The sequence below is a fragment of the Lepidochelys kempii genome, chromosome 2, assembly GCF_965140285.1.
Source record: "Lepidochelys kempii isolate rLepKem1 chromosome 2, rLepKem1.hap1, whole genome shotgun sequence".
Classification (NCBI taxonomy): Eukaryota; Metazoa; Chordata; order Testudines; family Cheloniidae; genus Lepidochelys; species Lepidochelys kempii.
The window spans coordinates 67,563,446-67,635,534 of NC_136381.1; positions in this window are offsets into that span (position 1 = coordinate 67,563,446).

Genomic DNA, 72,089 nt, shown 5'->3' on the forward strand with positions numbered 1-72,089 from the left:
CTCCAGTGGTTTGGGAGCTAAATTAGCAATCAACAGTATCCAAAAGAGCCATAGTAGTATGAATTCATTGTTTAATTTACTACAGAGATATGGATATATTTCCTCTCAGGAAAATGACTGACCAAGTATTATTTTATCAACTACAATTGGTTAATAACATAGTAACAGTATCCTGATTGGTTAATCTCTGAGACTGGTTAGTAATCAAAGCATACAATGCTTTAATATCGTATGCTGCGAAGAGTCGGAGGAGCTTTATTAAAGAGCCACTTGCAGCTCTCGAGCCCCGTCTGAGTATCGCTGGCCTAGAGGATAGTAGGGTTATAGGGAAGAGCCAGCATGGATTTGTCAAGAGCAAATCATGCCAAACCAGCCCAATTTCCTTCTTTGATGGAGTTCCTGGCCTAGTGGATAAGGAGGGAACCAGTAGATGTGGTCATCTTGACTTTAGTAAGGTTTTTGACACAGTCTCACACAACATTCTCTTAAGCAAACTGGAGAAAGGGGGTCTAGATGAATTTACTAAAAGGTGGGTGCACAACTAGTTGAAAGACTGTATTCAAATCGTAGTTATCAGTGGTTCCCTATCAAATTTGGAGGGTGTATCCAGTGGGGTCCTACAAGGATCTGTTCTGGGTCCTGTACAATTATTTTCATCAATGATTTGGAAAATGGAGTGGACAGTATGCTTATAAAATTTGTGGATACCACCAAGCTGGGAGTGGCTGCCAGCACTTCGGAGGATAGGATTAGAATTCCAAATGACCATGCCAAATTAGAGAATTGATCTGAAATCAACAAGATGGAATTCAATAAAGGCAAGTGCAAAATACTACTCTTAGGAAAGACAAATCCACTGCACAGCTTCAAAATGGGGAGTAACTAGCCCTGGTGGTAGTGCTGCAGAAAAGGATCTGGGGGTGATAGTGGATCACAAATTGAATGAGTCAGGAATGTGATGCAGTTGCTTAAAATGCTAATATCATTCCAGAGCATATTGACAGGAGTGTCATATGTAAGATGTAGGAGGCATTTGTCCCAACTCTACTTGGCAAGGGTGAGTCCTTAGCTGGAGTTCTGTGTTCAATCCTGGGTGCCCACACTTTAGGAAAATGCAGACAAACTGGAGAGAGTCCAGAAGAGAGTAACAAAAATGATAAAGGGTTTGGCAAACCTGACCTATAAAGAAAGATTTAAAAAACTGGGCATGTTTAATCTTGAGATGATGAGAGTGATGCGGGACCTGATAACTGTATTCAATTAAGGGCTGGTATAAAGATGATAACAACAAGGAGTCCTTGTGGCACCTTAGAGACTAACAAATTTATTTGGGCATAAGCTTTCATGGGCTAGAACTCACTTCATCAGATGCATGGAGTGGAAAATACAGGAGCAGGTATAAATACATGAAAAAATGTGAATTGCCTTGCCAAGTGTGAGGTTAGTCTAACGAGACAATTCAATTGACAGCAGGATACCAAGGGAGGAAAAATAACTTTTGAAGTGGTAATGAGAGTGGCCCATTTCAGACAGTTGACAAGAAAGTGTAAGTAATGCTAGGGAGAAATTAGTATTGGGGAAATTATGTTTAGGTTTTATAATGACCCAACCACTCCCAATCTTTATTCAGGCTCAATCTTATGGTGTCCAGTTTGCAAATTAATTCCAGTTCTGCAGTTTCATGTTGGCGTCTGTTTCTGAAGTTTTTTTGTTAAAGAATTGCCACTTTTAGGTCTGTTATTGAGTGACCAGGGAGATTGAAGTGTTCTCCTACTGGTTTTTGAATGTTATAATTCCTGATGTCAGATTTGTGGCCATTTATTCTTTTGCATAGAGACTGTCCGGTTTGGCCAATGTACAGGGCAGAGGGTCATTGCTGGCACACGAGGGCATATATCACATTGGGAGATGTGCAGGTGAACGAGCCCCTCCATGTCCACTGAAGGACAAGAAGTAACAGGCTTACTCTGCAGCAAAAGAGATTTACAGTAGATATTGGAAAAAACTTTCTAACAGTTAAGCACTGGAATAGTCCTCCAAGGGAGGTAGTGAAATCTCTTTCTTTAGAAGTTTTTAGACAAACACCTATCAGGGATGGTCTAGGCTTACTTGGTCCTGCCTTAGTGCAGGAGGCAAAACTATATGATCTCTTGAGGTTCCTTTCAGCCCTGTATTTTTATGGTTCTATATTAAAAAGAGGCAGTGGAACTATCATTTTATTTAAACAGGGGTCTCAAAGTCCTGGCCTGCGGGCCATCTGCAACCCGAGAACCTCCCCAATGTGGCCCGTGGGGCTCCAGCAATTTTGGGGCCAGGTCTCTCCCTTGGCCCCTCCTGCTGCCCCTGGGGACTCCCCCACGGCCTGTCCCCAGGGTAATTTAAAATGGCCCGGGGCCCCGTCCATCACTGGCAGCACAGCAGAGCTGAGCGGCTTCCTGCACGCTCTCTCCTCGTGGCTGCCGGCCCCTCCCAATGGCAGGGCTGTGCCTCTGCGCACTGCCCCCACCACGAGCGCCCCTGAGGCCAATGGGAAGCTGCAGGGGCAGTGCCTGGGGGCAGCAGTGCATGGAGGCCCCCCGGCCTGCCCAGCCTTGGAGCCCCAGGTAAACGCCACACCCCCCGACCTCCTCCCAGAGCCTGTATCCCCACCCCTTTCCCACATACTCCCTCCCAGAGCCTGCACCCCCACCCCTTTCCAAACACCCCCTCCTGCTCCCACCTTAATCCCAGAGCCTGCACCCAAGCTCCAACCCAGAGCCTGCACCCCAGACCCCCTCCCCCACCCAAACTCCCTCCCAGAGCCTTAGGCAGGTGGGGGGTGGAGTTTTGGGGGGGCAGGTTCTGGGCAGCATGAGTGATATTATTGGTCCGCTGGGAGGATTTGAGGACTGGCACTGGCCCTAAAGTAAATTGAGTTTGAGACCCCTATCTAAAGTTTGTTTAAAGATTTTATCTGTTAGATCCTAGAAAACTTTTGTCCTTTTCTTTTTAAATTAGAAAAACACTGGCTTAAGCAGGACTTGAAACTGGAAGTCTCAGCCATGTTAATCAATGGGAGTACCCTGACCCTGGCATTAGAATTCTACAGCCTGATTCTCAGCTGGTGTAAACTAGCATAGCTCCACTGAAGTAAATGGTGCTAAATTACACTACCTGCAAATCAGTCCCTTACTGCCTGCTCTTGCACCAGGTGCATTAAACAAGAGTACTGATGTCAAATTTCTCTAGCTGGATACCATAGGCAGACAGTTATATGGGCCCATGGTACCTGTGCTCCACCAATATTCAGGAACGTGGGCCCCCCTAATGTTTGGAGCTCCGCTGCTGGCCCTGCACTCGGGGTCCTGGTAGAAGGATAAGGATGTCCCCCTACAAAGAAACCACTCCTTAAGCCAAACACCTGAGAAAAGAGAGACTGTATTGTGCTTTAAAACTCCACAGACTCTCATTTGATCAGACCTGGATCAGGAAGGAATAGCATGTACTACATTTGATAGGTCTCTTCCCAGAATACTCACTGGCCTTCAGGTGTTTATAGCTAGGTGTTCTCAGCTTAATGTCCTAGCTGACCTAGCTTTCATTGTGGTATACATTTATTTGAAAGAAGTGATGGTCTCAAAGGAGCTGGGACCCTAGCCTGATCGATTCAATCCTCTCTTCACGGGATTGGCCAGAGAAATAATCAAAGGGAAAAAGAGAGGGGATTATAGGTCTCTGCAAATCAATGGCGGTACATGCAGTGGAAGGCACCTAAATGGCTCATACAGCAATCTCCCTACACCTGGAAGTAATGATCACTATCTGTCACTTCAAGGTTATTAGTGATTGAATCGTGTGTATCTTTCTCCTGCCTGTCTGCACTACAACGTGATGGTACTCATTTATCCAAAATAATGCCACCCCCAGTGGTGCAAGTACGGCAGTCCGGTCCAGTACGCTGTACCAGTAAGATATTTATAGCTGGTACTCTGTACCGGAAAGACACAGGAGGAGCAGAATCCACTTAGAGCTGGATCTTACCACTGTGATTCATGCCTTTGTCACTTTTAGACTTCATTACTGTAATGTGTACTGTATGGGCCCACATTCACAGGCCACTTGGAAATTACAGTAGGAAGAATGCAGCTGCTCACGTGCTTGGCAGAGTTAGCCATATACAGCATACTAGATCTCTACTCTGAAAATTTCTCTGACTCCCTATTTGCTTCCAGGTGCAATTCAAAGTGTTGACTTTGAGCTATAAATCACTAAATAATTTGGGTCCTAGGTTCCTGGGAAATGTCCCTCAAGCAGTGAGCTTGCCATGGCAGTTCATGTAACTGAAATGCTTGAGCTAACAGATCCAAGATTCAAACCACTGGGCAATGGTGGCTGTGCATTTAATGTGAACAACCCTCAACTCCAGAATTGGCTCTCCCAGGTGTTCTAACAGAGAAAACATCTCAAGTAGGAGACTATGGTCAACAATCATGACACTCTCTATGTGATACAAAATACAGTCAGACCTCACTGTGAGCAAGATTCTGCTATCCTTTCTCTTGTTGACTAATACTATACTCCAGAAGTAGTGAGAAGTATCTCTTTGGAGCTACTCATGGGGTAAGGTACTACTCAGTAAGTGTGAAAGTGGCAGAATCTGATTTTTATGGTTCGATGCTGAGAAGTGAATAAATGCATCTGTTGCTCTACCTGGTCAAATGAAACCTGTTTACCTGAGTGTTCTTCATGTTCCTGAAATGTTTTAGATAAGAGATATAATTAAAATTCTTTGGAAGGGAAAAGATTTCATTTTTTTCATATAGGCTAAAGATACATATGAAAGTTTAAATTCATGAAACTATACATGACTCATGGAAAAGGAGAAGTTTTGATTCCTTGGTCCCTACTTTGCTTCATTGGATTTTGCTGAGCATCTGAAATCAACTGAGACTTTGATCAACTGAACATCCAGAGTCACTTCCAAAAGCATTCATAGCCCTGTGCAGATACAGATTTCTATTCACGGATGCCAATATCCATGGATAGAAATTGATATCCTATCCGCTGAACCGCAGGGCTCTCCGGAACCACAGCGGCAAAAGGAGCAGAATGTGGGGCCGCTGGGCAGCCCCATGCTGGCAGCTTCTCCAGAGCATCTGTACAGCTTCCAGCCCCACCCCCTCCAGCCCTGTGCTCTGGTGAGGTTGCTGTACAGACTGCAAGCAGGACTCAGGAGATGCAGCTTCTTGGAAGGGCTGGGGGTGGGGCTAAGAGTGATACAGCCGCCCCGGAGGAGCTGCTGGCATGGGGCTGCCCAGTGATGAAAAAGTTCTGCTCCTTTTGCCACCGGTCATGTGGGATGGATGTGGATCATGGGGAGGGAACAGGGAGAGCATGGGATGGGGAGAGCATGGGAGCCCCAGGCTGGTGGCTGGTGGGGAGGAGTCATGTGGTGAGGTCACATGCTCCCCCTTTAGCTGATGCCCCTCCACTTTGTGTCCCTCCCATGAGTGCAGCATACCAGTAAGAAACGAATTCTACTTTACCACTGGCAATCCCTCTCCTCTTTCTCTGCAAACAGGCTTAGATTCTTCACTGGGGAAAGAAACTAACACCAGCCACTCTTGGTAAGTCATTTAGGCTCAAGTCAAGGCTCAGTAAGTAAGTCAAGGCTCAGAATTGAACTCTCTTCCCCCCAAAGAGAGACAAAGAAAATTTGAAGCAAATTTGTTTTGAAACTCTTGAATCAGGAGGGTTGTGAGCAACTGGATGGACCTACTTTCTATCATCTGGCATGGTCCTCTGATGGTGTAGCCAGCTAACTTACATCTGGGCTCCCCCTCTCCCTGTTTCCATCTCCTCCGTACACCCTTTTCCTGCCCAAGGTACACTTCTTCCCAACTTTATAGTTTTTGGGGTTTTAGTTAAATATCCTGATAAAGACAATCTTACATCTCACTTTACCTTCTGTGATTTCATTTACTACTAATATAATATTTCTATGTCTGAAATCAATATGAGCCAAATTTATTTTCTAGTCCATGTATTGCTCAGTATTGTACACTTAAAAAACTTGTATCATTCGGGTTCATCCTCCATCTGTTGAAGTTAGACACCAATTTCATGGATTGCAGGGCATACAGAATCAATCCCATAATGTCCAACCAGCAATGTTGAGTTATCTGGGGGTGTGTGGAGAGAAGGATCGCCAGGTCTAAGGGGAACACAGGAAGCAAGTGGAATAGAGGGAGACTTCTTTGTGTTTAAATGTAAATCTAAAAAATTATGCTAATTTTAGACCTTTGACATTTGTGAGGTTAATTCTGTTAGTGAAGGTGCATGCATACATATAGTATTATACTTCATATAGGCAGTATCACACTTATCAATCAGTTACTTAATCAAACTTAAGGAACACCCACGTTTTAGGAGCATGATCATTTTATAACAAGCCGTTTTAAAAGACAAGAGAGACAGTGCTGTTTTAAAAAATAAAGTAAAGAAGATATTAGTCTTTTGTTCACTCCAACCTCCACATATAAATAACAGCACTTTGAACAGTTAACATCAGCAATCCCATGTTAGCCTCAGGCTCATTTTACATATGCATTTATTGAGATAATCAAGATTAACTGAAGTCTTGTTATGTATCTATCATAGGACCTAGAGGGATAACTTCTTAGTTCAAAATGCTGATTAGGATCACCAAAGAAAAATCCTCTTGTTGGATAACAACACTTAGATTTCCATTTTTGTATATAATACTTTTATCTAGTGAAATTGCATTAATACTAATTAAATCCTTTGGAAAACCACACACACACACACACACACACACACCAACGAAGGTGGTATTATGACTATGCTATCTTAGGTTCTTTATGATTTTCATAGTTAAGAGTTAATGTGTTTTTCCTTAGCACATGTCTGCTGAGTCACTTGAATGAGCAAAATGGGTTTTGGACAGTAGAATTGAAACTTCACATTTAACTTCTTGAATTGGGGGATCTAGTTTCCAATCAATGCCTGTTCAAGGGAAAAAAGTGTGTGTTTTTGCACGTGCATGCCTGCCTTTTAGAATGGAGATCTGAATGTTTTGGCTTGGGATCCATCTCTAATTACATATCTAGAAGGTTAAGAGCCTGGAGGCACTGGAATTAACTCTGAAATATTTGATCTGAGCTTGAATGAAAGTGTTTAGGATTCAAATCATTTTATCAATATTTGCTGAAATAGAAAAGCTAGAGTCTACTAAAATTACTGATATCCTCAATTAGTTGTGAGGCACAGAGGATTTGTAAGAATATGACATATTGAGTCTTGAGAGGAAACTTACTGTGACTGAGATCTTATAAATAGTTCTATTTTAAAATGAATGTAGATCAGCCTAGCCACTTGGCTGAATTAACTCCCCCCCACCCCCCCGAAAAAAATCCCATTACCATATTGTAAATGAAAGATCTGTAACTGTGTTTGAAAGTGCTTTGAATTATTTAGATATTAGCTTCTGCAGTAAAGAGAATCTAATTTTTTAATTCTTTGGGGCTCAAATATTTTATCCTATCATTGACGAAGCAGAAAGGGCTTACTTGAGAAATATTGAGCACTTTTAATGTTTCAAAGACATTTACAAGGTTAGAGGACATGCCATCTCCTCTGTGTCTGAACTGTCCTTATTCATGAATGGCCCTCTTGGAATAAATGGGCCATCTAATGTGAATAAGGGTTTCAAGGATCAGCCCCTTAAATTCCTATGCAGTTCAAACCTGGTGTGTAGGAGTCACCTCTAGGAAAGAATAGTGTTTAGTCTCAAAGTATGTTCATTCATTCCTTGGATGCCTTTTCATTTAAAAACTTTAGTGTCCCCACACTTAGGAACAGGGACTTGAAATTTGGCAGGGGGTAGCCTTTGTGTCATCCCCATGAAAATCCACCCAAGTTTGGTCAAGTTACTAGTTTTGAAAAAAAGTGCAGTTCGCACATGTTCAGTAGAGTCTTAGATTTTGGGAGATAAATTCCCCAAGATTCTATTCACATTAGGCTTACTCCAGCCTGGGGCTGAGCAGGATTTTCCTTGCAATTGTGGCTCTGGATTGCTGTGGGCCATGACAGGCACAGGTCCAGATACCTGAACTGAGAGCAGGGAGATTCTCTTCTGAGCTCTCAATGACTATGCCGCTGAGCACAGGCAGTCCGGATGGGAAAGATGCGTGAACTGAATGTGGAGGGACAAGAGCCAAACCTGTGGGGAGGACTGGGAAAAGGATCTGTGGATGGGAGGTGACTGGGACTAGAGGCTGGTGGCAGAGGAAGATGGAAACTGATTGGGAATTGGGATGTGTGGAGAAACTGGGACTATGGGTAAGGAGACTGGGACTTGAAGCCAGGGTGGAGGCTGAGAAACAGTTTTGGGGGAGAGGAGACAGATCTGACAATCAACCAGGGTGTGGGAGGAGAACTGGGACTGACTGGACAAAAACTGGAGCAAGAGCCCACTGTGTAGGGGAGAGGAGAAGCACAAGAAATTGGACAAAGGAGCCAAGGGGACAGAGACTGGGATGGGGAACATAGGTGAAGGCACTGGTCAGGGAGAGAGAGAAGGATTAGATAAGGATCCAGGAGGGGGAGCTGGAACTGGTTGGGCAAAAAAGACTGGGACAAGAAGCCTCAGGAATGGAGAATGAGACTGGGTCTGCGTGGAGAATGGGACTGGGACAAGGAGCCAGGGTGGGGATGAAACAGGACTGGGACAAAAATGGGGCAGAGAGATTAATCTTTGGGCAAGGGGGGCGGAGGGATGTGCAGACTACTATGCCCATTAGAGCCCCTCCGGAGCCTGGAATGGATCCCAAGATTCCTTAGTCTTGTCTTCATCAGCAAATATCCATGAAACCCACTGTTAAAGTGTCATCCCTTTCTAGGGCTAATCCACATAGGGTAATACAGCCCAGAGTGGCGGTCTGTTAGCTCAAGTGGCAGAGGTCAGTGAGGTGAATGTAAATGTTCCAACCCTGCTGATGACCCATGTGGGGATCAACATGATGCCACATGATAGAATTTAAAAAAAAACCCAACAACCTAGTTTTTGTGTGCGTAATTTCCTGTTGAAAAGTCAAGCACTCAAATTTAGGAAAATGCCAGAATTAAGATTATCTGCGCAACCTTAATTTACTCCATTGGGCATAAGCATTATGATGCAGTCTCTAATTATGTGATCCACAGGCCCCCTGCCTCATTCAGTGTACTACAGGATGGACCTGCTTTGGGGGGTGAATCAGGGTTGCATAGTGATAGAGACTGCTGTCTATAAGACCCCTGCCTTATTTATTTCAGCAGTTGGAAGGTCTGTAATGTATAAGGCAGGGGATTGTAGGAAGAGACAGGGTGGTCTTGTGGTTCAGGCAATTGAATACAGCCGAGAGAGCTGGATTCTATCACTGCCTCCACTACAGAGCTCCTGTGTGATGCTGGACAAATCATTTAAAACATCTGTGAAGCATTCAGATACTGTAGTGATGAATGCCTCAGAAAAGCCCATGAGGAAATCTAATAATTCTATCTTCAGAGCAGGTTTTTCGTGGCATGCAGTAAATAAGGCATGGGGCCACACATAGAACAACAAGGAGAAACCCAAAATATTGAATAGCTGTTCATTAAGTGAGCAATATCCATTCTCTGCACTGAAAGAGACTGGGGTCCTCTGCACAAAATAGTATGTGATTATTTAATTAGAGACTATATCATAATGCATATAATTTCCTAACTTTTGAGTACTTGATCTCACAATCTTGATCAAATTTTTAATGTTTTGTGTCTGTGTGTAATTATTTGGATAGGGCCTAATAGGCCCTATGAAGTTAATAGGAGCAGCACATCTAAAATCAGGCCTTACAGTGTGTCACTCACTTCACACAGAGCTGAAGAGGGCAGAATTTACAATCTCTAGTTAACCTTGATGTACTTTCATGAGTTACAGCTAAGCAAAGGCTATCAGGGTAAACACATAGCCACTCTCCCTACAGAACGTGAAAGGAAAATGGCGAGGCAAATTGGGGCTATTTCAAAATAAATCTGTTCCTCCCTGGAGATAGCATTGTTCCTGTTTGAAAGGCACGGCTGTAGAAGTGAGACTATATGATATCAGTGATATGGGCATAACTGTTCAGGCCCAAGTCTAAAAACAGAAGAAGAGTGTCACTGAATTAAACATTGTATGGCTGTGACACAGTGGCTCATTGGTGATTCACTACTGTGTGTCGGCAGATCTTGTCAGGACTGACAATCATTACACTTAAACACACTGTTGTCATGATACATGCCCAAAAGGCAGCATGTAAGATATTATTGGAAAACTTTAAAACTCACTGGTCATTAATATTCTTGCATGATGTATGTATGAGGTGTGTACAGAGAGTTATAATATGTGCTAAAATTATGTTCTTAGAATGTCTTTGGCAAGCAATGCATAAGCCCTGTCTGTCCTATACCATGGAATGTGTATTTGCTTGACTGTCCAGTCTGATTGTCAGGCAGAGACAATAAAGGTATATTTACATAAAAGCTAAACAAAGCCATCAAAAAAGGGGTGTCTGAACCTCAACTGATAAGTAATTGAACCAACTGATTGTATACAATATTACCTCATTATAAAAGTATCAGTAAGGTCTGTTATGAAATCGAATGGCACACTGGTGATTAACAACTGTAAAATATATGTATTAACACTACATGAGGAATTATGAATATTCATTGGTATTATGCTTTCAAATCTGTGAGCAAAACAAAGGGAGTAACAGGTTCTCTCAGACAGGAAGAAAAGTAGCTATCTACAATAAAATTAAGCAAGTGTGATCAAAAACAATGGAAGGCCTATCTACATATGAATCAGCAAGGGAATGTGAAGCCCACAGGAAGGGAAGAATATGAGGTCATCCTGCATCTGGGGACAAAACAATGAGTTTGGGAAGATATACAGAGAGAGAAGAAGCCATCATGGCATCCATCACTAGACAGGCACAAGGGACCAGAGCTCTTGGAAGTTGAGAAGGATGAGACTTACAGCCAAGAGGGTTGAAGTCTCTGGGAGCTGAATATAATTGGAAAAACCTGCTTAGGCAAAGATCTTTCACCTAGGAAGACAAGGGAAATCAGCACCTTGTACTTCTGTGGAAGGTCCTGACTGAAAGTCAACCACAGCTGGAAAGAAGAAAGTGATTGGTAAGAATTCTACCTTGAACCAAGGCTGTAGCTTGTTGAGTTAAGTCTTAGTCACCAGCAGTTGTGGGTGTTCTCAAGCACACAACGTATTTCAATACTTTATAACTTCACATATAATGAGATCACATACAATCCAACAGGATATCAATGTTCAACAGATCAAGACTTTTAAAATGATGCCTCATAAGGCATACTTTGTACAAAACATAGCATAATTATATGCCAGTGGTGAATGTGGGAGTTCAAAGGTGCTACTTTGAGGTATGGAGTGCCACGACATATTATTTGTGTGACTTTGCAAGTCACTTAATCTCTCAGTGCCATAATTTTCAAACTGTAAAAATCAAAATAATAGTACTTCTCTAGTGTATTGTGAGGCTAAATCCAGTGTTTAAGAAGTGTTTAGATACTCTGGTGACAGGGGACCATAAAAGTACCTACATTCATTTCAGTGAGCAATATAGTGACAGCTATCTCTGAATATTTTACACTTTTAACTTTTTAATATTCCTGACGTGGTCAAGTCCTCAGGCTTCCCCCCTCCCAGCCCAGATAATTTCAAGTGCTTCTTTTTAATTCTACCACATCCTGCCAGTACCTCAAGTGCCTTCCATGATCTTTATAGATGGTCAGTTCACAAAGGAACTTGCAAAAGTCCACATGGGTCACAAAACTTCTAAAACAACTAACATTTAGTCTAAAAGTCAGTGAAAGAATGGTATTTTTAGAAATCACTCTATGCTGATTAATCTCCTCAAAGTATCCCCAAAGACTGCTCATGCTCAGATAAATTGGTTAGTCTCTAAGGTGCCACAAGTACTCCTTTTCTTTTTGCGAATACACACTAACACAGCTGTTACTCTGAAACCTGCTATAGTACCATAATTTCAGAACTTCATGTCCCACCATGCATTGTAAAACCTGATTTTTATTTTATTTATTTTACAATTCCAGTAGCAACTCTTTATTAGCTAACTATTAGGCTGGTTCTTATATCACAAATTAAAATGTAAATAGTAGGTTGACCAAGTCTGGTGTTCTTAGGGTATTTACATTTTGTTATGCCTGTCAAGGTCTATGGTTACATCAAGTGATTCCACAGCTGCCTGACACCTGCATTTGTTTGATCAAATGGAACATTGTCATGACAAGTGTTTAAAACATTGTGTAGAAATGTTCCAAAAGCAGCTGTTGGATGGATCATTTTCCACTGTTGCTTGGATTCTTATTCCTTAGAGATGTGAAGAAAAACTGCTCAGTAAGTCAAACAGTTCTTTCATGCCTGCAACTGTCTCTAACTTCTATAGATTTAAAATTAAAAATGGAACATTTGGGACTAATCTAAAAAGGAACCTTGTGGATTGATACAATTTTTTTTATTGTATGTAATGTACCTAGAGCTAGTGATAAATGGAAAAATATCAGATGGGAAGATCAGATGTACTGGAGTAAAATACTGAAAACTGGTTTTTAGAGTGACAAATCCTTTCCCTAAATCACTACAGTAAAGGTGTGAATTGGGCGGTCCTGTGGCTTTCATTTCAGTAATTACAGCAGCTCCTTTTAAAACAATGCTTTATCTTGATTATTTGAAAATTGTTAATACTCTTGAGATACTATATTGTAAACTATAGCAAATATCATTCAAGTTCTAAGCAAGTATATTTTTCCCCACAAAAGCTAGAGTTTGAAAATACATATCAGTGATTTAGGGTAAAATACATTACATCGAAATTATATTAAAAAAAATTACCAACCCAGGAAATTCAGAATTAATCTTAACATTAAATCTAAAACATGTTAAGGCATGGAAATGCATCACTAAATCCCGTAATAATCTTGACTCCAACCTGTAGTGATATAATCAAATAACCCAACAGTTCTGATTAGTGCATAAATCTGTAGTCCCAAACTAAAGACACACTAGGTGTTCTTTTCCCTTCCTCATGGCTTTACTGCTGGGAGGAGTTAAGCTTGTCTGGGTGCATTAACTGTGTATTTCTATCCCTTAATACATTTGGATTTGTGACCCTTAGGATCTCTCAATTTTATAGGAAAATATGCATAAATGTGTAGGTTCACTAATGGCTATTACCATAAAGTAATTAGAGAATATTCCCAATGGATCTGCCCTTTTTTTTTTTAGTTTATTTTCATATTTAGATACAGAACTAAACCAGAGTCAGGCAATCTTAATACTGAATAGCTTTTCTGTGTCAGTAGTATTAGCGTTAACAAAAGTTTTAAAGAGAAGTTCAACACTAAGATTATTTCGCTGCCTTAATGTGTTAATACAGAGTGACTGATTGAAAGAAACAGCTTATACCACTAGAAGACAGGAGAACATGCAGAAGTAAATGATAACAGGAAATATTGTTCCTGATTCCTTTGGGTAATTTCACCTTTTTTCCCCTTAGAAAAGCTGACAGTGATCTTTTTACAAACCTCTCCTCTTGTTCTCCATTCCTTGCTATATTGCTTCATACGCGATGAATTATCAAACTTCACCACAGAGGGGAAGCAGAGCATCATTCTTTAACCCTGTGCCATGGTGAGCAATATTACCTGCTGATCTGATATCTCCCCAGTAGGGGGTGGGGCTCACTACTTATGGGATCAGCAAGAGGCAGCAAAAGACTTTTAATAAGTTGGCTTTGTAATTTGCCATCTATCATGGCTATTACAGCAAAGTGTTGCTGCTCTGGGCCGAGGCACAAACTATCGTGTTGCCTTTCCCTAATCCATGGCAAATTGAACAGAACTCAGACAGCCCACGAAATAAAAACTGTGCCTTGATCGTGATTTTTTTTTCAGATTCAAAAATCAGAATAAAAATGAACATTGTTAATTTGAGTGTTTAGTAATTAGCAAAAGGGACTACATGTATCTAGGCACTGGAATCTCCTTGCATTATAACATGCCTGTGTTTTGTTTTGGAATCTCAGTTCTTGGTTTCAAGCTCTCCTTGGCTGTGACAAAGGGGTGCCTCTGTGTTGCAGATCTTCACAGCCTTATGAGGCTGTGGTGGTAAACTTCAAAAACAGAAAGCACTGTGTTTGTGTAATCCAGATCTTATTTTAGCAAGGTTAAATACTGAACAAAAAAAAGGAGAGATTTTCTAGACACATTCCACCATGCTACAGGTGTGGGACACTCAGGGAATCTTATCCCACATTTTAATAGCAGAGGATACTAATTACTTTCAAGTAGTGACTATTTACATTTTAATGGTGGCCACAGAAGCACACCTTCACAATCCCAAGTTTGTAAGCCTAGTGTCCAGGGCCACTTTGCCCCACTCTCCTCCCTACCCTCTACACAGAGAAGAGCATAGAATTGTCATAGTGGATCAGAACAGTGGTCCATCTAGTCTAGAATCCTGTCTCTGATGGTTACCCGTACCAGATGTTTCATCACAAGATTCAAGAGGTAGGAAAAACTTTGTGAGCTTCTCCATTCAGTTCTTGAATATGCCTATAGGGCTCCCATAACCAGTAGGTATCCTGCAGGTCTCTTGAATTTCAGGACCACAGGCCAGTCTCATATGCATGGATATCCTGTCCCTCTGCACTGCCTCTCTGACTTCCTGTTGCCCCCTCCAGTTCCTTAACAGTGTGGCTTCATTCAGTTCTTACACAAGCAGCTGCCTCCAGAACCCACCTCTACGGGGGGTTCCATACAATATGTGATTCTGCTTGGGGCTCTGTTACCTTGTGTGCATATTTACCAGGGTTTGGGGAGGAAAAACATTCAGCCCTTCTATCCACTCCCAATGAATAGATAGTCAGATCCACTGAGCATCCTTGACAGGCACATGGAGGGTACTACATAAGTGATTGATTATCTCTGTCTCCCATCTCCCTTTCCATATGTCCAGGGATATATTCTGGCACAGATGGGTTGCATTAGGATTAAACTTTTTCTCCCTTCCCATCTGTACAACTTCAGTTTTCTCCTTCAGATGGGAAACATTTCTTTACTGATGCAGTTGTCTGCTCAACTGGAGAGTGATTGATCTCTCATCGTTTATACAGTCCTTGATTACATCCTTTCTAAAATGTGACACACTAAGATGATAAGGAAGAATTTGAATAGTCACTGAAAGTCATCTGAAGAACTGTTGAAAAGCCCACATAGCATCAGCAAGAATCTTGTGTTTGATTTTTGCATTAAAAATGGTTATTAAAACTATTTTAATAACAATGGGCCAAATCCTGCAGCCCTGAGGTAACATTTTTTGCTCAGTTTAATGACTGTAGAATGTAGCCCAGTGCACTAGGTAACCCATTCAAACCTTCTTAAAATGCTATTTCTGTACAGTCAGTACATGAAATTTCAAATCACAGTAGCTTTTCTTATATAAATTACAATTATAGGCCTAAATGGGGTATAATGAAGCTATGTTCTCATTGTGTACCGTGTGATTAGCCCTTGGAGGAAATCAAAGATGCAACCTGCAAACCAAATTTATTGAATCCCAATTACTGTGGACCTAAAAAAAGAAAAGGAAATTTTAAAAATGTTGGTCCTTCCCTCAAGTTGCTACAGCCCTCTGTTCTTGAAACATTGCCTCCTGACACGTGGATGTCAATCACCTTCAGAAAAAACAATGTTAATGCCCTTATTGCCTGTTGGTTCAAAATCTGTGGTTTCTACCTCAAAGTACAGCCTGACTGAAAAATGTGGCTGACCCACTTATGTAAGATCTAACTTAGCTCATGTGGAGATTCTACCATCTACATGTGGCTACTGTAATATCAGAGGGATCAGCCAGCTTAGAATGGCTAATGTCTTCAAGACTCTTAATCAAATATGGCCTGCTCCTGCTCTACCATCACTCCAGCATCTTGCCATCTATACCAGAGATTTAAATACCTACCATACTTCCTGGGGCTATAGAGAATCTGATCAAAGTGGGATTGACCTTGCAGACAGTGCTTCCCTCTTTATAAAAGCACACCTTATTCATGAACTTAAGCAACCAGCAAATTCTCACTATGCCTGTTGGAACCAGGGATACTCCCCTGACCCCAGTTGGGTCACTTCTGCTGGAGACCACCCTCTATCAGCCATCTGCAGGGTCCTTGAAAATTTCCCCCATAGCAAGCATCACACTATCCACATGCAAATAGGGATTACCATACCTGTTGTGACCACTAGCTCCAGGCTACACTGGAACTATAGAAAGGCAAACTGAGGCAATTACACTAAGCTCATTGACAAATATACAGTCTTTAGCCTTCATAACATCTCAATAGATCAAGCATATTCAAGGTTTACCAAACCAATTTTTAAGGCCACCTCCAAGTCCATCTGATGTGGTTGCCAAAAAAACCTATATACCATCTCTGGATGAAGACTCTGCAGACCTCTTTACAAAAACTCTGATGATTCAGAAAGAGCCAAGCACCTCCTAGAGAACCAAGATCTAGCAGGAAAGCATGGACACTCTTCAGGAAATTAAGTGCAGCACAAAACCCACTAGATACACAGCAAGAGAAAGTCTCTCCAAGCTGTGTCATCACATACCTGACCAACATCACTAACACAGTTAGAGATAGAATTGTTGAGGTGTCAATCAAAAGAGAGTGGTGTCAAACAAGCAATCTCCACAGCTTGAGCAAGAGAAAAGCTTCCAACCATTCTCTAGGAAAGAAATAGAAAAGGCACTGAAATTAACGAAAACAGGGAAAGTCTGTGGCTGTGATTGTCCATCTTCATGTCTTGCATCATACAGGAGAATGTGACGCGCAAGATATGGCAAAAAGCTAAGGTGATAGCTTTACCAAAGCCAGATAAAGACCACTCTGCTGCAGCCAGCTATTGTCCAATATCACACCTGCATTGTAACTACAAAATCCTTCAGTGGATGATCCTACCAAGAATTACTCCCATGACAGAACATCTTTTGAAAGATGATCAGGCCAGTTTCCAACAAAACTGAAGCACTCACTATGTACATTGAGAATAGATTTTAAAAAAAGAAGGAAACTGGAGCTGTCTTTTTTGACTTTACAGCCGCCTATGATGCCATCTGGCCCATTGGTTTTCTGTACAAGATGTCAAGAGTTCTTCCTAGATGGGTTATCATGGCAACCCTGCTGAGGCTCTGAAAATGATGTTTTCAGGTGGCTCTGGGTCACAAAACCAGGACATCGAGATTCCAGAAGAATGAATTCCTGGATGGCTCAATTCTTGCACCAACTTAATTTAATAGTATTCAGTAAGTTATTGCTGAATATATCTCCAGGCAGCTCATGTACGCCTATGACATCTGCTTGGCTTCAGGAGTCCTCAACTTCCAAAAGACTGAGGACACCTGAACTGTGGTATGGCTGCCAGAGGTGACTATTGTAAGAAATGGAGACAAAAAACAACTACATCAAACACTGTGTCAACATGCATCCACTTATAACATGCTCAGCACCATCAATGTAACATCTTTTTGAATGGTCAGTGGTGGGCAGATGATTAAAAGGCAATGTATTTTAGCGGTCACCCCAGATTGCGCACTCACATACTATCGCACTAAAGTCACTTGAAAGATCAAGAGCAGAAATTGTCTCCTGAACAAACTGGTAGGGTCCATCTGGGGACCCAATGTGCAAACACTGTGTAGTTTGGAGGTCACTCTTTGCTACCCAGTTGAAGAATACTAAACCTCAGTTTGGTTACACACTACCCACACTAGACTTGTAGACACACAGCTTAATCATACCATGAGCATTATCACAGACACACACATGCCAACAAAACTTGTATGGTTACCATTCGTAGACAATATTCCCCCACCTAAGATCCAGCATCAGAATGCAGCCAGCAAACTGATCACCAAGGTACAGCAAATGGCACACTTACTACTGTTCAGGGATATACAGCATAAACTCTGCCACTAACTGCATAGAAGAAATCCTACTGGGACAGTGCTGTCCACTCACCATCCAGCTGATAACTTCATAAGCACACTGTGGCAGACAGAATGGAAGATAGCTTCTGTCACTACCAGGAACTCCCACATCAACATCAGGTGGATGAACAGCCTACATTGCTTTCTGTTCCCTTTGTCACTTCTGGAGCCATCTGAATAGTTTCAGGTTTGGCATGGTTCACTGTACCAAGACCAGCCACACCTGGGGCACCTAGGACAGCCCACTGTGCAGCTGTGGTGCTGTGGAGGATGCTGCACATATGCTGGATGGTTGCGCTTTTCATGTTGGGCTTCTAATTGACCTTCCCAAGCACAATACTACTGCCTCAGAGACCAGGATGGTTCAGGACCATTTATCTAGATGGTGGTGATGTTTTAAATCTTGCCTTGCTTCTCGTGCCCACATGCAATCACTATCTGCCTCCTTACCTACCTACTAACTAGACTAAAATCCTTGACTCTTAATGAGAGTTAGGCACTGTGATGGGGCATTTGCCCCACACTGGCCTGTAAGGGGTTAATGGATCCCTAGGGAGCTGCACAGAAAGCAGCCAATAGGAGAGGGGCTGCGAGGAGCAGTCAGTTGGGGCTGGGAAGGCCCATATAAGAGGAGCTGCAGGGCAGAGCAGGTTCACTTGCTCCCTGGAACTTGAGGAGGGAGCACTGGCTGCCTTGCAGGAGGAAGAAAGCTAGCATCTTGGACAGAGCATTGCTGGGCAGGATCAGGAGAGTGAAAATTAGCTCCTGGCAGACTGCCAAGCCACTGAGGAAGTGGCTAGACTGTTGGACTGTGGTGCTGTCCCCCGGAAGGGGGGATCACAGAGTATAGCACAGCTGGAGGGCGGTGTCCCAAAGAGAACACCAGGATCCTTGGAATGACATGAGTGTGACACTGTACCCCATATTCTTCATAGTGATATTATGATATAGTTATAGCATAATTATGATGTATTTTATGCAAGATGCGTCATGTAAGGTGTCATTGGAAAGTTATGATTTGCTGAATATGATTATTCTATTTGTATCCATGTATCATTTTTGTATCTGAAGTTATAAATACTGACTATGTATCTGTACCTTCAAATGTAGTTACATCTGGGTAACATCCACTAGACAAGATGCTTTCAGTCTAGATAGCTGGTTGGGAAGGCGTATTTAGGGCAATGAGCCATTAGGGAAAACAATAGGTCTTAGGAGAAGCTTATCTTCCACCTGGTGAGCCTTCCTAAGAACACTCCAAACAGCCTGTAAGTAATGGCTGCTATGACTCTACAAGGACATGTGACCAGGCCAAATGACTCTGGACTCCATCTTGGTATGTCAGTATTTTTCCACAAACGGTCTGGGAACCAAGTTTTGAAAGAAAGGGTTCCCGCCATATGCTAAAGCTCTATAAGGCAGGGAGTGACATCATTTGTTGTTCTTCACTCATCACACAAGAAGACTCTTGAAAACACCTGAGGAACAAAGACTGAACTGGGGGAAGTGCTGGACCCAGGATAACAGGATTTCTAGCCTGCATATGAAAGACCTGGGGATTCCAAGCTGCAAAGCAAGTGTAGCTTGTGCCTTAAGAATCTGCAGCCCACTTATTCCATCAGTTAGGGTGATAATCTGCTAATTCATAGCCAGTCTATCTAGTATATTAAGCTTAGTTTGTGTTTTTGTTTATTTGCTAGGTAATCTGCTTTGATCTGTCTATCACTTCTAATCACTTAAAATCTATCTTGTGTAGTTAATACATTTATTTTATGTTTTAATCTAAACCTGTGATTTTGGAGTGAAGTGTGTGGGAATCTTAGCTCAGAGGGGCTGTTGCATATTCCTCTTCACATTGAAGAGTGCAGCACAAGATGGTATAATTTTGGGTTTATGCACCAGAGGGTATGCATGCCAGGGGAGCTGAAAGTTACCTTGGCTTTAGCCTTTCTACTTTTGGTTCACATGCAGTGGCTAGTCAGACAGCATGCATGTAACTCAGTGTGTCCCTACCTGTGTATATGCTGGTGGAACTGTAAGACCAGGAGCGGGTCTGCAACTTGTCATAGCAGTAGCAGTGTGAGAGGGAGCCCAGGCTGGTGGGATAGAGGGCTCAGTGGTACCTCAGTTCCAAGTGGCACCCCAGGGGGAACCCATCACAATGGGTTCAGGAGCGGAAGTGTTGGTGGGCAAGACACCACCAGGAGTCAGTGTACCGACCTGTGGAGCTGATCTGCAAGATGACCAGCAGGATGCGCTAGTGTGGTGAGTCACACTCTGTCATAGGAACCTAACTTTTGAATACAGGACTTAGTGACTTAGATGTCTCAGGTGCTTTTGAAAATTTCTCCTGAGGGCTAGCTTGTTGGTTAGGAGGGAAGATAAAAGAAATCCCCTCCATTATCAGCATAAGATCCACTTACTAGTCAACTTGTTGAAGAGTAAATTCTACCAAGTGAGTCATAGTGTGTAAGAATGAAATAGAAAGGGAATGAGGATCCTGTTGTATAGCTGCGGGTTAATACATAAAATATTTTTTTCTGAAGCACATGTTATGAATCACAAAAAAACCCTCTGTCCCTTCCTATGAACTCAAACCTTTTGCAAGAGAGGAAATTGAACTATTGCTTAATCCCCTTAAGGTAGATTTAGCCATTCAGGTAATTCCTGAGTCAGTGGAAATGTTTCTGATAAGTATACTCTTCTTATAGTAATTAGTTTAATATCATGGGAAAAGGAAATACAAAACTAATTTCAGTATTGATGGGTAAGACTTCATCAAGGCCATTGCGAGTTATTGCTCTGATATAACTGAATTAATTAAGGCTTCCTCACTATAATGCACACATTGAAAAATCTTATTTCTGGAAAACATAATGCATCTTTGCAAATAGCTAGTAATTCAGTGACTTGGGCTCCAGTCCTGTGAAGTGCTGAACATCTCGCTGAAAGTGTGGCGTCCCCTCAACTCCCATTTAAAGTCAGTGGGAACTGCGGGCACATAGTGTCTTGCAAGACTGAGGCTATGTCTACCCTACAGCTTGTGTCAGCATAATTAATAATGCTCAAGGTGGTGGTGAATAAATCGTTCCCATGAGCAACATAAGGTACACCAAAATCAGTGTCGGTGTGGACAGCACTATGTCAGCGGGAGAGCTTCTCCCGCCAACATAGCTACTGCCACTCGCAGTAGCTGGAGAAGTTAAACTGATGGAAGAACTCTCTCCTGTTGGCTTAGAGCAGCTACATTAGAGAGCTTACAATGGCACAGCTCCATCGGTGCAGCTGAGCTCTGGTAAACTCTCTAGTGTAGCCATGCCCTCAGCTCACAGAGAAAGGATTGCACAATGAAATGTCTGTAAATAACGATTACAAAGCTCAACGCTCAGCCTCTGCCTTCATCCTGTGTTCTGAGGACACAGCTCAGGTATGACAGGTTTCAGAGTAGCAGCCGTGTTAGTCTGTATTCGCAAAAAGAAAAGAAGGACTTGTGGCACCTTAGAGACTAACCAATTTATTTGAGCATAAGCTTTTGTGAGCTACAGCTCACTTCATCGGATGCATTCAGTGGAAAATACAGTGAGGAGATTTATATACACACAGAACATGAAAAAATGGGTGTTATCATACACACTGTAAGGAGAGTGATTACTTAAGATGAGCTATTACCAGCAGGAGAGCCAGGGTGGGTGGGGAGGAACATTTTGTAGTGATAATCAAGGTGGGCCATTTCCAGCAGTTAACAAGAACGTCTGAGGAACGGGAGTTGGGGGGGAGGAATAAATATGGGGAAATAGTTTTACTTTGTGTAATGACTCATCCACTCCCAGTCTCTATTCAAGCCTGAGTTAATTGTATCCAGTTTGCAAATTAATTCCAATCCAGCAGTCTCTCGCTGGAGTCTGTTTTTGAAGTCTTTGTTGTAATATTGCGACTTTTAGGTCAGAGATCGAGTGACCAGAGAGATTGAAGTGCTCTCCGACTGGTTTATGAATGTTATAATTCTTGACATCTGATTAGTGTCCATTTATTCTTTTACGTAGAGACTGTCCAGTTTGACCAATGTACGTGGCAGAAGGGCATTGTGGGCACATGATGGCATATATCACATTGGTAGATATGATAGTATGGCTGATGTGATTAGGCCCTATGATGGTGTCCCCTGAATAGATATGTGGACATAGTTGGCAACAGGCTTTGTTGCAAGGATAGGTTCCTGGGTTAGTGGTTCTGTGGTGTGGTGTGTGGTTGCTGGTGAGTATTTGCTTCAGGTTGGGGGGCTGTCTGTAGGCAAGGACTGGCCTGTCTCCCAAGATTTGTGAGAGTGATGGGTCGTCCTTCAGGATAGGTTGTAGATCCTTGATGATGCATTGGAGAGGTTTTAGTTGGGGGCTGAAGGTGATGGCTAGTGGCATTCTGTTATTTTCTTTGTTGGGCCTGTCCTCTAGTAGGTGACTTCTGGGCACTCTTCTGGCTCTGTCAATCTGTTTCTTCACTTCAGCAGGTGGGTATTGTAGTTGTAAGAATGCTTGATAGAGATCTTGTAGGTGTTTGTCTCTGTCTCAGGGGTTGGAGCAAATGCGGTTGTATTGTAGAGCTTGGCTGTAGACAATGGATCATATGGTGTGGTCTGGGTGAAAGCTGGAGGCATGTAGGCAGGAATAGCGGTCAGTAGGTTTCCGGTATAGGGTGGTGTTTATGTGACCATCGCTTATTAGCCCCGTAGTGTCCAGGAAGTGGATCTCTTGTGTGGACTGGTCCAGGCTGAGGTTGATGGTGGCATGGAAATTGTTGAAATCATGGTGGAATTCCTCAAGGGCTTCTTTTCCATGGGTCCAGATGATGAAGATGTCATCAATATAGCACAAGTAGAGTAGGGGCATTAGGGGACGAGAGCTGAGAAAGCGTTGTTCTAAGTCAGCCATAAAAATGTTGGCATACTGTGGGGCCATGCGGGTACCCATAGCAGTGCCACTGATTTGAAGGTATACATTCTCCCCAAATGTTATGGGTAATAGCATGGGTGAGGACAAAGTCACAAAGTTCAGCCACCAGGTTTGCCATGACATTATCGGGGATAGTGTTCTTGACAGTTTGTAGTCCATCTTTGTGTGGAATGTTGGTGTAGAGGGCTTCTACATCCATAGTGGCCAGGATGGTGTTTTCAGGAAGGTCACCGATGGATTGTAGTTTCCTCAGGAAGGCAGTGGTGTCTTGAAGATAGCTGGGAGTACTGGTAGCATAGGGCCTGAGGAGGGATTCTACATAGCCAGACAGTCGCAATATTACAACAAAAAGACTTCAAAAACAGACTCCAAAGAGAGACTGCTGAATTGGAATTAATTTGCAAACTGGATACAATTAACTCAGGCTTGAATAGAGACTGGGAGTGGATGAGTCATTACACAAAGTAAAACTATTTCCCCATGTTTATTTCCCCCCTCCAGCCCCCACTGTTCCTCAGACGTTCTTGTTAACTGCTGGAAATGGCCCACCTTGATTATCACTACAAAAGGTTTCTCCCTTCCCCCTGCTCTCCTGCTGGTAATAGCTCATCTTAAGTGATCACTCTCCTTACAGTGTGTATGATAACACCCATTTTTTCATGTTCTGTGTGTATATAAATCTCCTCACTGTATTTTCCACTGAATGCATCTGATGAAATGAGCTGTAGCTCATGAAAGCTTATGCTCAAATAAATTGGTTAGTCTCTAAGATGCCACAAGCTCAGGTATGCTGTCACACACCCAAGTGAACAGGCAGATCAAAAATTTCATCATCCTGAAGGAGACCAGGAAGAGTTGTGGAAGACCTAGGAAAAGAATCTGGGTAAGGTACATAGAGAAATATGGCTGAGAAGCCAGTTCCGAAGAAGACTGAATAGAGCATTTATATAGAAATATAACAAAGAAGGATCAACCCTTAGTACAGTATAGGAAGTCCTGTAAATAATTTCCTAAATCAAAACAGCTACAAAAGTAGTAGCCTTAAATAACTACAAGTTCAATAAGAAGTATATTTCTGCATAAATTAGAGTTCACTTATTTGTTTTTTTAAAATCTTGTTTGTATTTAGCATTTAAAAAATTAATTCTTTGTAACAAACAAATCTAATTTAGAGAAGGAAAATCTTTCTACTTGTATGTCAAAGAAACAATATACTTTTACTTCTGTCTTGATTATCCTTATCTACAAAGAGGCAAATAGCCTCCTCTGTATTATCAGGAATCTGTTCCTAATCAGGGACTGAAAACTGGGGCTTAAGGCAGATGAATGTAAAAATCCAGTGCAAGACTTTGTTATGGGATCTCATTTGGGGGAAAGAAAGTAACTGAGATCTAATGTGTCTGTCATACTGACTCTGTTTCTCAAATTACTCACATCACAAAGGTGGCGTCTGTTGTGGCTAGTGGCCAGAAGAATGGCTCTTGGGGTTAGAAAAAAATACTGGTGTTGTGCACATACTAATTTAGTTAATACGATATATATTTGCAATAGTGTACCTGTTCTGACTCAGCATTGTTCATCACTGCTTCCCCTAGGCAACACTGATGCAGTCATTCTGCATAGATGCCTTTCCTTCTGCTTGGTCAAAGATGTCAAGAAGGCATTTGGAAATGTGCTAGTATGTCCAGAAACGATGAAATGCTCAAGCTGCTCATGTGGTATTCCCGTAGCTCCTCAGTCTGATGCTTATTTCTGAAACTATTGTTTAACAATCTGAGGTTAACAGTCAGTCCTCTTACTCTGGCATCAAAGTTTGGTTCAATGATGGGCAAAACCAATTGGGCAAATACCAGCAGTGACTTCTGGTGCCTATTTTGGCCTTCTGTCACAGGGTGGCTGGCCCCTTAAGTAAAGTCAGGGCCCAGCCTACCTGTGATGGGCTTCTTAAGGGAAAACAAGCCTATCTTGGACTACCTATAGTAATTAACTGCCCAGGTGACGGTTGACAACTAATAGACTGAGCACCTGGGTTTGATAAAAGGCTACCAGAGCTCAGATGAAGAAGGTGCTTCTATGGAGAAGAGCTCCCAGAGAACAGAGTAGAGGGATGCCACTTGCAGGCCTCTCCTAGCCTAGGGGGAAAGGACTGAATGGGATAAGGGTTGGTTGAGACCAGCAGCTGACCTGAGTTAGAGCCCAGTTCCAAGAGGAGAGTTCGGGACCCCTGATCCAAGGACAGAGTGACTATTTACAACCTCCGAGAAGGGCTGTGGTGCTCCTGAATACAAGGAGGGCAAGCCTCCCAAGCTCCTGTCCAGGGGGAATCTGTGGGAGGCCTGAATTTAGGAGCGGAGGCCTGCCTAGGCACCCAGTAGAAGGGTGGACTTGAGGAGCTAAAGAGTTTGTATCCTGAAAAAGCGTTAATAAATAAACCTCACATAGGGGGTATCTTGATTCTGAGTGCTCTGATCTGGGAGTAAATCCTAGTGGGACTGCACGAGAGCCAAAGAGGGGCTGGGGGCTGGGGGGAGGGAGTTTGCAGAGCAATGCTGTGCTACAAGAGGGCGTGCTCAAGGGTAGTGCCCTGTCACACCTTCCATTTGCTTTGTAAAAAAAGTTGGATGTTTTCCCCGAGTTAAGCCTGGCTTTTGAGAGAGCTGCCTGTCAGATTCTTGCTGCCTCACAGCACCACCTGCTACATGAGCAGATGAAATTGACAAAAGCTAGATTCATCTGCTTAGCTAGTTCAGCTTTGTGAAGTGACAAGAGTTTAATGTGTATAAGTGCCTCAGAGAGGAGCAGTCCACTTCCTAAGCACAGACATTACCACCCAGTGATGGAACAAGAAGATCGGGAATCACGCTGGTTGGGTTTCCTTCACAGACTGTGTGCCCCGCCCCCCAATAAATTACCACCTGTGGGCTATTGGTCTTCACAAGTGTGGGCAGCTCAGTTCATGACATGACAGTGGGAATGTGGCATCTTTTTATAATGGTCCACTTCACCTGAAAACAGATGGACAGAGCCTGCTTGCAGCCGCCTATGTAGAGGTGCAATAGATATAATTCAAAGCAAAGATCCTCTTTTTAAAAAAATCTTATTTAGCAAAAGGGGATGCAGCCTATGACTCCCCACTCCAAATCCCTTGCAGAACAGAGCAGAGCAGCTTCATTGGAGACCCACTAGAAAGAACTCCCCTCTGGTTATGATGAGCCTCAGGAGCATGAGGCAGAGCTATGTGGGAAAAGGTTACTATGCTTAGAGTTGTATTATTTCTTTTGGATAAGGTCCATGCAGTAGGAGAGGGATTTATGTATCCCCACGCCCAGCCAGCTCACTCAATCCATTCTCCTGGCCCTGAACAGACCACTGAGTGGTACGGAGAGGGCTCCATTGCATTGGGTAGATAAGGAAGGGCTCGGGATGGGGTCACCGAGGCTGTCAACAAGCGGGTCTGGGAGTGGGATGGGGAGAGATGATGATGACCAATCCTTGGGCATCCAGCCACACTCTTTTATTAACTTTGGAATTAAAGACACTCAAAAAAGAATGGTAAAAAAAATACAGGAAAAAACTCAAAAGTCTTCTCTCTCAGCCTGATGAAGGCTGACAGATGACCATCAAAAATTCCCCAGAGCAAATTTCAGTCCCCAGAAATAAAGCATCAAATAAATAATCTGAAAATAAATTAAAAATATAAAATTACCCCCAAACAAATGATCTATAAACACAACTAACCTATATCACTCTTAGTAAGCAAGACACAATCACGTTACCAAACCTATAGAAATCTGACATACAGTTATACCACTGTCATGCCCTTTAAAATATTGACTTAAAATGGAGCTAAAATGAGTCAGAACTCTTCTATTTCCATTCTCCTTTGGGCAATAACAGGGTTTGCAAAATGTTTCCAAGAGACATTTGAAATCTTGCTCTTTAGACATTTGCCAGTGTTGTCATTTGCTTGGAAGCTTCACTGCCAAAAAAGTTACCATGGGAACAATATGCTGTTCTGTCATGCCTTTAACCTCTGTAATTGCAGGACCCGAAGACTGAACTAGAGTCCTGCCCTCTCTAGAAAATGATGCTACCACTAATGGCTTTCGGTCCACAATGAATATTTTACCTTGGAAAAAAATGTAATTAAGCCACAGAAAACTACTTTCAAATATCATTAAGAGCAGTATTCTCTAGTTATAAAAAACAATTAGTTACTAGCCACATGCCTCAACATGGTGGATCACTGTGAATAATAATGTCAACCCATGACATTTTGTTTCTTTTAAGATTGTGAACTACCTCCTCCTTCAGACTTCTTCTTCTTCCTCAAACCAATGTAAAGGTCTGATCCTGTGATTCTCCTTGGGCCAAACTCCCATTGAAATATATGGAAGTTTGGTCTGAGTAAGGATTTGGACACAAGTCATCAACCATTCCTTGCCTAACTTCCCTCACTTGCTCCCTCAGTCTGGTTTATAAACCCTTTTTCTACTTCCCCTGATTGATTCTCTTTCCTTTTGACCTTGTCCTTAAATACAGTCTGTGCCAAGGAAGCTGCTTTGAACATCTGTAAGAGACACTATATCAGAAGTTTATAAGTGTCACTGGCATAATTCCACTGTTTAACAGAAATGTGATAAGGACCTACTAATCTACCAAGTGGGAAAATCTAGAGTTTTAAGCTGAAATTCCATACCCACATATGGTTGTGCAAAAAAAGAGAAGATTTCGTAATATTTCTCTCTATAAAAAAGGCTCCTCCATCCATAATGCACCATTGAATCACAAACACTGCAGTGATCTTTCACTATTTGTACTACAATACCTCACCAAAATAACGTGATTAAGGAGCAAGGAAGGAGTTTCACTCTGACCTTTTATATTTCTTGGTTTTGATATAACTGAATGTAGGGGTCTTTTAAACTTGCTGTTTAATTTAAATATTCTGAAAAAAGTGCCTTTATGGAAGCAAAACAAAAGATATATGCAGAGCCAGGACAATTTCATGAAATAACAGACCATGAGACTGCATTAAAAAAACCTTCAGTAAGTACTGCAATTTAAAAAATACTGATATGTAAACTGTAACAATAAGCATCCAAAAACCTCACTAAATTTCAGTATCAATAGCACTTTCAGTCCTTCATCTGCTTTCTTTTCTTGATCCTTACATTTCTTAGATGTTTTACTAGTAATTTGGGACATTTACATACCATTCAGATTCTAGCTTTGATGCCATGAGGGCTATATGCAATGGGCTGTGGATGAGAGAACAGCTTAGGAAGGAGGGAGATGTGAATCTATAGAAAGATGGAAACTTTGAGAATTTCATAATGAACCTTAATGTTTGCTTGAAATTGTGTTTTGTCTACCCCTGCATTAGGTCTCTGTGTACTCACACATTCAGATATTACCTTGAACATTCATCCTTCCTGTTCACTCATTTATTTTGCATACACTCTTTTTTGTATTAATCCACTTTATATTCTATAATATCTTTCATGAAAGCTAGTTAGATACGGTTACAAAGCTAATATGAATAACAGCAAAGGGAAAGAAATTCAGACTGGTGTGTGGGAGGGAATGTATTGAGATAAGACTGGGGAATAGTTGATAAGGCAGAGAGATAAAGGATGTTACAGATGGTGGTTTTAGCACCAACAACAAACAAAAAGTAGATTTTTGAAGTAGACTGGATCAAATCTTTCCTCGGTATTCTTCCATTTTGACTGAAGTAATCATATCCTCCATGAAGGGCTCACTTGCGTTTGTTAGGCCCAGGCCCCTGTTGCAGAGCTGCACCGACCCAGTGGGAGGCTCCAGGAGGCACAAGGCATCGTAGGGATCCCAGGTATGCCGAGGAGGCACACCTCATCTTCCCACTTGCAAGTACAGAAAATGCTCCTCTGCTCTGCCAGCCAGTATGTTGGAGAGGAGGAAGGAAGGGATGGCCCTGCATTCTCTCTATCCCTTTTGTGCTGGATAATATCTGTGGCATGAGTGCAAGGATTTATTGTGGCCAGAAGATTAGTAGAAGGGACGATGCTTAGATAGGATCCTATCTTTAGAGGTGCCTTAGGCCTAGTCCACACTTAAAAGTTTTGTTGTTCTAACTATGCCAGCAAAACTCCGCTACTGTAGAAACAGTTAAACCATATGAGTGCTTATCCCAGTATAGCTTATCCTGGTTCAGCAAAGTGAAATAAGTTATGCTAGCATAAAACCCCTTATACTGAGTATACACTAGGGTTTTCACAAGCATAATTATGTCAGACAAAAAACCACACACCCCTTACCAATGTAGTTGAGATGGTAAAACTTTAAACACAGAGCAGGCCTTAGAAAGCCCAGAGATAAACAGATACAGCCTTTGCATCTTCTCTCTCCCAGGCTCCTTCAGACAGAGGCCAGCAAGAGTCTTGTCCTATGTTTGCAAAGATAGCTTGACATGCTTCTAAAAACCCTAGCACACTTTCATTACTGGTAATGACAAGGAATTTTACTTAGGGCTGGTCTACACTAGAAAATTAGGTTGACCCAGCTACTTTACTCAGGGGTGTGAAAAACCATCCCCCTGAGTGACATACTTAAGTCGACCTAAGTCCCTGTATAGACAACTGTCATAAACATAAAGGGAAGGGTAAACCCCTTTAAAATCCCTCCTGGCCAGAGTAAAACTCCTCTCACCTGTAAAGGGTTAAGAAGCTAAAGGTAACCTCGCTGGCACCTGACCAAAATGACCAATGAGGAGACAAGATATTTTCAAAAGCTGGGAGGAGGGAGAGAAACAAAGGGTCTGTTTGTCTGTCTATATGCTGTTTCTGCTGGGGGTAGACCAGGAATGGAGTCTTAGAACTTTTAGTAAGTAATCTAGCTAGGTATGTGTTAGATTATGATTTCTTTAAATGGCTGAGAAAAGAATTGTGCTGAATAGAATAACTATTTCTGTCTGTGTATCTTTTTTGTATCTTAAGGTTTTGCCTAGAGGGGTTCTCTATGTTTTGAATCTAATTACCCTGTAAGGTATCTACCATCCTGATTTTACAGAGGTGATTTCTTTACTTCTATTTATTTCTATTTCCATTAAAAGTCTTCTTGTAAGAAAACTGAATGCTTTTTCACTGTTCTTAAGATCCAAGGGTCTGGGTCTGTAGTCACCTAGGCAAATTGGTGAGGCTATTTACCAAACCTTGTCCAGGAAGTGGGGTGCAAGGTTTTGGGAAGTATTTTGGGGGGAAAGACGTTTCCAAACAGCTCTTCCCCAGTAACCAGTATTTGTTTGGTGGTGGTAGTGGCCAATCCAAGGACAAAGGGTGGAATATTTTGTACCTTGGGGAACTTTTTGACCTAAGCTGGTAAAGATAAGCTTAGGAGGTTTTCATGCAGGTCTCCACATCTGTACCCTAGCGTTCAGAGTGGGGGAGGAACCTTGACATGGTGGCATAGTGGTGGGATTAACCTGAAATCATTTTGAGATCCAGTTGAGATTTTTTGAACTAGAAATACAGATTTTAAAAAGGAAATTTTTTTTTCCTTGGAAAGGAAGTCCAGAAAGCAGCTGAAACTGAAAGCAGCTTGTTTTTTCTCTGCTTTGTGGCCAAGCAGAGACAAAAGGGCATTATCTTTGTGAATTGCAGGTTTTCTTTGGCTGGAGGCAGGGTACTTAACTGCTGCAGGGAAATTCACAGTCTTCCAACCCAAAGTTTTTTTTCCCCTAAAAGTAAATGAGGGGGGCGTGTTCTACCCATTTGCCTGGAGACAAAAGTAGCAGGGTTTTTTTTTTTTTGGATTTTGATTTTTTACAAGGAGCACAAGTTTAAAAAGGAATTTTTTTTTCCTTTGGGCTGCTGGTAAGCAGGTTTCCAAGTAATTGGAGGTTTTTTACTTTGATTTGGGCCCAGAGCAGAGACAAGGGAATTGTCTTTTTCTGTAGGCTGACAATCACTATCAGAGAATAGGTATTCTATTCCAGCACAGCAAAATTTTACAGGCAAGTTTTGTTTGTTTATTTCTAAACCTCGGGTGTAAAGTTAGTTAAAAACAGAGAGGTTAGAATGACAAAATCCACGCCTCTACAAAAGCTGGAATTAGCCAGATTTCAGGCTGAGGAAAGACAAAGGGAACATGAAAGACAGATAGAACTCATGCGGCTGAAGAAGGAGGAGAAGGAACAAGAAAGGGAGGCAGCGAAAGAGGCAGAACAACACTAAGCAGCTTCTCACAGGAGAGCTATGGAAGCAAGGGACAAAGAACTGGAGGAGAAGGAAAAAGAGAGGAAGTATGTGGAGGAGATAGAGAAGATAAAGGCTCAGCAGAATATCCCAACAAACCCTAGCAATCCTTCTCCAAGTACCACTTCCCATCCCAGAAAGTTCCCCACCTACAAGGCAGGCAATGATACTGAGGCCTTCCTAGAAAACTTCGAAAGGGCCTGCCTTGGGTACAACATCTCTACTGACCAATACATGGTAGAGCTGAGGCCGCAGCTCAGTGGACCCTTAGCTGAGGTGGCAGCTGAAATGCCTAAAGAACACATGAACAAGTATGAACTGTTTAAATGCAAGGCAAGAGTCAGAATGGGGATAACACCCGAGCGTTCTCGTCGGAGGTTCAGAGCCCAAAGGTGGAAACCAGACGTGTCATTTACCCGACATGCCTACCACATTGTGAAACATTGGGATGCCTGGATATCAGGAGCAAGTGTTGAATCTCCAGGAAATTTGCCCTTCCTAATGCAAATGGAACAATTCTTAGAGGGTGTTCCTGAGGAAATAGAAAGATACATCCTAGATGGGAAACCCAAAACTGTAATCGAGGCAGGAGAGATTGGAGCCAGATGGGTGGAGGTGGCAGAGAAGAAGAAAACTGGTCACAGTTGGAGCGGAGACCAGAAGGGACAACCCCAGACCACACCCTATTACCGGGGGCCGCCCAAAGCCCCACCTACCTCCCACAGAACCCTCCAGACACCTTATCGTCCCACCACCCCATTCTCCAGCAACCCACCTCACCCCAGTGACCCGTCAGCTGGACGATGTTTTAAATGTAATAAGCTGGGGCATGTAAAGGCCAACTGCCCCAAGAACCCCAACAGATTACAGTTCATTGCACCGGAATCACACCAGAGGTCCGCAGGCCCAGATATCTCCCAGATACCCTTGGAGCAGAGGGAAACTGTGAGTGTGGGCGGGAAGAAGGTCACCACGTGGAGGGACACCGGAGCACAAGTGTCAGCTATCCATGCTTCCTTAGTGAACCCCAATTTAATCAACCCAGAGATCCAAGTGATGATTCAACCCTTCAAGTCCAATTCTTTCAGTTTGCCTACAGCCAAGTTGCCTGTCCAGTACAAGGGCTGGTCAGGAATGTGGACTTTTGCAGTCTATGATGATTATTCCATCCCCATGCTGTTGGGGGAGGACTTGGCCAATCATGTGAGGCAGGCCAAGAAGGTGAGAACGGTCACCCGCAGCCAGGCTAAACAAGCCGTGAGGCCTAGCTCTGTTCCGGAAACTTCTATCAGGACCCAGTCAGAGGTGATGGACCTGGACCCCAGGCCAATGTCTACAACAGCAGTAGTGGATCCAGTCCCAGAGACCCAGACAGAACCAGTCCCAGAACTGGAATCAGCCAAACAACCAACACCAGACCCAATGCCAGCACTGAATCCAGTACTTGCAACCTCAACACCAGAGGGCCCCACCGAACCTGAACTGGCAGCCGCCAATAACCCTACACAAGAGGCTCAGCCAGAGCCTGAATCCCAACATAGTGCACCAGCGGAGAGCGGTTCACAGTCAACAGAAACCGCTCCATCCCCTACATTGCTTCCAGAGGGACCAAGCATATGTCCACAATCCCATGAGGAACTGATGTCTCCAACATCAAGGGAACAGTTCCAGACCGAACAGAAAGCAGATGAAAGCCTCCAGAGAGCTTGGACGGCGGCACAGAGCAACCCACCACCTCTCAGCTCTTCTAATCGATCCAGGTTTGTTGTAGAAAGAGGACTTTTATACAAGGAAACTCTTTCTGGGGGACACCAGGAAGACTGGCAACCTCAGAGACAGTTGGTAGTTCCAACTAAATACTGGGCCAAGCTCTTGAGCTTAGCCCATGATCACGCTAGTGGCCATGCTGGGGTGAACAGGACCAAAGCTTGTTTGGGGGGGTCATTCCACTGGGAGGGAATGGGCAAGGATGTTTCTACCTATGTCCGGTCTTGTGAGGTGTGCCAAAGAGTGGGAAAACCCCAAGACCAGGTCAAAGCCCCTCTCCAGCCACTCCCCATCATTGAAGTTCCATTTCAGCGAGTAGCTGTGGATATTCTGGATCCTTTTCCAAAAAAGATACCCAGAGGAAAGCAGTACATACTGACTTTCATGGATTTTGCCACCCGATGGCTGGAAGCAGTAGCTCTAAGCAACACCAGGGCTAAAAGTGTGTGCCAGGCACTAGCAGACATTTTTGCCAGGGTAGGTTGGCCCTCCAACATCCTCACAGATGCAGGGACTAATTTCCTGGCAGGAACTATGAAAAACCTTTGGGAAGCTCATGGGGTAAAAAATCATTTGGTTGCCACTCCTTACCACCATCAAACAAATGGCATGGTGGAGAAGTTTAATGGAACTTTGGGGGCCATGATACGTAAACTCGTAAATGAGCACTGCAATGATTGGGACCTAGTGTTGCAGCAGTTGCTCTTTGCCTACAGAGCTGTACCACACCCCAGTTTAGGGTTTCCCCCCATTTGAACTTGTATATGGCCGTGAGGTTAAGGGGCCATTGCAGTTGGTGAAGCAGCAATGGGAGGGATTTACACCGTCTCCAGGGACTAACATTCTGGACTTTGTAACCAACCTACAAAACACCCTCCGAACCTCTTTAGCCCTTGCTAAAGAAAACTTACAGGATGCTCAAAAAGAGCAAAAAGCCTGGTATGATAAACATGCCAGAGAGCGTTCCTTCAAAGTAGGAGACCAGGTCATGGTCTTAAAGGTGCTCCAGGCCCATAAAATGGAAGCATCGTGGGAAGGGCCATTCACGGTCCAGGAGCGCCTGGGAGCTGTTAATTATCTCAGTGCATTCCCCACCTCCAACCAAAAGCCTAAGGTGTACCATATTAATTCTCTAAAGCCCTTTTATTCCAGAGAATTAAATGTTTGTCAGATTACAGCCCAGGGAGGAGACGACGCTGAGTGGCCCGAAGGTGTCTACTACGAAGGGAAATGTGCTGGTGGTGTGGAAGAGGTGAACCTCTCCATGACCCTTGGGCGTATGCAGCGACAGCAGATCAAGGAGCTGTGCACTAGCTACGCACCAACGTTCTCAGCCACCCCAGGACTGACTGAACAGGCATACCACTCCATTGACACAGGAATGCTCACCCAATTAGGGTCCAACCTTACCAGGTGTCTCCTCAAGCTAAAACTGCTATAGAACGGGAGATCCAGGATATGTTACAGATGGGTGTAATCCGCCCCTCTGGAAGTGCATGGGCATCTCCAGTGGTTCTAGTTCCCAAACCAGATGGGGAAATACATTTTTGCGTGGACTACCGTAAACTAGATGCTGTAACTCGCCCAGACAACATTCCAATGCCACGCACAGACGAACTATTAGAGAAACTGGGATGGGCCCAATTCATCTCTACCTTGGACTTAACCAAGGGGTACTGGCAGGTACCGCTAGATGAATCTGCCAAGGAAAGGTCAGCCTTCACCACACATCTCGGGCTGTATGAATTTAATGTACTCCCTTTCGGGCTGCGAAATGCACCTGCCACCTTCCAAAGACTTGTAGATGGTCTCCTAGCAGGATTAGGAGACTATGCAGTCGCTTACCTTGATGATGTGGCCATATTTTCGGATTCCTGGGCAGACCACCTGGAACATCTACAAAAAGTCCTTGAGCGCATAAGGGAGGCAGGACTAACTGTTAAGGCTAAGAAGTGTCAAATAGGCCTAAACAGAGTGACTTACCTTGGACACCAGGTGGGTCAAGGAACTATCAGCCCCCTACAGGCCAAAGTGGATGCTATCCAAAAGTGGCCTGTCCCAAAGTCAAAGAAACAGGATCAATCCTTCTTAGGCTTGGCCGGTTATTACAGACGATTTGTACCGCAATACAGCCAAATCGCCGCCCCACTGACAGACCTAACCAAAAAGAAACAGCCAAATGCTGTTCAGTGGACCGAAAAGTGTCAGAAGGCCTTTAACAAGCTTAAAGCGACACTTATGTCTGACCCTGTACTAAGGGCCCCAGACGAACCGTTCCTAGTAACCACAGAGGCATCCAAGCATGGTGTGGGAGCAGTTTTAATGCAGAAAGGACCAGATCAAGAATTCCACCCTGTAGTGTTTCTCAGCAAAAAACTGTCTGAGAGGGAAAGCAACTGGTCAGTCACTGAAAAAGAATGTTACACCATTGTCTACGCTCTGGAAAAGCTACGCCCATATGTTTGGGGACGGCGTTTCCACCTGCAAACCAACCATGCTGCACTGAAGTGGCTTCACACCGTCAAGGAAACTAACAAAAAACTTCTTCGGTGGAGTTTAGCTCTCCAAGATTTTGATTTCGACATCCAACACATCTCAGGAGCTTCTAACAAACTGGCTGATGCACTCTCCCGTGAAAGTTTCCTAGAATCAACTGGTTAAAATCGTTCTTGAGATGTGGAAAATATTGTTAGTCTTTATGTACTTGGTAGTATATTTAGAGATGCATGTGTCTTATTAACTCTGTTTTTCCTAGAGCTACAGGAAGAAATCCCAGCCAGTGTTTCACCCTAGCTGAGATTTGGGGGGCGTGTCATAAATATAAAGGGAAGGGTAAACCCCTTTAAAATCCCTCCTGGCCAGAGTAAAACTCCTCTCACCTGTAAAGGGTTAAGAAGCTAAAGGTAACCTCGCTGGCACCTGACCAAAATGACCAATGAGGAGACAAGATACTTTCAAAAGCTGGGAGGAGGGAGAGAAACAAAGGATCTGTGTGTCTGTCTATATGCTGTTTCTGCCGGGGATAGACCAGGAATGGAGTCTTAGAACTTTTAGTAAGTAATCTGGCTAGGTATGTGTTAAATTATGGTTTCTTTAAATGGCTGAGAAAAGAATTGTGCTGAATAGAATGACTATTTCTGTCTGTGTATCTTTTTTGTAACTTAAGGTTTTGCCTAGAGGGGTTCTCTATGTTTTGAATCTAATTACCCTATAAGGTATCTACCATCCTGATTTTACAGAGGTGATTTCTTTACTTCTATTTCTATTAAAAGTCTTCTTGTAAGAAAACTGAATGCTTTTTCATTGTTCTCAGATCCAAGGGTTTGGGTCTGTGGTCACCTATGCAAATTGGTGAGGCTTTTTATCCAACATTTCCCAGGAAAGGGGGGGTGCAAGTGTTGGGAGGATTGTTCATTGTTCTTAAGATCCAAGGGTCTGGGTCTGTAGTCACCTAGGCAAATTGGTGAGGCTTTTTACCAAACCTTGTCCAGGAAGTGGGGTGCAAGGTTTTGGGAAGTATTTTGGGGGGAAAGACGTTTCCAAACAGCTCTTCCCCAGTAACCAGTATTTGTTTGGTGGTGGTAGCGGCCAATCCAAGGACAAAGGGTGGAATATTTTGTACCTTGGGGAAGTTTTGACCTAAGCTGGTAAAGATAAGCTTAGGAGGTTTTTCATGCAGGTCCCCACATCTGTACCCTAGCATTCAGAGTGGGGAAGGAACCTTGACAACAACCCTAGGTCAATGGGAAAATCCTGCTGCTGACCTAATTACTACCTCTCATGGAGGTGGATTTACTTCAGCAATGGGAGATGCATGAGTGTCTACGTTTAAGTGCTGCTGCTCTCTCATTTTAAGTGTAGACATAGTCTTAGTAAAAACAAAGTAATTCCTTTTATATTTAGATTATTTGTACAGTTATTTCCAGAGGTTTTAAGAAGATTTTTGTATGGACTTTGGAGAACACAGATCTTTACTAACGCATTTATTAATAGCAGCAAAGCTCTTACTAGTTGGGAATTAGAAAATAAAGCACTGCTCTCTGCTACTACTTGGTACTACCATATTAAAGGAGAAATTAAAACTCAACAAGGAAAAAAAATGAACATATCTAGCTATCTGGCTTCCTTGTATTGAATTTTCAAATAGAGTATATTCACTATGTGTAAAATCAAAACACAATGTTTTTGGAGTGTCGAAGGAAAAGTTGGGTGTGCAAATCTCCAATGGAGAAGACCATTGTGATGAACTGGGGCTATGTCTGTACAGTTTATGAAATCTGGCTGATATAGTTAAATTACATTATGAAAAACTTTGGCATCGTGAGGTGGGTGGAGTTCTGGGGTAGAGTTCTGGGAAAAGGGGTCTGTTTAAATAACTGGTATCTTGAATATCAGACTGATCCTGGGGGGCTAGAGGCTATACCTATACTGCAATGTAAGCCCAGGCTCGAAACCCCTAGCTCTCAACCACTGTGGCCTCTGGAGATGCCGGCGGCAGGGGTACCCCACAGCTCCCAGTCCCCAAGGGCAGTGGGAGGACCCCCTGAGCTGCAGGCAGAATGGGGTACCCCACAGAACTCAGCTGCTGCAGGCCGCTCCTAGCCCCTGTGCAGCTGCCCCACTTCAGGTGGTGTGCGAACCCACAAATCTACATTTTGTCCTGGATATTTTTAATAAAAGTTATGACATGTCATGGCTTCCGTGAATTTTTCTTTTTTGCCCATGACTTGTCCAGGACTTCTACTAAAAATATTCATGACAAAATTTTAGCCTTAATGATTATTCATTTCTGAGAGAACACATGGGGCACTTTTTCAAAGAAGTGGGCAGGAGGTTGACACAGAGCTGGAGACTGTCGATGAACAGAGGCTTTTCAGCTCAGCCTCCAGATTCAAAACCCATTGTGGACTTTACCCTTCTTTATTTCTCTGTTACAGAAATGTGAGATACAGGTTTAATTCAAGACAGTACTAGAGTGACATGAAGTTTGCTGTAATTTTGAAAGTACAAGTGAACAAATGAGAAAAGTGCATTGAGTTTTGCTCTTCATTTTGATTTGAGAAGGGGAGATGCCATATATTTAGAGAACTGAGAAGCAACAATTCCATTATATTACTACTTATATTGTGTTCCGTAGTCAGTAGCTTCAAAGGGTACTTGAATTGCAGTTCAAAATCAATCCTTATGTCTCAGATGCACTCTGAGCAGGCATTTATCCGCATACCCACTCATTTCTCCTGAAAAATGTATGACATGTATTGTGAAAATAAATGAAGAGAAATAAAGCAGGACACTTGCATTTTCAACAAATGCCATATGTGAGGCAGCATAATATTATTTCATTTCTCAATTGTCCTTTGGTCTTCCTCAGTGTTAATATTTATATTTGAAAAAAACAGTGCCTGGATTCAGCATACCTCATAAAACATGCTCTGGGCCTAATCCTGCTTGTTTTACATATATAAAAGTCTCACTGAAGTCAATAGGACTTCTCTGTAAGTAAGGCATGCAGGATTTGACAGTGTATCTCAGATAACATTAGGGAGGAGAGGAAGGTGATCAGGAACAGTCAACATGGATTCACCAAGGGCAAGTCATGCCTGACCAGTGTGATTGCTTTCTATGATGAGAAAACTGGCTCAGTGGATATGGGGAAAGTGGTGGACGTGATACACCTTGACTTTAGCAAAGCTTTTGATACAGTCTCCCACGGTATTCTTGCCAGCAAGTTAAAAAAGCGTGGGCTGGATGAATGGACTATAAGGTGGATAGAAAGCTGGCTTGATCGTCAGGCTCAACAGATAGTGATCAATGGCTCAATATATAGTTGGCAGCTGGTATCAAGTGGAGTGCCCCAAGGGTCAGTCCTGGGGCCAGTTTTGTTCAGCATCTTCATTAATGATCTGGATGATGGGATGGATTGCATAAACTGGGGGAGAAGTTGATATGCTGGAGGGTAGGAATAGGGTCCAGAGTGACCTAGACAAACTGGAGGATTGGGTCAAAAGAAATCTGATGAGGTTCAACAAGGACAAGTCCGGAGTTCTGCACTTAGGACAGAAGAATCCCATGCACTGCTACAGGCTGGGGACCGGCTGGCTAAGCGGCAGTTCTGCAGAAAAGGAGCTGGGGATTACAGGGGATGAAAGCTGGATATGAGTCAACAGTGTGCCCCTGTTGCTAAGAAGGCTAACAGCATATTCAGCACTGGTGAGGCCACATCTGGAGTATTGCATCCAGTTTTGGACCCCCCACTACAGAAAGGATGTGGACAAATTGGAGAGAGTCCAGCGGAGGGCAATGAAAATGATTAGGGGGCTGGGGCACATGACTAAAGAGGAGAGGCTGAGGGAACTGGGCTGATTTAGTCTGCAGAAGAGAAGGTTGAGGGGTGGGGGGATTTGATAGCAGCCTTTAATTACCTGAAGGGGGGTTCCAAAGAGGATGGAGCGCCGCTGTTCTCAGTGTTGGCAGATGACAGAACAAGGAGAAATGGTCTCAAGTTGCAACGGGGGAGGTCTAGGTTGGATATTAGGAAAAACTATTTCACTAGGAGGGTGGTGAAGCACTGGAATGGTTTCCCTAGGGAGGTGGTGGAATCTCCATCCTTAGAGGTTTTTAAGGCCCAGCTTGACAAAGCCCTGGCTGGGATGATTTAGCTGGTGTTAGTCCTGCTTTGAGCAGGGGGTTGGAGTAGATGACCTTGGGAGGTCTCTTCCAACACATATCTTCTATGATTCTATGATCCAACTATCATGTCCCGGCCCTGACTGTGGGCCTGCTCCTGGCCGAGGCCCCCGACTGCAACCATGGCCCTGCTCCCAGCCCTGGCTCCCGACCGTGGCTCTCGGAGGGGTGGAAGATAGGCAGACCAGGTAAGGGGGGGATGTAGACAAAAAAGTTTGGTGACGTCTGGTCTATACCTTAATTCTGGGTAATCTCATCCAGAAACACAAAATCAACTAATATCACAGATCTACTTCTCTACTCCAGACCTGTCTTCTTCTGTCCAAACTAAAATCTCAGCTTGTCTCTCTGACATTTACTCGTGACTGTCTATCTGCCAATTCAAGCTACACATGGCTAAAACAGAACTCTTAATCTTCTCCTTTCCTTCCCTGCTACCTCCTTTCTCGAGCACTGCGGACAACACCAGCATCCTGCCTTTCACTTAAGTCCATAACCTGGGCATCATCTTCAACTCAGACCTCTCTCTAGATCCTTAGGCTATTTCTAAATCTTGCTAATTGTTTCTGTATAACATCTCTAAAATATGGCCTTTCTTTTCCATCCACACAACTAAAATGCTCGTCGAGGCTCATCATCTTGTGTCTCAATCACTACAACATCCTTTTCTCTGTCCGTCTCTCTGCATTCCTTCACTTGCTCCCCTTCACTTTGCATCAGATATAAGCTGCTTGTCTTCATTTTCAAGGCTCTTCATAGTCTATTCCCATTCTCCTTATCATGTCTCATTCATTATTGAGATGGCAAATTCCACCTGTGATTGGCCCATGATGCCAGCCTCCACTGCCCACTTATTAAATTTTCAAATAAATACCTTTGTGGGTTTTTTCCCATGCTGCCCCTCACACTTGGCAGAAGCTCCCCATAAACCTCTTCAAAGCTACTTTATTATCCTCCTTCAAACTCTCCTCAAAGCTCTCCTTTTCCATGATGCCTATAAAAAACTTGACAAAGCTTAGGCTGCTGGTGTGCTGAGAACACAGTCTGTCAGGCAGAGCAATATTGTCTCATTGTTTCCTTGTGCTGTACTGTTTGTCTGTCTGAATCCTCTTCTTGTCTTATACTTAGATGCTGCCCCAAGGAGCTTACAGTCTGTCTTTTTGTTCTGTGTTTGTACAGAACCTAGCACAATGGGCCCCTGGGCACTACAGTACAAATAAATAATAAAGGATATGCTTGCCACATATGAGACCTTTTCAAGTTTTATTAATATGTCTTTATTTCTCCTGTTCTTTTATCTAACCACTCTTGAAAAATCAGAGGTGAGCGTTGTATACACTGTAATATACAATTCTGTCAAACATAGTGAACCCAGTTATTTCTCTTGGCTGTGCTCACTGCACGTGAAATCCAAGAGCAGAACATGGACCCAAAGTTGAAATGTTCTTACTGGTCTGCTGGGGGCTGTTTGGTTGGCGGTTGTTATATAGCACAGGTACTGGACTTATTTTGGTGGTCAAGTACACATACAAATAACCTACAACAGTTTCGTGTTTCACTAGTTTGATGCTGGCATTTCATTTTAGTAGCTAGCATAGCTGGAGAAGTTCCTGACCTTCTTACCTCATTAACAACTTCACACAATGTCCAACCTCAACCAAAAAGTTTCAGGGCTAGATGGAGGGGGAGTCAGTTGTGGTTCCCTAATTCTCAGACACCCATCCCCAGTGCAAGTTAAAGCTGCAGGGAGCAGTTTTAAATTATGCCACTGATCTAAGGTCTCTCAGGGTATGTCTGACTGAAATTAGATGCCTGTGGCTGGCCCATCCAGCTGACTTGAGCTTGTGCGTCTTGGGCTGCAGGGCTGTTTAATTGCAGTGTAAACTTCCGGGCTCGGGCTGGAGCCCAGGCTCTACGACCCTGCAAGGTGGGTCCCATTTTAATGGTGTAATGATAGGTAGGCAGAATGCTCCAGCTGGAATGCCACTGAGGCATATAACAAATCTATGGTAGTATTAGAGGCTTCCTAAGGCACCTTTTTACCATCAGCCCACACAGCCATTTCTTTTATTACTTACTATTGCTTGTTAGCTAGATAGTCCGCTGTATCAACCAATTAGGGAAGTCAGCTCTGTTACTCATTGAGGTATACTTTAATTGTTCTCTTTTTTCCATAGAGGATCAGGACACAGGCCTAACTCTCCAACCTTCCTATTATACCTGTTGAAAGGATTAAGTACTTCAGAACCTCTTCTTTCCTTTGAAGTAACAAAATTCCATGGGATTTTTGGAAAAGTGCTCCCTACGGTCCTCAAAACAAGTACCTTAGGACATTCACATAGTTTAGCACATAGGGGCATAATTACTTTGCATTCACTTTGCAAAGCAGTCCTGTAATGGCTCAATAGTGTGGGTACCAACCTCAGGGTGGACTGTTATGAAACAGGGCACAAACGCCAAATTGATTGTGAATTCTATACTTAGATTTTACCAACTAGTTATCAAGTGTAAACTCCTCCAGTACTATAACAGCCTTAACATGGAGTCACAGACAGTCCCCTTGGTTACTGCGATCTGTCTTGCCACCCAAATAAGCTCATCTTTGTGTTAGATGGTTCTTACACAAAAGATCATAACAATATTCAGGTTACTCCTAGTCCCAAAGGACCAATCACTTACACCAGGTCAATTGCACTTTAGATCTCACACCAAAGACAATGCTTGTGGCCATGTCATTCAAAGGATAAACTCCCCTCCCTTTCTTACTAAACACAATTACTGTGTTTCCTTGCACTCCACAATTCATCATCTAATGTTTTATCCTCTGTCCCTCAGAAGGGCACTCATTGAAAGCACACTGAAGTTATCTGGAGTTTTTATACTCATTTCAATGGCCTTCATATCAGGCACATAGTCAAATGCTTCTGCTTCTCTTGTGAATTCCTTTACGATCCTAGATGGAGTGGAAGATTTAAGTGCTTATTATTACTGCTTTAAGCTAGTTAAAAAAGGCAAGGTTGTTAAAAGAAGATACTGGTATAAAAAAGGGAGAGGAAACCATCTAAAATTTAAGTGATAAATTGTTGTTGTCTTAATAGAAATAAAAATGAAGTAATGACGTGTACTCTGTCCCACAAACCATTTCTTCAGATAACACATTTTATGTTCACTTAGTGGTACAGTTGGTAATTGCTTTGCTTGTTACTAAAGAAACCTTTCTGAAAGATTTCATATTTTAAATAAGCTATGGAAGCAAAAACAAATATGCAATATTAAAGGCAGGAACAATGCATGAAAATAAAATGTGAAATTAATTTTCCACAAAGTTGGGAGCAACTTCAAAAAACATATGTATGCAAATTGTGGGAGAATGTGAGGCTTGAGGTGATTAATATGCCTTTGATGCGAAAATTGATTTGCTGTAGAGTGAACACTGAATTAAGATGAAACAAGCAAAGTATATCCTCTTGAGCAAAGGCCTGAGATTAGAAATTGTGAATAGAACAAGCCTTTTGAGGCTAGGCCTTTCTTTTTTCAAATTATTAATCATTTAAAAACTTCTGCCTGTTCCTTCTTATTTCCCCCCCACTTGTATTCACAGAGGTTGATGTACAATGGTACTTAAATTGTGTGCTAAGTGACTTGTGAAATGAAGGGTTCAGAAGACTAAATCCCTGTGTAAATTCATTCCTGCAGTTTTTGTATTAGTTCAAGCCTATACAAGTGCTTAGGCTTCAGAAATTGCAGTCTATTGAAAATGTTACGGGCCTATTGCCTTTTTTCTTACTCTGACCAAGTAAGGTTGCAATTATGCGTGAACAGGATTTGGTCATAACAGTAGCATGACGTAATGCCCACATGACAGACTTTCTAGTATTCACTTTTCCAGTTACCTGTTGCTGTGTTCTGTGCCATTATTTTTACCTGCAAATCACCTGCAAACCTGAACATCCTGAACCAGATATTCAACTGTACTGGGGCAGCTTTGTGCTGTTCCCTCAGCACAAAGTTTACCCAACCACCCTGCATCATCTCCCCGGCACGCCTGGGTAGCATGGAGTTGCTATGGTGGCTCTTATGTAAACCTCCTTCCCTGCAAAGAGTACAGAGGGCATGGCTGTGAAGCAGAGGTGTAGCTGGGTCCCAGTGCTTCCCAACTGTCAGTCTTGAGGTAAGGGCAGCTGGTTTCATCTGAATGAGGACCGGACCAGAACACAACAGCGCAATATTGGGGAGGAGCTTCTCCTCTGCAGCTCGGGATCAGAAACCCTGTCTGAATTTGAGCTTAGTTTAAGTGTATAGATTGATCAGATTTTTTCAAGTTTAGGCCCTCTAATTCTTCTAATGACTAATCTGACAGAATTCCTTTTTGAACATTGTATGTGATATCCTGGGGCTGTGACATGGCATCACTTACAGTGACCATGGCCTGATGGGCCATTTTACAGAGCAGGCTACTGGAGGGATTAAGAAACAAACTCCTGGTTTTTGTAGCTGTAGCTTTGAAAAAATATTGTAAAGTGTTTTTGTTCTCAACTTATTTTAGGGCCCACGTTTTAAAGCATTATATTGTTGTTTAACTTAACATCTCAAGAAATGAAAAGGCCATGGCTCGTAAATCTTCAGGGCCATATGCTGCTGTCTGGCCTTTTTGCATCGGGCTCTGTTTAAAAGAGAAACGTGCAGAGGTGGCTTTGCACCAGTTTTGCCTTTCCCTAAGCTTGAAGGTGCTAGTGTAGAATTCATAAGCCAGATTGTGCGTGTGAGTGCATGTTAGTACACAAATGTAACCATTTTTTGAGTTTAAAAACTGGTCGCAATGCCAATGCTACATTTCCCTACACTCTTTGCCTTTAAGGAGTGGAGCTTTGCTGAAGAGGTTAGGAGGACACAGCCTTGGGAATGGTGAGTGGCCCCAGTAGTTTGGCGTGCTCTGGAAAGACTTCCAGGCAGCAGAGCTTGTGCAAGCTGTGTGGTTTGGTTTGGATTCCAAATTTAGTAAAACACTCCAGTTTCAAAACATCCCGGTATGGTTTTACAGCATGATGCAGAGTAGCCTGCATTACATTAGCCACTCATGGGCCCCACCGTTTGTTACACTAGCCAGAGGCTGCCGGGGTGCAGGGCATGCTTCCTTTCCTCCTGGCCATATTCCCTAGGATAGGCTCCAGCACATAGTACAGGAGTTGCAGTGATGGTTCCGATGCTACTGAACGGTAGCTCTGTGCTGTGAAGATTTCCCATCAGTTCTTTCAACTGGATTGATGACTGTTTTGCATTGCTGGAGCAGCACAAAGAAGCTTTATTGGACCCAAAGATATGGAGCTGTATTGTGAACTTCCTGCACTGATTTTGATGATCTTCTCATCTGTATGAACAGAGCATAGCTGAGTTGAGGGATATATTAATTACACCAGTTGGATCACTGAGGTGAGATCAACATCAGGCCCCCTGAATTTTGGTGGTTTGGATAAAATGTAATCTGGATCCAAATCACACCTCATATGGGTTTAGATTCTACAAAAACTAAAGTTGAATAATGAGGTTTGGCAAAATCAAAACATAAATTACACTGCCCATTTTTAGTTGATTCTAGTCATCATAGGTGTCATTTGTGCAAGGTGGAATCCAGCTATGGCCCAGTTTATTTAAATATTTATGGCCCAATCACTGTAGTTTAACACTTCCCCCACAAGATTTCGAATTAGAAAAAGTAACACTCTCTTACTTCCAAGACTGTATGAGAAATAGCTTGACCAGTTTATAGTTTATTTATTGTTTCTTTGTGTGTGCATGTGTATATATGTATGTGAAGAGCTTATTGAAGGACAGCAAAGTCAAAAGAGACATGTTTTGCATTTAGTTCTGAATGTGGTGAGGCGCTGGGGTCATTCTTACCTCTTGAAGGACTGAGTTCTATGGTCTTCTTTTAAAGTTTTTTCTCCATCACTCATAAGCTTCCTCCTACTGGTCAACAGTGTTATGATTCCAATATAACACGGCTGGCATGGAGGTGAAGGGTGTAATTCATATGTAAAATATACAATCTTTAATGGAAGCTGGTAACGTCATAGCCTATAAGAAAGAAACCATATAAGAGAAAGTGATCATGTTCACTTGCTGGGGCAAAGGTTAGATTTAATTTTAATAGATTTAATTGGATCACACAGTAAACAATGCAAAATGATAGTGAAGATTTCTCAGCCATGTGTCACTAAATGTGACAAAGGAGGAATTTACTTGACTAGGTTCCAGTAATGGGAAATCATTTTTAATTATGTTTAGATGATAAATGGCTATTCAACTACTATTTTTCCTTTGGAGTCAAGAAACAAAACTGCATAACTCTGATCCTTTTACAGTCAATTAATATTCTAACAAAAATAATTTGGAGAGATTAGCAGTCATAGAAGAAATGTAATTTAATTCAGACTAGCCGTAGAATAATTCACTGGCTCGCAGCGTGGAACAATCAACAAAACTTTATTTGTATTATTTTATTAAGATTAACAAAATGGACAAATAAGCTGTGATAGGGTCTTCTGTGGCCAGGCAGCCTAAGGGCTAGATCACTGGTCTTTCAATCTGTCAGGCCAGAGATGGCGGTAGGGGGACTCAGGCCCTCCCTCTCTACTGGGTCCCAGCCCAGGGCCCTATGTAAATGAATCCCTAAACAAGGGAGATGGGGGGTCTCCCTCCTGGCAGGGAGTCAAGACTCTTCCTTGGGCTACTTCCTACATGTCTTTTCAGTTTGGGTATGGCCCCACTAGTCCAGTTGCCCTGAGTGCTGGCCCTTATCTGCAGCCTCCCCTTGGCAGGGGAGCCCTTACTTGCCAGAAATGGATGAACTGGCTGGCCAGTTGTTGATTTGTCCTGGCTAGCAGAGCACTCCTTCCTCCTCACCACTCAGCCCTTGACTGAGGCAGGCTCCCTTCTTTTCTCCCCTCTCCAGCCCTGGCATTGGCTGCAGGTATAGTGGGGCCGGGCTAGCTAAACCCAAAGGTTTTCTTTAACTCCCGCTGTACCAGACAGCAGTTTCTCTGCTCCCTCATATAAGCACTAAAAAGTGAGGAAATGGTGGAGTTCAGATTTCTTTCACAAATTGGTTTGTGTACACATATTTAGGATCCTATATGCCGGGGTGGCCAAACTTACCGGCCCTCCTAGCCACATATGACAATCTTCAGAAGTTTGAGAGCCAGGGTGCACCTGCCGGGAGCCTGGGGTTGGGGCTTCAGTCCCGCTCCAGCTGAAGCCCCATGCCCCAGCAGGTGCGCTCCGCAGGGCTGAAGCCCCAAGACCCCCTCCCTGCTGCGCAGAAGTCCCTACCCCACCACCTCGCTGCAAGGCAGAGGTCCCGAGCTTCCTACCAGAATGGGCGGGTGGGGGGGGGCATGAGGGGCTCCACGATCCGCATTTTAATGGTAAAAGAGCTGCATGTGGCTCGCGAGGCACAGTCTGGCCACCCCTACTGTATTCATTAGGTATTTGGGGACTATTTATTGGAGATCAGAAGCTTAGAGTTTTGTTGAAAATGTCATCAGTTCTAAAAGGTTTATTTTCAATGTGTAAGTTCCACAAAGCAAATATCAGGATTCACCTATGCCTGTCTTAAGTTTCCCATCTTTTTGCCTTTCAGGTCTAACGAACTGTATATTTTATGTTGTAGTTTTCCCTGTTTTATGTTCATCAGGAAGAGAACACTAAAGGAATCGAAAGCACATAGGTATGATGTTTGCCTCTTGTTCAAATGACATAATTAAAGAGGATCTTTACTGATAAAGATGCAGTGTTTGAATCACATAATTTCCTTCTTCATCAAGCAGCATTAGAGTTCTGTTGCCTACTGTCAAGGTTCCTTCCCCACTCTGAACTCTAGGATACAGATGTGGAGACCTGCATGAAAGACCCCCCCTAAGCTTATTCTTACCAGCTCAGGTTAAAAGCTGCCACCACGAAAGTGTTACACAAAGAACAGGGAAAGATCCCACTTGGAAATGTCTTTCCCCACAAAATCCCCCCCAAGCCCTACACCCCCTTTCCTGGGGAAGGCTTGATAAAAATCCTCACCAATTTGCATAGATGAACACAGACCCAAACCCTTGGATCTTAAGAACAATGAAAAAGCAATCAGGTTCTTAAAAGAATTTTAATTAAAGAAAAAGTAAAAGAATCACCTCTGTAAAATCAGGATGGTAAATACCTTACAGGGTAATCAGATTCAAAACATAGAGAATCGCTCTCGGCAAAACCTTAAGTTACAAAAAGACGAATATACATTCCATTCAGCACAACTTATTTTATCAGCCATTTAAACAAAACAGAATCGAACGCATATCTAACTAGATTGCTTATTAACTCTTTACAGGAGTTCTGACCTGCATGCCAGCTCTGGTCCCGGCAAAAGCATCACACAGACAGAGAGAACCTTTTGTTTCTCCCCCTCTGGCTTTGAAAGTATCTTGTCTCCTCATTGGTCATTTTGGTCAGGTGCCAGCAAGGTTATCTTAGCTTCTTTACCCTTTACAGGTGAAAGCGTTTTTCCTCTGGCCAGGAGGGATTTAAAGGTGTTTACCCTTCCCTTTATATTTATGACACGTGGTTTTGCATGTTAAGATCTAAACAGCTAGGCTTTAAGAGACCACATATCACTGGGAAGTAATTAGGCCAGTATGCCTGACTTCAGTTTGTTGGAATACAGAGTTTCCTAGGTGCTTGGTTCACTAGATAGGAGTTGAGCTTGGTTAGAGTACTTCCTAGCTTGAAGAGCTACAATCAAAAGATGCCCAAGAAATGAAATCATTAGTTCAGTTTATGTTGTTTTACTGGGAAATTGTTAAATGTACTGTTGTGTTTAAAAGTGAAGTAGCTGAGTAATCACATCTGAAATCATCAAAGAGTAATACTAACCGGCACCTCACTGAAATGAAATGCAATTAACAAATATGTAACAACTCTTGTCTTGTCTACCTTCATATTATACAAAATCATTCAGATAATTAACTCTGGTCTGTATGGTGCCAATGTTAAGTGAAAATCCCCATTGTGTTCAAGGGAGAGTTCACACAAAATCCATGACACAATTTATCACTTGGCAATTTATAATACTATGAGATTAAATACATTTCAAATTTACCTATTTTTTATTTATAGTTAAACTCACAATCTGCTTAGTTTTTATGTACATAGCTGCTGAGCACCAGAGAACTGAAAGATGGATGGAAGTAAAACTACACTGATACTAAATGGGCCCAATCCAAATGGCATTGAGAATCAGGGTATTGAGACCCCAGACCTAAACCACCCGAAACTTCATGAATGGGGGTATGGAGTTGGCATCCGGATCAAGATCTGGATTTTGCAGCTGACTCATTTTCAATGGGCTGAACCAAAACCCCAGATGTACACCCTTACTTTTGGGGTGCAAGATCATCAGCTGCTGTAAATCAGCACAGGCCCACTGAAGACAACAAACAAGCTTACGCCAATTATTAGAGCTGGTTGAAATTTTTCACTGAAAACATTTTTGATGTAAAATGCTCTCTTTTCATGAACAAATTTTCAGTTTTTTTCAGTGATAAAACTGAAAATAAATTGTTTCCCCCCCCCCCCCTTCCTTGGTTCCTTCCTCTTATGTCCTCCATTTTTCTCCTTTCCCCATTTTTCTGCTGAAATAGAGGGAAAAGTAAGAAAGGGAGTGAAAATAAAACATTAACAGTTGTAGGGATTTTTCCATAAGAAAATGAAAACTTTTAACATTTTTCACAAAACACACTTCCTTTTTGATTAATTCTACTGAGTATACTGAGGATCTGCCATGTACTAAATTTATAATGAAAGAAATGCCAGGGCTCAAACAATTCGGTGCCAGGGCTTAAGCAATTTTTTTTTTTACTTTCATATCTATGAACTGCCAAGCCTAAAGGTGCTGGAGCTCAGCCCTGGCAGAAATTAAGCCCTGATGGTGGCAGCAGCTTTGAGGTGATGGACAGCACAGAGCAACTTGAACTGAGAACATCTGCCTACCTATGGGACACAGGTGTGAGCCTCCAGGCCCAACAGTTAAAGCTGAATCCCTTCACCTGTGTCAGGTGTTAGATCCCTCTGAGCAGCCCAGGCAGCACTGACTTACCAGCATCCTTAGACTTCTCCAGCACAAGACAAACAACCTGCGAGTGGGGAGCTGGAGAGGAGGGAAGTAGCTAGAATGCATCAGCCACTCTTAGCTGTCAGGGGAGGACTGAGGTCAGGACTTTTGAGAGAGAACCGCTCTACTGAGCATGCTGAGGAGTTTCCCCAGGGTGCATAAAATCTGGAACCATGTCTTAAAACTGAAATTGTCCCATCTCTAGATAACACCACCAGGGCTGTAACCAGGATAGGTCAAGCGGGACAGCCACAGCAAAGCTGTGGGAGCAGAAAAATGATGGGGTGGTGGGGGGGAAATGGTAGAGGGCAAAAATATGCTTGCTCACCCCGGACGCTAAAATGCCCAGTTACGGCACTGAACACCACACTGTCCTCACCTCATAGATCTTAATTTATTAATTGTTGGCTTTCCCAAGTTCATTGTGGTTTTGCCCCACGTTTCCTCCCTAAAGTTCTCTTTATTTTAATCCTCTGCACTCTGTACTTGTCACTACTGCCCATCAAGGGTTTTCGGGGTGGAATCTATAGGTTCCCAGGTTTCTGGGTGGGGGCTCGAGCCGGTGTTAGTTAAGTCTTTAGAAAGAACTCGTAGAAAACTGAACCCAGTCTTTTTGTTGCCAGCCACACCTGGAAAAAGGATCACAAAACTTGCTTTTGTTTTTTTAATAGGTCAGTCACTGAAGCTGATGAAATCTAGGTTCTTCTTGATTTTAATGCTGGGATTTTTGAACGAGCCTAGGGAGTTACGCATCCAGCTTCCATGGAACTTGAATGGGATTTTGGTGTCTAACTCCCTTTGGCTTCTTTGAAACTCTCAGCCTCAGTCACACACACCCCACCCCAACCCACCCACAACAGAGAGATGGGGAGGGGCACCATTTGGTGCTTCACTTTGTTTCAGCACTGGGTGCTGCAGGATTCACCCACCCATATGCCAGATCTGAGAGCCCCCTCAAACTCTGAAACATTCATTCATTTTCATGGCTGACAACTATGTCAATTAAAAAGAGTTCCTTAAACACTTCAGCAAACCCACATGGGAAGGCATGGGGAAGAAGTGGGAGAATGAAATAAACACGGGGTCAGTACTGGTGTTCTTTCTGGAGTGAGATGGGGCATGTGGTCGGCAACAAGGTCAGAGAGGTAGGTCGGGCTAAGTTATGCATGTTTTGCTATTCTGAAATAGTGGGTCAGTTGGGTCTAAAGCTGTAGTAACTCCATGGACATCAGGGTAGTTATGGCCAACTTACATTGGTGTAACTGAAATCAGAATCTGTGTCACTATCTCTAGTTTCTGGGTCAGTTGTAAAGTGCACAATTTGTATATGAATAAATTATATTTTTAAATGAAGAATGCAAAATAGCAGAATGATTCATTATGTATATTTGCATTTCATAATTGTTGTTGTTGTTACAAAAGAGGAATGACTAAATGCTTATGCCAAAGGCCAGCAGATTTAACTTTCAACATTTTTACCACTCAGTGTCAGTCTGGTAGTTATAGTACATGAGTGTGGACCACACATCCAGGGCCTGATTCTCCACTGCCTTGCAGCTCCTGTTGTCACTCACACCTGTGCAGAGTGGGTATAAAACACCACCATTCTGATTTGATAGTGCTTTGCACAGGAATGACTACACAAGCTGAAAGCCAATGGAGAATCAAGCTCTTTTTTTCTGTTTTTTCTAATGGAAACATGCTACTGAGAAATACCAGGAGCAATGCACCTGTAGACTATTTTCAGCAAAGACAAACAGTTAATACATTGTAAACCAATTAAGACTCCAAACAGCCATCACTGGTGCATGGACAGGTGTGAGCTTGGAGTGTGGAGTCTTGGCCCCTGCAGCACTACCTCACATCCATCCTCATGACCACAGTGTTGGCCAGGGCTCCTCTGCTGGGTCTAGGCACCTGCCGCCTGGCTGTGACTGGTCCCGCAGCTCTAGGTTTTGTTTCATTAGCAAAGAGTGAAGCTGAATGTGCGTTAAGTTGACATCATCATTCCGGGCTGACCCAGGAGGCCCCCCTGGCAGGCAGACATGGCCTTGCAGGGGAGCGCTTACTTGATTTTTCCATCATCCAGGGTTTAAACCAGTCCAGACAGACCAGTGTATGTTAAAAAGTATCCACTTTTGGAGGATCTCAGTTACTCACAGAAAAGTCAGCACAGAACATGAACAAAACTTTCACTCTCACAGTTTAGCTAGGTGACCCAGTGATTCTTTGACCATCTGTCCTCCACCTGAGTCCAGTGCTTGCCTCTATTCAGGCTCTCCCACAGGGGCTGTCTTGGTTCTGTTCTCTGCCCCTGGTATAAGACCTCTTGTCTGTACCACAGTAAGATCCTTCTCTGGGGTCGGGGTCCACAGAGATCCATCCACTGCAACTCTTCTCTGGGGCCAGCAGGTGATCCAGCCAGCTGGGAGATCCCCTGGCTAAGACCAGCCCCTCTTGGGTGCTTGCTGATTGCACTCCTCCACCTAGGAGGCTCCCCTCTCAGGAGCATCTCTTACAGGTCTCCATTCTGGTGGATTTCCTGAAAAGCTCACCGTCTAAGCTCCCTGCTCAGCCCTCTGGCTCAAGCCTCTCCTGATGCAGAGTCTGGTCTGAATCCAAGCGATTGTTGGGTGTTTGCAACTCAGGGCATTCTAGAATTAGGGCTTGGTCTACATGTTTGGATAAGGATCTGCATGCCCCAAAATGAGAAGTTTAGCCTTCCCATCTTGAGGGATCCAAGAGTTCATGAGGCATACTGGGCCCAGTATTTGTGATTAGAGACATCCTCACAAAGGGGTAGCCCCTTCCTACTGCTCTCTTGGTCCCTCTCCATGGCAAGCAGCATAGCTTACTTAGAAACCATGCTGCCGCTGTTTCACCACCTCTGCTTGTACCCTGCCACATGCTCCCCATCTGGGAAAATTATGGGCATGGAGCAGAAGTTAAGGTGGCAAGGAGCAGGGAACTCCTGTGACAGATTTATGTTACCAATCTGCCTGGTGCGTCAGGTGATCAGGCTGAGGCTGCAGGATCTTTAGGGAGGAGATGACGGAGCACACAACATAACAGAGTTTTAAAGCTTTATTGATAAAATGATAAAATAACAGTGGAGAGTGCTGGGGGCGGGGGTTTCCCCATGTCACTCAGAGGAAGGAAGAAAGCATTAGTGCCCCGCCCTAACCCACTTTCATACTCACACATGCACTACCTGAGGCTGGCTGGGCCTGGGTGTAACATAAGAAGAAGGGGGCAGGGGTGGACGGGAGTTCTGTCCTGTGTGCACAGGTCATCCAGGGTCTGCAAATTGCTCCAGCTCTCAGGAGGGTTCCTTTGGGGGTGTTCCATTCTGTGACCTTTGTTCCTGGTGCTCTTTCTGCCAGTCCAAACCGGCTTTCTGTGCTCTTCTCCGCTTTCCCAAAACACAACGGCTCCAGGGACACGAAGCTCTGCTCCCCCACTGGTTGTCTCGCCACTGTTTTCCATCTCTGCAGCCCTGGTTCAGTGTACTTTTTCTTTTCTCATGGCTGGCTGTGGCTGGGTGAGAGAGAAACGCAGCTGCAGAGTTTTCGTCTAGCGCAGTGACCTTGGATTGGGGAAGTGTCTTATCATCGGACTGAGCTTGGTAGCTGCAGTGTTGAGTTAACCCGTTCTCTGCTCTCTTTCTCCTTTTCCCCCTTTGGCCTCTCGCAGCCTGCAAAAGAATCTTCCCCTTCCCACTCACACTTTTGACCCTTCCCAAATTGCCCTGTGATGCTTGCAACAGCGTTAGCAATATACAATGCATATACAATGCTGATCTGCCTTCCCAGGGAACCCCCTGGGCTGGGGGGAGGGTGTGTGGGAATTTATTATTCACACTCCTACAGGAATTTATTATTAATAATGACTACAGTACTTAGCATTTTATCACAGTGGTAGCTAAGCCCCATATACAATAACCACAGATAACACTGATCCTGGCCTATAGGGCAATACGTAAAAAACCTGATTCAGCCAGTTTGAATAGTGAATAACTCTGCAAGTAGTCCCATTGAGTGTGGTACTATTCAATGTGAATAATGGCATAATCTGATCCTAAGTGAGAGCACAGGTATATAACTGCCTACAGCAAACCTCGCTCTGATTATATCATTTCTTTAAAAACTGTCATAAAATATAGCATTCATACTTTCCTTGAAACATAAAATTCCCTGTCATCATGTTCTGATGACTCACTGTTCAAACTACAGCATAACTCAAAATTGGCAATTTAATGCTATTCTCTTAGGTTAAGGCTACAGACAAATATTTGTATTTAGTACCTAGGCTTGGTCCACAAGAAATCTAACCTTTTCCATGCAAAGTTTTCTTTCTATACTGCCATGAAATATTCCTGCAGTGTATTACTTGGGGACTTTTATAAAGAACTTCTTGGAGAATTAAATAATAGGTATGTTGAAAGCCTGTTTAAAAAAAAACAAACCCTAGGTCCTGATTCAAGAAAGCATCAGTACAAAGAAAAGCATAAGTACTATAAATACTGTTCTTAAGTACTATCCTGAATAGAGATGGACTTAAACACTCACTTAAGTGGTTTCAGAAATTGGGGTGTTAAACTGAGTTATCAGTTGATAATATTGAATACATTAAAGGATTAAAAGCTGTAAGTGAATATTTTTTAAAGCAGCATGGTGATCAGGAATGCAGTTCATAGCTTGAATGGAAAAGGTCAGTATGTAAAACAAGAACTTTAGTGGAGAGTTTGTTATAAATGGCACTTCACAAAATAAGTGTCTGTAGTTTTGAATTCCGACAGTCACTGGGAATGTAATACCACAGGGTATGGGTATCTCACCAGATACAATTAAGAGCAGGAGAAAAACCTATTTCCAGTGACTAATGTGTCCTCATATGAGACTTTGGACTTCTGAGAGATGGATTTGATTCCTGCAGCAAATTGAAACACAGGAGTAGAGACTTAAATTGTTCTAACTGTGAAAAACATGTAACTTCTGTGGCTCTCTCAACACAGAATTTTAAGGATCAACTGAAATTTTCTGTTAGATAAAATGAGTTAACTAGTCTAACCCTCATGGACACACTATATTGTGACAGTATAATTGTTCCAATGTATTTTTTATTGATTTTTATATTGTATTGTACATACTAGGACTGATTCTCCACTACTTACACCTTCTTTAGTCACTTATCTATAGCATTTTATATGGCTCCCTTTGCCATACTATCCGAGCACTTTAGAAACTTTAATGTATTTAGCCTTACATCACCCTGAGAGGGAAGGAAGTGCCATTACTCATGGTTTACAGATAGGGAACAGAGGTACAGAGAGACTGACTAGATTACTAAAAGTATTTAGGAGTCTAAAGATGCAAACTGAAAATCCCACTAGACATCTAAGTGCCTTTCAAAAATATGACCCTAAGTGACTTGCAATGTCATAAAAATGATTGGTTGCATGGGTTCTGTCATAAATATAAAGGGAAGGGTAAACCCCTTTAAAATCCCTCCTGTCCAGAGAAAAAATCCTCTCACCTCTAAAGGGTTAAGGTCGCTGGCACCTGACCAAAATGACCAATGAGGAGACAAGATACTTTCAAAAGCTGGGAGGAGGGAGAAAAACAAAGGGTCTGTGTCTGTCTGTATGATGCTTTTGCCGGGGGCAGAACAGGAATGGAGTCTTAGAATTTAGTAAATAATCTAGCTAGGTATGTGTTAGAGTATGATTTCTTTAAATGGCTGAGAAAATAGCTGTGCTGAATAGAATGAATATTCCTGTCTGTGTGTCTTTTTTGTAACTTAAGGTTTTGCCTAGAGGGATTCTCTATGTTTTGAATCTAATTACCCTGTAAGGTATTCACCATCCTGATTTTACAGAGGTGATTCTTTTTTACTTCTATTAAAAGTCTTCTTGTAAGGAAACTGAATGCTTTTTCATTGTTCTAAGATCCAAGGGTTTGGGTCTGTGGTCACCTACGCAAATTGGTGAGGATTTTACCAAACCTTCCCCAGGAAGTGGGGTGCAAGGGTTGGGAGGATTTGGGGGGGAAAGACGTTTCCAAACTACATTTTTTCAGGAACCCAGATAAAGTTTGGTGGTGGCAGTGGAAGTCCAAGAGTAAAATAGTTTGTACCTTGGGGAAGTTTTAACTTAAGCTGGTAAAAGTAAGCTTAGGAGGTTTTCATGAAGGTCCCCTCATCTGTACCCTAGAGTTCAGAGTGGGGAAGGAACCTTGACAGGTTCTATGTGCCCTCACCACTTACTAGTCGGCAGAGCTTGTTGAAAATCAGAATTTTCATCCCATAGGAAATTCTGATATTTTAGCATTTGTTTTCATGTCAAATTGGGATGAAAAGTTGAATTTTTTTTTTCCGAATGGAAAGTTCTGCAAAAATTTTAAATATTCCATTTCAGTTTGGTTTGTCATTGAACTGTGGCCACCTTAGCTACCCTGGTACCTTCTGGGAGTTATAGTTCAGATGCCTCCTACCACCCATTCTCCAATATGGGCCAGGCTCCCTCCTAATTTCCCATGATGCACTGTAATCACAGGATTCCCATGATACACCACAGCAGTTCAACCAGACAGGAGACTCACAGACTTTAAGGCCAGAAGGGTCCATCATGATCAACTGGTCTGATTGCACATTGCAGGCCACAGAACCTAACACACCCACTCCTGAAATAGACCCATAACCTCTGTCTGAGTTGCTGAAGTCCTTCTTGACCCCAAATATGGCTATCAGTTAGACCCTGAGCATGTGGGCATGACCCACTAGCCAGACACCTGGAAAAGAATTCTCTGTAGTAACTCAGAGCTCTCTCCATCTAGTGTCTCATCACTGGCCATTGGAGATATTTGGTGCTCACAGTCACAGATGGGCTACATGCCATTGTGGGCAGTTTCATCATCCCATCCCATCCCATCCACAAACTTATCAAGCTCAGTCTTGATGCCAATTAGAGTTTTTGCCCCCACTGCTCCCCTTGTTCCAGGACTTTACTCCTCTGATGCTTAGAAATCTTCATCTAATTTCAAGGCTAAACTTGTTCATGGCCAGTTTATATCCATTTGTTCATGTGTCCACATAGGCCCTTCACTTAAATAACTCCTCTCCCTCCCTGATATTTATCCCTCTGATGTGTTTATAGAAAAAAAAATCATATCTCCCTTCAGCTTTCTTTTGGTTAGGCTAAACAAGCCAAATCTTTTAATCTAATTTCCTAAGGTAGGTTTTCCATTCCTCTGATCATCATCCTAGTAGCCTTTCTCTGTAACTGGTTCAGTTTGAATTCAACTTTTGTAAACATGGGAGACCAGAATTGCACACTGTATTCCAGATGAAGTCTAACCAGTACCTTGTATAACAATACTAACACTTTGCTATCTTTCCTGGAAATACCTCTCCTGATGCATGCTAGGACTGCATTAGCCTTTTTCATGGCTGCATCACATTGGTGGCTCATAGTCTTCCTGTGATCAACCAATACACCCAAGTCTTTCTCCTCCTTTGTCACTTCCAACTAAGCCCCCAACTTATAACAAAAATTGTTATTGTTCCCTATGTGGATGACTTTACACTACTGTATTGCATTTCATCCCATTTCTACTATTCCAGTTTTCAAGGTCATCCAGATCTTCTTGTATGATATTCTGATCGTCCTCCATACTGGCAATACCTCCCAACTTTGTGTTATCCTCAAATGTTATTAGCGCATACGTACTTTTTGTGCCAAGGTAACTCATAAAATGTTTAAAAAGATTACTCCCAAGACTGATCCCTGAGGAACTCCAGTGGTAACCTCCCTCTAGCCTGGCAATTCAGCTTTCAGTATGACCCATTGTAGTCTCCCCTTAACCAGATACGTATCCACCTTTCAATTCTCATATTAATCCCCATCTTTTCCAATTTAACTAATAATTTCCCATGTGGAACTGTATCAAATGCTTTTACTGAAATCGAAGTAGATCTACTAAATTTCCTCTGTCTAAAATATCAGTTATCTTCTTGAAGAAGGAGATCAGGTTGGTCTGGCATGATCTATCTTTTGTACAAACATGTTGCATTTTATCCCAATTACTGTTTTACCTCTATGTCCTTAGTTACTTTCTCTTTCTAAATTTGTTCCAAGACCTTGCATGCCATTGAGATCAAACTAACAGGTCTGCAGTTTTCTAGATGATTTTTCCCCCTTTCTTAAAAATAGGTACTATATTAGCAATTCTCTAGTTATAGCATACAACCCTTAGTTTACAGATTCATTAAAAATCCTTGCTATTGTGCTTGGAATTTCATGTGCCAATTCCTTTAATATTCTTGGATGAATATTATCCGGGCCCCCCTGATTTAGTCCCATTAAGCTGTTTGATCACATCATAAGAGATATAGTCCATCTGACAGCCCAGCCCACAGAGGATAATGGAGGCATGAGACATGAAAAGCACAGGAACCACAAGCACTCAGGTTTCAGAGTAACAGCCGTGTTAGTCTGTATTCGCAAAAAGAAAAGCATATTTATTTGAGCATAAGCTTTCGTGAGCTACAGCATCCAATGAAGTGAGCTGTAGCTCATGAAAGCTTATGCTCAAATAAATTGGTTAGTCTCTAAGGTGCCACAACCACTCAGTTGAACACAGATTAATGTTGAAATAACCTGAAATGAAATGTTTTCATTAAGTTCTACATACAGGGTTGACCCAAACCAAAATATTTCATTTTGATTTTTCCTACAGCAAAATGGAAAATTTCCAATCTTTGTTTTTTTTTTAAAGGGAAAATTTCCAACTAGTCAGTGTTTAATGTGGTAAAGTAAAATGAATAATCTGCTTAGTAAATCATATATAACATGCAGTATGAGTCATCCATATTAAACCTTTCTGAAAAAGAAAAAAAGGAAGTTAATTATCCTTGGTAATTTAATCAAACAACTTACTGAATCACAATGCTTTCCTCTTAAAGGAGAAGATTGTTGTAAATCATTATGGCCAGCGTTCAAGCTGCATCAAAGCTTTTGTTCCTAATATCAAAGTTATTATGAGCCATGTCCATATAATTTTCAATAGTTGATATTAGAACAAAATGTGTTTGATATCTTTCGGTTTTTCCCAAAGAAATGAATCCATGTTAAGACAAAAAGAAAAGGAGTACTTGTGGCACCTTAGAGACTAACCAAGTTATTTGAGCATAAGCTTTTGTGAACTACAGCTCACTTCATCGGATGCATACTGTGGAAAGTACAGAAGACGTTTTTATACACACAAACCATGAAAAAATGGGTGATTATCACTACAAAAGGTTTTCTCTCCTCCCACTCCACTCTCCTGCTAGTAATAGCTTATGTAAAGTGATCACTCTCCTTACAATGTGTATGATAATCAAGTTGGGCCATTCCCAGCACAAATCCAGGTTTTCTCCCCACCCCCTCCAACACACACACAAACCCACTCTCCTGTTGGTAATAGCTTCTCTAAAGTGATGACTCTCCTTACAATGTGTATGATAATCAAGGTGGGCCATTTCCAGCACAAATCCAGGGTTTAACAAGAACGTCTGAGGAAGGGAGGGAGGGGTAGGAAAAAACAAGGGGAAATAGGTTACCTTGCATAATGACTTAGCCACTCCCAGTCTCTATTCAAGCCTAAATTAATTGTATCCAATTTGCAAATGAATTCCAATCCAGCAGTCTCTCGCTGGAGTCTGGATTTGAAGTTTTTCTGTTGTAATATCGCAACTTTCATGTCTGTAATTGCGTGACCAGAGAGATTGAAGTGTTCTCTGACTGGTTTATGAATGTTATAATTCTTGACATCTGATCTGTGTCCATTTATTCTTTTACGTAGAGACTGTCCAGTTTGTCCAATGTACATGGCAGAGGGGCATTGCTGGCACATGATGGCATATATCACATTGGTAGATGTGCAGGTGAACGAGCTTCTGATAGTGTGGCTGATGTTATTAGGCCCTGTGATGGTGTTCCCTGAATAGATATGTGGGCACAGCTGGCAACGGGCTTTGTTGCAAGGATAGGTTCCTGGGTTAGTGGTTCTGTTGTGTGGTATGTGGTTGTTGGTGAGTATTTGCTTCAGGTTGCGGGGCTGTCTGTAGGCAAGGACTGGCCTGTCTCCCAAGATTTGTGAGAGTGTTGGGTTGTCCTTCAGAGTAGGTTGTAGATCCTTGATAATGCATTGGAGGGGTTTTAATTGGGGGCTGAAAGTGACGGCTAGTGGCGTTCTGTTATTTTCTTTGTTAGGCCTGTCCTTTAGCAGGTGACTTCTGGGAATTCTTCTGGCTCTATCAATCTGTTTCTTCACTTCTGCAGGTGGGTATTGTAGTTGTAAGAATGCTTGATAGAGATCTTGTAGGTGTTTGTCTCTGTCTGAGGGGTTGGAGCAAATGCGGTTGTATCGCACAGCTTGGCTGTAGACAATGTATCATGTGGTGTGGTCAGGGTGAAAGCTGGAGGCATGTAGGTAGGAATAGCGGTCAGTAGGTTTCCGGTATAGGGTCGTGTTTATGTGACCATCGTTTATTAGCACTGTAGTCTCCAGGAAGTGGATCTCTTATGTGGACTGGACCAGACTGAGGTTGATGGTGGGATGGAAATTGTTGAAATCATGGTGGAATTCCTCAAGAGCTTCTTTTCCATGGATCCAGATGATGAAGATGTCGTCAATATAGCGCAAATAGAGTAGGGGCGTTAGGGGACGAGAGCTGAGGAAGCGTTGTTCTAAGTCAGCCATAAAAATGTTGGCGTACTGTGGGGCCATGCAGGTACCCATAGCAGTGCCGCTGATTTGAAGGTATACATTCTCCCCAAATGTAAAATAGTTATGGGTAAGGACAAAGTCACAAAGTTCAGCCACCAGGTTAGCCGTGACATTATCGGGGATAGTGTTCTTGATGGCTTGTAGTCCATCTTTGTGTGGAATGTTGGTGTAGAGGGCTTTTACATCCACAGTGGCCAGGAGGGTGTTTTCAAGAAGGTCACCGATGGATTGTAGTTTCCTCAGGAAGTCAGTGGTGTCTCGAAGGTAACTGGGAGTGCTGGTTGCGTAGGGCCTGAGGAGGGAGTCTACATAGCCAGACAATCCTGCTGTCAAGGTGCCAATGCCTGAGATGATGGGGCACCCAGGATTTCCAGGTTTATGGATCTTGGGTAGTAGATAGAATATCCCAGGTCAGGGTTCCGGGGTGTGTCTGTGCAGATTTGATCTTGTGTTTTTTCAGGGAGTTTCTTGAGCAAATGCTTTCTTTTGGTAACTCTCAGTGGGATCAGTGGGTAATGGATTGTAGAAAGTGGTGTTGGAGAGCTGCCGAGCAGCCTCTTGTTCATATTCTGACCTATTCATGATGCCAACAGCACCTCCTTTGTCATCCTTTTTGATTATGATGCCAGAGTTGTTTCTGAGGCTGTGGATGGCATTGTGTTCTGCACAGCTGAGGTTGTGGGGCAAGTGATGCTGCTTTTCCACAATTTCAGCCCGTGCACATCGTCAGAAGCACTCTATTTAGAAGTCCAGTCTGCTGTCTCGACCTTCAGGAGGAGTCCACCTAGAATCCTTCTTTTTGTAGTGTTGGTAGAGAGGTCTCTGTGGATTAGTATGTTGTTCAGAGGTGCACCCATCTGCAGAAGTGAAGAAACAGATTGATAGAGCCAGAAGAGTTCCCAGAAGTCACCTACCACAGGACAGGCCTAACAAAGAAAATAACAGAACGCCACTAGCCGTCACCTTCAGCCCCCAACTAAAACCCCTCCAACGCATTATCAAGGATCTATAACCTATCCTGAAGGATGACTCAACACTCTCACAAATCTTGGGAGACAGGCCAGTCCTTGCCTACAGACAGCCCCCCAACCTGAAGCGAATACTCACCAGCAACCACATACCACACAACAGAACCACTAACCCAGGAACCTATCCTTGCAACAAAGCCCGTTGCCAGCTGTGCCCACATATCTATTCAGGGGACACCATCACAGGGCCTAATAACATCAGCCACACTATCACAGGCTCGTTCACCTCACATCTACCAATGTGATATATGCCATCATGTGCCAGCAATGCCCCTCTGCCATGTACATTGGACAAACTGGACAGTCTCTACGTAAAAGAATAAATGGACACAAATCAGATGTCAAGAATTATAACATTCATAAACCAGTCGGAGAACACTTCAATCTCTCTGGTCACACGATTACAGACATGAAAGTTGCGATATTACAACAGAAAAACTTCAAATCCAGACTCCAGCGAGAGACTGCTGGATTGGAATTCATTTGCAAATTGGATACAATTAACTTAGGCTTGAATAGAGACTGCGAGTGGCTAAGTCATTATGCAAAGTAACCTATTTCCCCTTGTTTTTTCCTACCCCTCCCCCCCTTCCTCAGACGTTCTTTTAAACCCTGGATTTGTGCTGGAAATGGCCCACCTTGATTATCATACACATTGTAAGGAGAGTGATCACTTTACATAAGTTATTACCAGCAGAAGAGTGGGGTGGGGGGAGAGAAAACCTTTTGTAGTGATAATCACCCATTTTTTCATGGTTTGTGTGTATAAAAACGTCTTCTGTACTTTCCACAGTATGCATCCGATGAAGTGAGCTGTAGCTCACGAAAGCTTATGCTCAAATAAATTGGTTAGTCTCTAAGGTGCCACAAGTACTCCTTTTCTTTTTGCAAATACAGACTAACACGGCTGTTACTCTGAAACTTGTTAAGACAAACAGCATTCGGAATTTCAGGCTTTCAAATTCAGTCAGTTTTTACACAATATCTGAATGGGAAATACAGGCATATGAAATGGAGAGAAAATAGACATTCTCATGCCCCTTTTCTCTGCAGATGCATGCCTTTTTTTAAAAAAGGGTCTCATTTACAGCTTTATAGTATGCTAGCAGAATAATTATATAACTGCAAACATAATTTACTCCTGCTTTAAGATCACTTTAAAGTGCCAGGATAGTGTCAAGTGACCTTTAGTGTAAATGAGACTAAGGCCCTGTCTACACTGCAGAGTTTTGTCAGCAAAGTTATGCTGCTTTAATTAAACTGCTGTTGCATGTCCACATTATGCTCCTTGTGTTGACAGTGTATCCACACTAGCAGCTCCTTGCATTGACACAGAGCATTGCACTGTGGGTAGCTATCCCACTGTGCAACTGGCCGCATGGTGTTTTGGGAAGGGTTTGCAATGCCTCATGGGGCAGGTCACATGATGCAGGTTTCTCAATCCCATCATTCCATGGGCATCCTACTAGATTGCCAGCCACTTTTCAACTGAAGTGTATGTGGGGGTTGGAGGGAGAGGGAAAGAGTGTGTGACAGGGAGTGTGCGTGTGTGTTGAGTGGGGGAGAGACAGAAAGTGTGCGTATTGGGGAAATGTGTGAGATTGTGTTTGTGGGGAGGGTATGTGAGAGAGAGACAGTGTGTGTGTTGGGGCAGAGAGTGTGTCAGCTTGTTGTCTTTTTAAGGTGAGACAGCAGCCTGAGCAACCAATCCCAGCGGAGGGGGACACCCCCCCACATCAGCCCCTGGCTCTGCACAGCACAACAGTCTCAGGGAGCAGCATCCTGAGCAGCTCTGTGCTGAGGAAGGTCAAAGCTTTCAAGAGCTTTGAAAGGGCAGGGGCACAGGCCTACAGGGCAGCCAAGTTCAAAACAGTGAGCAGAGCAGTGACTGCAGGCATTGTGGTATATTGGGGAGGCCAGTTCTGTCGACATAACAACCAGCAGCGTCTACCCTGGCACTTGGTTGACAAAAGTTTTGTGCAAAAAGCTCTCTGTCTCTCGTCGAGGTGATTTTATTTCATCGCCAAAACAGAAGAGTTTTGTTACCAAAAGTGGCACTGCAGTGTGTACACCTCTGCTCTTTTGCCGCCAAAACTCTGCAGTGTAGACAAGGCCTCAGGCCCAATATTCCTTGTGAGTATTTTCATGGAGCATTTTGCTGGAGCTTCGCATTCTTTTCTTAGGCAGCCCAGAGGTGAGCGGAGCCTTGTGATGGATGGCTTTTAACTGCCGGCTCCCTGTCACAATTTTGCCTGTTCTCAGTCCCACAGTGCAAGTCTACAGAACAGGTAATTCCTCGTAAACCTTTTTACAGCCCATGCAATGACTATGATTAGCAAATTATCCTTTGCAAATCTGTGAGGATCTGCAGTTTGGTATAATTATGTAATCCAGATCTACAGCCAGACTGTGTGTATTTTTACATTGCTATCCTAGTATCCTAGTATTCAGTCTTGCTAAAAATGATCTCCTTGAGGAAATGTGCTATAAAAAGCTAAGTGTAAAGCCAAGTCACAGAGGAAAGAATGCATTCTGAGCAAGGAGCGTCTAGTACCAGTGTCCATACATAGCCAGAAGAACAGCGTAGAGCACAGTTTAATCTTGTGAAATGTAATCTGCCTATTTCTGAATAGTTAACCCTTTCTTCTACCATGTGCATGCATTCTTACTTGTCTTTATGGATTAAATTCTCCCTTTGAGTATAGGTCAGCACAAGCCTATGCTCGGCGTAAACTCTGGTAAGTGGACTTAGGGTGGCCAGGTGGCCAGTTTTCAACCAGAAAGTCTAGTTGAAAAGGGGATCTGACAATGTCCAGTCAGATCTACTGACAAGACACCCAAAGTCCGATTATTGCTGGTGGGGAGGCACCGGGTCATCACCCACGTCAGTCTCTACTCAGCTAGGGCTGCCTCCTACCTGAATCAAGTGGCTGCAGCTCCCAGCCCCAGCTCCACAGGTGAGTCCCTCCTGACCTGGGCAGGGGAGAGAGGGGGAATAGCAGTGAGCGACGGGAGGAGGAGGGAAGAGGAGTGAATGGGGGGCAGGGTTTTGGGGGGAGAGGCAGGCCGGGGTGGTTCGGCACTTCTGATGGAGTCTCCAGTTTTCAAATATTACAAAGTTGGCAACCCTATAAATAGTGCACTGCTCTTGTGCTAGATGACTTCACTGCAGGGCATTCCATCCTAATGAGATTTCGTACAAGTCAAAAATGGAAAGGATTAATCTGACATCTGTTCACGTGCTAGAGTGGGAAATTGGCAGAAGGCCAAAATAATTAGCATTTTTGTATTACACTTTTATACAAAATCATTTTTCATATAGTAACATTTACACTGTATGGGGATTAAGGTAGATTGAAGATGATCATTGGGTTTAGTATTTCTTGCTCTGTTTCTCTGATTCTTTTCCCTATGAATTGATTTAACCTTTTCCCAATACATATGTTTATCTTTCAGTTATATCTTTTGTATAGCCTATTACTACTTTCCTTTCTCTGTATAGTGCCATCTAATCTTTCTATCTAACCTTAGTCCAGTTTAATCTGATTCTAACAATACCCTTAGGAATCTTAAAAACGGTAGTACAGTGGGGTGATATTATCTTTTGAGGGCTGGAGAGAGTTGGATATTTTTGTGACTACACAGAAATGTATTAAATTGAAGTTATTTAGATACCATGGTGATGAATATGAAATGGATAGATGGATTCTGAATTGAAGCCAAAGCTTTCACTTTTGCAGGAAAAAAAAGTAGAAAAATTCAGATCCTGAATTCTGTATAAGACAAATGACAGAATTGTGAAAAAGATAATTTGTCAATGTTAGGCTGACACATATGATCTAACATAGACCAGGTCCAGGCAGAGAGTTTTTAATGAAGAAAATTTAACATTGCTTGAATGCGGTGAAAACCAAATGAGTGAAATACTGATTTCATCACATGCCTTCCATATCTTTTTGTTAAGAGAAAAATATTAGAATACTTATTAGCATGCTTAAATATAGTGGACTCTACGGCTTGCTAGGAGGAACTTATAAATGAATGATCTGTAAGAAGTAATAAAAAAATTTCCATGAGAGAACTTGTCTAACTATGGTATCCTTGTTATTTATCTTGAGTCACAGTCTGAAATTTCTGATCCCACATTGACATAGAGTAGGTAAAAAATTGGTAACATACAATTCAATCTTATGAATTGCTATTTAATTTTTTGAAGGTTTTTGCAAAGATCAGTCTAATTGGTGATAAATTATTATGGGTTCAGTTCTAAAGTGACCAGCATTACTGTATCTAGACATTCTTTACAGGTATTAAAAAATATCAAGGAATTGATCATGGCTTTCATTCACCCTCTGAGTACCTCAGGAGAATTCAGCTACTAAACCAAAGAAAGGATTAGGTGCTGGTAAAGCCACTGAAGCCTTCTTAACCCCCAGTTCCACATCCCTACTTCCGTATGAAACAGAGAACACACTTCAAAAGGGACTCAATAAAAGCACTAGAGATACAGTGGAGGTGAAATACTGGAGAAGAATATTATGTACAGGAAAATATTGATAGAAAGCCTCATATGAGTTGTTCAGCCTCATCTTGGATTTGCTCTCCGTACCCTTACTGGAGTGTGTGGGTGGTTAGAGAAACATGAAGCAGAAATATAATCCACAAATCTTTCTATTTAACAGGGTGTTACTATATTACAGAGTGAGCTTCTTTACACCCCTACATTGTTTCTGGTCATTATATTTGAGTGAAACTACTGACTCTCCTCATAATTATCAAACCAGGCATGTCTATCAAACATTACTATTTAAAAAAAAATTGGAGGTGTGCTGGGGATCTTTGCAGGTGGTTGTACTTTGAGTAATAAATAAATGGAAATCAAACATCAAAGTATTTATTTGTCCTCTGCCCATTTTGCTGGGTATGTAGTTGATGATGTGTTAATTTTTCCATATTTTTCTGGAACCATTCCTCTCATTTTGGATTATTTTTCTTCTTCCAATGAATGGCTATCTTAGTCTAGCCACTGAGAGATTAATTCTTTTACTTCTTTGAAGTGAGACTATTTCTGTTAGAAAGTCCCAGCAGCATTACGAAAGGTTCACTTGGTAATACATATCCAACAATTTGTAGTATTTGGTTACGAATAGCATCTCAGAAGTCTCTAATGACTGGACATATCCTCCATATAGTCATAAAATCTCCTCTTTCACCACAATTTCACTGGTGCAACCACTACTGGAATACTATTTATCCCCAATTCAGTCTATATTGTTCTTGTGTATGACTCCAAACATGTTAATGGATTAAGTCACCTTCCATCCTTATGGATCCCAAAGTCCTCTAGAAACATTCCTGACTAGAAATGGGCATAAACCACCCCAAAGTTCAGTTGCAGATCTGAAGTTTTCCAGAGTATGGGGGGAAAAGATAGGTTTGGAGCCAATGTTTTGATGTTACTCATTATTGTAGGCCATACTTACAGGATGGGGACCCTATCCTGGGAAGCAGTGACTCTGACAAAGACTTGAGAGTCAGGGTGGATAATCCGCTGAACATGAGCTCCCAGTGAATGCTGTGACCAAAAAGGCTAATGCAATTCTTGGATGTATAAACAGACAAATAACAAGTAGTAGAGAGGCTGTATTATCTCTGTATTTGGCATTGGTGCAACCACTACTGGAATACTATGTTTAGTTCTGGTGTACACAGATCAAGAAGGATTTTGATAAATTGGAGGGGGCCCAGAATCATGAGACTAATTAAAGGTTTGGAAAACATGACCTGTAGTGATAGACTCAAATAACTGTCTATTAAGCTCATCAAAGAAAAGGTTAAGGGGTGACTTAATCATGGTCTACAAATACCTACATGGGGAACAGAAATTGGAGAATAAGGAATCTTCAGTCTAGCAGACAAAGGCATAACAAAAGCCAATGCCTGGAAGTTGAAGTTAGACAATTTCAGACTGGAAATAAGGCATAATTTTTTTAATAAGGCATAATTTTTTTAACCACAGGATCAATTTACCAAGGGTTGTGATGAATTTAAATCAAGATTGTTTAAATCAAGATTGGATATTTGTCTAGAGAAGATGCTCTAGTTAAAAGAGGAACTAATTCAGGTAAGTAATATGGCATGTGTTATGCAGGATATCAGACATGGTGGGAAGTATAGTGGTCCCTTTTGGCTTTATAATCAATGAAATATAGGGGTAAGGTGCCCGTTAATCAAAATTGGATTTCAATATCCCCAAACTTTGGGGTTATTCACATCTGAGGAAGTTTGCTTTGGGCTTCTTTCTGTTATTATCAATGGCTAGTGTAGATTACATATTCAGGAGTCACAATACCTATTTCTGAAGTGCAGCTATTGCTGATATAAAATGTAACAACATTTTATGTGTAAGATAGAAGGGAAGTGAGTAGAGATCAACATGCAACCCAGCAGGGAAGCAGTTCCAGCGAGACTGGGTGCCAGCAATCTGTCACCTCCACCAGCACTATTCTGGGGCACCCTCTTCCCCTTCCTCCCACCCCCCAAAGAACCTCAGACCAGCCACTAGCAGCCAGGAAGAAGGGCAGGCTCATTGCCAACATCATGGAAATAGGACTCCTGAGCATTGGGGGTAGGCCCTACACCGCCTCTTTATGATAAGTACTCCTTGTGGACTGCAGAATGGGTTATGGGGACTCTGCTACCCCCTCTCCGGCAGAGACCACAGACATCAGCTAATCTGTTTTTAGTGCCATTTCAATCAATTCACTTTTTTTTCTAAATCAACCATTATGTTTTCCTCCAGCTTCATTATGACTCTTGATTTTGTTGTCCTACAGCTTGATCCTGTGTCCATTTTACTCAAAGGTAAAGCTCCTATTGACTTCATGGGGCAAGATCAGGCAATGCTCTCCTTTTCCCCATGCCTCTTTACTGCCTACCACTCCTTACCATCTGCCTGTCCATTCCCTCCCTTTTGCCAGCCTCTTCTACTTTCATATCCCTCTTCTGCCTTCTTCACTCATACCTAAATGTTGACCCTTAATCCTATCTGTCAAGGTTCCTTCCCCACTCTGAGCTCTAGGGTACAGACGTGGCGACCTGCATGAAAGACCCCATAAGCTTATTCTTACCAGCTTAGGTTAAAACCTTCCCCAAGGTACAAACTTTGCCCTGTCTTTGAACCCTATGCTGCCACCACCAAGCGTGTTAAACAAAGAACACGGAAAGAGCCCACTTGGAGGTGTCTTCCTTCAAAATATCCCCCCAGCCCTACACCCCCTTTCCTGGAGAAGGCTTGATAAAAATCCTCCCCAATTTGTACAGGTGAATACAGACCCAAACCCTTGGATCTTAAGAACAATGAAAAAGCAATCAGGTTCTTAGAAGAAGAATTTTAATTAAAAGGTAAAAGAATCACCTCTGTAAAAATCAGGATGGTAAATACCTTACAGGGTAATCAGATTCAAAACATAGAGAATCCCTCTAGGCAAAACCTTAAGTTACTAAAAGACACAAAAACAGGAGTATACATTCCATTCAGCACACCATATTTTACCAGCCATTAAACAAAAGGAAATCTAACGCATTTCTAGCTAGATTACTTACTAACTTACTTAACAGAGTTTGAGACTGCATTCCTGATCTGTTCCCGGCAAAAGCATCACACAGACAGACAGACCCTTTGTTTCCCCCACTCCAGCTTTGAAAGTATCTTGTCTCCTCATTGGTCATTTTGGTCAGGTGCCAGTGAGGTTATCTTAGCTTCTTAACCCTTTACAGGTGAAAGGGTTTTGCTTCTGGCCAGGAGGGATTTTATAGCACTGTATACAGAAAGGTGGTTACCCTTCCCTTTATTTTTATGACACCATCCTTTAACAAGAATTCTGTCCAATCATTGTCCTTACTGTGATGTCTACCGATGTAGCAATTGCAATAAAAGCAGTGTCTTAGTTTTTTTATGTTGTAATTTATCTTCTTTTTTTGTCATATAATAGGAGCAATGTCCCTTCCATTAGGCACTTTCAATAAACATTTTGATTATTATCAAATGCCTCGGCTTTATTTAGGCATTTAATCACATGTCTAAGCCATTTATGGCCTCATCTCCCATTCACCATGAAAATTATCCCTCATTCTTTCATTTAAAATGAACTAACAAATAAATACATGTTTACGTACATGTTTAACTAGCCATTGTCCAAGCAAACATTCACAGCTCAGGGGTTTGACTTTGTGGTGCCATGAAATCATAAGCAAGCAATATCAACAACCAATCAGAAAACAGGAATTTTAAATGGGATTTCAAAGGAGCCTGTCTTCACTTTGTTTTTATATAGTTTGAACTTTAGACTATGAAGCATTTTGTAACCATTTTTACACTGAACGTTACGTTTCAGTTCAAAGATTTTTTTTTTAATTTATCACATAAACACCACAAAGCATAGATTATTCCTAAGCAGTGAGAAATCAGTTAACACGAATATGCATAATGAATAAAGGCCAGTTTTCTAGTTAAAGTGAAAAGCAACAGGAGCCAAATGACAACTCTGTAAAACTGGTGCTGAAGCAAGATGAGGTGCAGCAAAATGTGTGCACAACCAATTCTCGTATACACACACATTAAATAGTAATGTAACTCCTTCACTACTAATACATTTTTGAGTGCCAGGAATTTAATACTTTTTGAGGCTGGGATATTTTAAAATTCAATTGTAGAGTATTTCTTTTCAGATATCCAAGGTAATTCTAGACTGGTTATATCTCAGAACGCTGTAATTTTTAATGGCTATAGGTTATTGTGATTATCTAATTATGTGATTACAGAAATTCTACCAAAACTCTAATACAGTTTAAAAATAAGTAAATATGCTCAGGTTTACATAAGCCAGAAATTTTATATTTGTATAGATGTCAGCGGGCCTGTATGCACTAGGTTTAATGCTGCAAGCAGGGAGTAAAGGGGGCAATTGACCAGGGGCCCGGCTGATTTAAAAGAGCCCGGGAGTCCCCAGCTGCCACCGGCAGCACAGTAGGGCTAAGGCAGGCTTCCTGCCCGCCCTCGCTCTGCGCTGCTCCCGGAAGCAGCCAGCCTGTCCCTGTGGCCCCTGGGGAGGGGATCTATGCACGCTGCTCCGTCCCGAGCGCCGACTCCGCAGCTCCCATTGGCCGCAAACTGTGGCCAATGGGAGCTGCAGGGGCAGTGTCTGCGGGCAGCAGCACGTGGCCACAGAAACCCCCAGAGCCTCCCGCCTAGGAGCTGCTGCCAGAAGGATGTGCCAGTTGCTTTCAGGAGCCACCCAAGGTAAGTGCCGACCCCCTGACCTCCTCCTGCACCCCAGCCTAGAGGCCACACCCCACACCCAAACTCCCTCCCAGAGCCTGCACCCCCTCCCTCAACCCAAACCCCTGCTCCAGCCTGGTGAAAGAGAGTGAGGGTGTGGGAGAGCAAGCAATGGAGGGAGGGGGGATGTAGTGAGCAGGGGGTGGGGCCTCAAAGAAGGGGTGGGACAGGGGCATGGCCTCAGGAAAGGGGCAGGACAGGGGCGGGGCAAGGGTCTTTGGGTTTGCATGATTAGACAGTTGGCAACCCTACTGGGCAGGCATGTGGAAGCCCTGGCCGTGCCGGAAGAGCACGCGCAGCCAGCAGTTCGCTGGGCACTAGCCAGCGCAGGTGCAGCACCGCCCAAGTGTCAGGTGGATCGCGTCCGCGCGGGCACGGCTTGTGCATGCATGGGGGCCCATTGACTGTTTTGCCCTGGGACCTGGAATTACTGTCAATGGGCCTGAGTGCATACATTACATTTCTGAAATCAGTCCATCTTTCCCTATATGTCAAATGCAGTTTATTTACCTGTTTTACACTAGTCACAATAGCACTGGAGGCAAAGTTGCATTTCATTTTTGAAACTGAAACTGAATGCATAATGCAAAAAATTTTCCTTGAATATTCATTCAACTTTTTAAACAAAGTTTGGGTGGCTATGTTCTCACCTGCTCGGTGTTTGCTTTCTGTGAACATTGGTGAAATCTGGTGTATTGGGGCTACAGAACAGAGATGCTGTACTGCTATCTAATAAGCACCTTCAATCGTGGTCACTAAAATATATGCTTAGTACCTCTGAAAATTAAGCAACTATGAGTTTGATCCTGTGCCCTGTGAAGTCCATTATAAAGCTCCCATTGACTTGAATGGAGCAGGAGCAGGCACTTAAGATATGCCTATACTGCACACCACTGGTGGCAGAGTGTAGTATACATATAACTGCATGCCGCAGTGGAAAGCTGGCTGTATCCGCACTGTGATGTGTAGCTATATGTGTCAATGAAAGGCTCTGACAGTGGAAAGCAGGGGGAAAGGCTCTGGTGTTCCCTGCTGCCGGAGCCTTTCACTGTGTGAGGAAAGGCTCTA